Genomic DNA, 60,948 nt, shown 5'->3' on the forward strand with positions numbered 1-60,948 from the left:
GTCCAGGGTCACATATATGTTAAATGCACCAACGTTTCAACTTCTCAGGTTTCTATCGGGTCGAAACGTCACACTTGTTGAAAGTTGCACTTATTCCCTAGAATTGTACCTCCCTTTATAAATTCATAAACAGCATGTACACGTCTGTTTTTCCAAGTGTACTCTTTTGATTATTCTGTCTACCAGCCAATGGGAATCTTTTCCATCCTTGAAGAGGAGTGTATGTTTCCTAAGGCAACAGACACCTCCTTCAAGAACAAGCTACATGATCAGCATTTGGGCAAGAACAATGCCTTCCAAAAGCCCAAACCAACCAAAGGCAAGGCTGAGGCTCACTTCTCCTTAGTTCACTATGCCGTCACTGTCGACTACAACATCTCCGGCTGGCTGGACGAAAACAAGGACCCATTAAACGAGTCTGTTGTTCAGTTGTACCAGAAGTCATCAGTCAAGCTGCTGGCTCATCCTTTGCCTCTGCTGAAGCAGGTAAATCATTCAGAAGCATTAGAGAAAAAACTAAAAGATTCATTCATTAATATATCACTTTTTTGTTCCAAAGAGGCCAGTAGTGGAGGAGCAGGAGGCAAAAAGACCGCCAAGAAGAAGGGAGGCTCTTTCCAGACAGTCTCAGCTGTTTTCAGAGTATGAAAACTCATTTGAACCACTGAGGAGTTTTTTAATTTCCCTTTTGCTTCTTAGTATTAAAAAACAAAACATGGATTATTGCGCTGCCTGATCCCCAATGAGTTGAAAACACCAGGTACAGAAATAAGATTCAACTCAGCACTGCATAGCTGACTAAAATGTTGAAAAAAATAATATTATATAACATCTTGTAAGTCAGTATAACACTGACTACAATTGTATTTTAACCATTGACTTATACAGGGATAATGGACAACCATCTGGTTATCCGCCAGTTACGCTGTAATGGTGTATTAGAACGCATCAGGATCTGTAGGAACGGTTTACCCAGTAGGATCCTTTATACTGACTTCAAACGGGACATTTTACTTGAATAATCAATGCATTTGCATTTGCATTTTCTCTGTCATTACATGGCTCTTTGGAATACTTGATTCTGATTGGTCAATCATGGCATTTTGTGGTCAAATGTTTTTGCATAGTGACCACTAATATATAATTGACCATTTAACGTTTCTCATAACACTACACAATCTCTTTACTCTCTCATAATAATAATTTCAGATCAGTATTCAATGCCCATTTATTTGGAATTTAACTGTGTAATAATAATCTGTAAAACTGTTCGCTCCATTCACTGTCTGCGTCTGTATTGCATTGGGGTCCTATAATAATGACCATCTTACTGTTCACTTCCCTTACACGTCTAAGATTTATGATCTAATGTCTATTATTTCATCGTCATAGATACAGAATCCCTAATGCCAGTGCGATCCCTGAAGGAGAGTTCATCGATGGAAAGAAGGCCTCTGAGAAGCGCTTGGGATCAATTGATATTGATCACACACAATATAAGTTTGGCCACACAAATGTCACACTAATTTATCTTCTTACTGGCCTTATTCTGTTATCATCCTTGAAAAAATATTATTGTAAATGTAGCGGGACCTGACTACGCCACCCTGTTTATCAGGGAAATATTAATCCTAACGTTTTACACAAAAGACACACAGGAACGTGATTGTCAAAGGAGGGCCAGAGACGTGGATACTAAATATACAAAAGTTTTATTTTAATACTCGCAACCATTTAAAAACAGACATTAAGAAAGAACTGGGTCATCAGCATTCACCACAAAAGAGACCAAGAGATAAAAGAGGGGAGACGGGAAGAGGGGAGAGGGGGACCAAGAGGCCGAGGCTTAACGGCAGATACACAAATTCCAGTGCGCACAAAGCTTCTATATCACTCTCAACACCCCATGTACAAGCATCAACACACTGCAATCCAGTCCAGCACAGCACTCGGTGACGAACCCACCACCGCACGAAAGGCCTACTAGTGGCCTGCCCTGAAGCCTCGGCTCCTGAAAGATGCTCTTGTTACATGTACTGAGGCAATTTCACCAGCATTCAGTCAGTGCAGCGTTAATCAGATGTTATTTTAAGGGCGCATACTTGGCCATAATGCGTGTGCACAACGCGCATACACTTTGCTTCTCTCGCAGCAGTTCCCATTTTTGCAAACCATACATAATTACAAGGATAAATATTACCACACGAGGGAAATCATTGTGGTGTCCATGAAGATGTGAAAAAAATAGGCATAAATCTAGCTTACACATTTACCCAAATTAGTATACGCCTGTTTAGCCGAAAGCTAATTTGTGTGGGTTTCTCCCATCCCCATACAATGTCACTTCTCTGTCTTTTACGGCCCTGACGAGAACGTCAGTCTCCTCGGCTGTGAACCGCTCCTGGCGTGCGCCATTATAATAGCAATCCGCCATGGAACAAGCGCCTGCTTTTAAAGGGAATGTGAGATGACGCTCTGATTGGTTTATTGCACGTTACGCCCAAACCACACCTATGAGTAATGTAGCTACTTCAGACCAACCCATTTGCGTCGGGTGCAAGAGTCATTTATCCAGTCGGTATAATAGCAACAGCGCACAAGATCCGCCCACAAAGTTAATTGTGTTTCACGTACCCTCTGGGGTCCTTCGGCCCAAATGGACCCGAAGCATTTAAATAATTTTTTTTTTTAAATCATTGCTTTATCGGAATGGTCCGAAATTTGGTGACTTTGTTGGTACTTGGTATATGAACACCCAAAAAAATTGGGGACAGAATTTGAATAGTATAAGTGGTTGTAAAAAAAATAGTCACACTCAGGACCTTCGGGTCCAAATGGACCCGTATAGGAAATGAATGGGAAATTGGCAAAAATGTGAAAATACAGAGTTTTTTTGTGCGTACAATCTACAAATCAGCCACGATCCAGAAAAAAAAGCACACAACAGTGAAGGGGTGAATCTATAAAACATCAAGAGTGCAAAACAGACACATCCACACACACACACACACACACACACACACACACACACACGCACACACACACACACACACACACAAACACACTTTTATACACATACACACTAATAAATTCAGATTACATATGGGTTTTGAATTTTTAAAATGCTCAGTTTGTCAACCAGATGGCATCCATCTCATTTCAAAAATTGCTTTCATGAGGCCTAGGCTTGACTCTAAAATGAAATACAGCTTAAAAAAAAAATTTAAAAAAAAAAAAAAAAAAATCTATTATATTCAATGGGGAAAAAATGGGTCATATTGCATTAATATTAATTATAAATCATTTTTATTGTTGAAATTATCTCAAAACACCAAAAAAGAAAATAAAAAATATTATCATAACAAGTAAAAAAAAAAAAAGATGATTTTTTTTAATAAATATTAATCCCACCCTTTCGGCCCATTTGGACCCGAAGGTCCTGAGTGTGACTCTGAAATGAAGGACCCCAGAGGGTTAATACTTGCGTTTCAGATTGTTAAAATAGGGCCCTTAGTCTAAAACAACAATAAGCATCATGTTTAACAAACGCCTCTGCACTTACTCACGATTTCTCTCAACATGGGTACAGGAGAGGTGTCAGTCACTTAATGTGATAACAAAGTAACTTTATTTCCACATTTAAAAAAGTTGCTCAGATATTTTGATGTAAATTTAAAAGTAATGCGTTACTCCACTAGTTACTTGAAAAAAGTAATCTGATTTTGTAACTCGCATTACTTGTCCGCGGAAATTTCTTATCAGCACATATAGCTTCTCAACTGTAAGAGAGGCTCTCTAGCCCCCACAGCAAGACGTTTTCAGAAGAGCTCTGCCATTTTCAGCTGGCTAAAAACGCTTAGACACACTGCCTAATTCAATTGTTGATCCTGTTTTTTAAACAGTTTCAGCTTTTAAGACATATTGTGGCCCCATTGGAAGTTTGCTGAGGCCCCCTGGATGAAATCCACTGCTTTAGTAGATTTATAAAAATCCAGAATGCACAAAATATGTAACATTTAGTGAACAATATAACCAATCTGCTTTTAGCAGACTCACTTGGCACACACAATTGTAGCAAATTAACCAACTGCAGCAGACTGCCTGCACAAAAGACTCTAAATGGGCGAGTGACCGAGGATTGTTTACTGTGTCTTTACAGGATCCCCTCTTTGACACAGCTTTTTTTACCCTCTCTGCACTGAAATGAAGCCCACGAGTATAGATAGCAGTGCTCGAGACCGTCTCTCCACATCATCGTCTTATCATGTCTAATTTAGAAACCCAGCTTTAATCAGTGGTGCGGCTGTTCTCACCTTTAATGAGGATTGTGTTAATTAAAACTGGCCAAGTTTACTTCATACAATGTCACAGTAAGGTGATTTTCCAGCAGGGCTTTGGTAAAGCTTGGTGGGGGGAAACGATACAGGAAGGCTTTTGTTTCAGGCTAATTAATCGCTTGACTTCTCTTGACAGGCGTGGAGTCTCAGACTTGCCACAACCATTTGTCAGTGCCAAGATTTACAGGGTTTCGTTGCATCCACAAGAACACACTCAACACATTGTGGCTGATAAGCTGTTGCAATATGACGAGCCAAACCTGCTATATAAATTAATAAATGCACATATAAATTGTAAATAATATGTGAAAAAGGACATGAACGATGCAATGCAAACAGGTTTAAAGGGATGGTTCGGAGTAATTTCAACCTAGGGTCCTTTGCACCATGAACTCGAGCCAAACACTCCTTGTCATTATATGCAAAATAAAATTATTACCTTAGTTCTGTTATTAGAGCATTGATTTGTATAGTGGGAGAAGTTAATGAATTCCTCAGTTACAAAAAGAATACCTTGACGATCAAGACTGTGTCGTTTTATCAACTCCCTGTTGTCAATACGTATAACTCCAGTATAACTCATATAACTCCAATACGCTATATCTTCATCTCCTCCTCTTTGCTGCCATCTTGTTACTCCTAACTAGATTAGAATACCTCCCCAGCATTCCTAAAACATTTAGGAGCTAGTCTTAACCCTCTGGTGCTCTCCGCGTGTCGGTCAAATTTTTAAAAATTTTTTAATGAAATTAATGTACTATATTTTAGTTCGATAATGTTTTTTTTATTTCATATTTTGTATTTTTAGGGGATTTTATGGTACTAAATTATATTTAAGCTGCATTTATAATACATTTATTCACTTTTTGAGCAAAGGCCTGAAAATGTAATTTCCAACTTAAACTGTCATACATCTTGAATGCTTTGAGGACAGACTAAAGTTGTATCTCTTTTCAGATTCTTACTGAAGTGAAAAAAGTTTTAAAAAGTGAACTTAAAAAAAGTTACAGAATTTTAAGTTGTTATTGTTATGAAAAATGTGCAAAAATACAATTTTCAATTTTTATATGAAATATATATTTTCAAAATCACGTTTTACTCTAAAACGGCAAGAAAATCAAAGCTAATAATCAATCAAAATTAATAATCAATAAATCTAAACAAGTTGTGTTCCAAATTTGAGCTTGATATCTCATAAAATGAGCTTTCAGTAAGATTTTGTTTGGCTGCAGTACCAAAAGTTTCCACTAGATGAAATTTGTCTCCCATTCATTTCCAATGCGGTCATTTTTGACCGCGAGCAGTACAAGTGTGACTACTTTTTTCAGGACCATTTACCCTGCTCGAATCATGTCCCTGATTTTTGTTTGTGTTCACATAACAAGTGCCAAAACCTCTACCAAGTTTCGTACCATTCCGATAAAGAAATACAAATTTTTTTTTAAAATGCTAATGTAAATTTTTTTCGGTCACAAATGACTGAAGAATACCATATATGACCTTAACGAATCACACTTTTTAAGTCTAGGAATAAGACTAAAATCACATCATTCTTAGAATTTCGACACACTTAAGATTAAAATTTTACTCTGAGCAGCTTTATACATATGGCCCCAGGTTTCCATTATGACCTGTTTGTGTTAAATATTTCTTTGATTACTGCACTAGCTTCTACTAGCACCTTATAAACTGCAAGTACCGCATCTTCATAAAGCACAGCTGCTGTTAGGACCCTGTATTATAAGGGCACTGCTTTAATTCTGCATGTGTGTCTGATCTGTACAGTGTTTGTTGACACTGCTTTTAGTCCTTAATTATGTGGTGTACAGTGCACAGTGCCCCCACAATCAGTGGGTGTTTTCTACCCACAGATAGGTTTGTTTAACTAAAGAGGAGTTGCTGATGTGTCATGCACCAAAGATTATTTTGTTCATCTCCATTCAGACCAGGAATGAATGTGAATGCAGTCCCGTTTGTTTGTGAGCACACCAAGGGGTCAAGGTTTGGCTAGTTAGTTTGCTGGTCGATATCTGCTGGTCGATATCCTATAGCTACAGCATCTGGCAGTAAAAAGCATAATAAGTGTCAGTGCATTCAGACACAATCAGATATATTTCTTTTTTCACTCTAATAAAAAACAAAAAGCCATTTTGGGTTGACATATTGTAGTCCTTAGTTCAAAACACGTAAGTGCCTCAGTTAGCACCTAAGATTCAGTCTTAGACTTTGCTGAAGTTGCTTTTAGCTTCTTTATAAATAGCTCCTAAACGTCTTTTTTATTAAGAATTTTTTGACACTCAAGTCAAAGCTTAAGCCTATTCTTAGCATTTTTGAGTAGTTTTATACGGCCCCAAGGTACACACACACACACACACACACACAATGGGTTTCCATGTTTTATGGGGACTTTCCATAGATATTGAATTTTATACTGCACAAACTGTATATCCTATCTATCCCCTTACATTTAAAAAAAAAAAAAACCATCAATTGGAAAGATTTATAGGCTGTTTTCCTCATGGGGACAACAAATGTCCCCACAAGGACAAGAATTTCAGATATTGCCATGTTTGAGTCATATTTTGATGTCACCGTAATGTGTGTACTGGAACCACATCATAACCCTCAAAAAGAAAATATTTCTTTTATGTTTTTTTTTTTTTTTGTCCATCTCTGATGTCACAAACAATGTAAATGTTTGACATGTATTGTCATTGACAAAGCAATTGTGTAGAGAAAGCAGAGAAAATAATATTCATCTAGTCATTTTGATACACATATTCATTGAAGGTGGAAAATCTCTAGATTTAAAACTATTAGAATTAGTGACTTATAAGATTGACTTGGTCTGCAATTGCACAGCATATTTGTTTTAAATTAGTTGTTTAGCCTGCTCCTACATGTTATTTCAAGAAGAAACCACGAGAAAGTTTGATTTGGTGGTCTGTGGTCACCCAATTACAAAGATAGTTGTCGTGTACATTTCCTAAAGACTTCTGTTACATCCAAGGATGTGTCAGATTCCCTGCCAGTTAGTGGACTTGAGTTTGTGCAGGAAAACTTTCCTTCAAAATGCCCCATTTAGGCTGCAGTCTCAAGACAGCATTTTATCTCCTGTCTTCCGCCCCTTCCTTCCCTTTTAGTGATCCGTCTTGTCAGTGGCAAGAACAGTAGAGCACTTAGTTCTGTTTGAGAGTATCATTCAAGGAGGAAGTGAGGGACTGCATGGGCAGCAGGCGCCACACACAAGGCTCAATTTGATTTAGTAGAAAAAGAGAGTTTGACAGCACAAAACGGGCCTTGTTGCTTAAGAGAGTGCCATCGGCCCATCCAAACAGTGTCAGACATTGTGCTGCTGCACAGCCATCAGAGAACAGCCAGATTACGGCACTAGACTCTCTTAGTTCTCCTACATCTGGAACTCCCAAAACAAAGGCTTTCAGAAATCACTCCAGCCCAGAAACCAGAGCAAGACATTTTTTGTCTGACCCCTTTTTTTGTGAAACTTGAAAAGAGAAAAAAAGTGCCAAGTGATATTCAGGCTAGTTCATTCTTTCTGTGTCTTTAGCTCTGACCATAGGCCATTCGATGCATGAAGAAGTGTGTGAGAAGTTTGGCTGCCTCTCTTGAAACACTTGGACGGCTCTTGGACCTGCACAGGGCCGTATGTACTTTAAGTGAACTACTTTTCACATCGCTGGGAAAGGCTCGATTTGAAATATTATGGTAAGAGCTTTATGTTTTTAAAGAGTTTATGCCTCTGTATGTTACCTAAAGGAAAATTCTGGTTCAGGCTCAATCAATGGAATATGTAGCATAATGTTGATTACCACACTTAAAGGGACTTTTAAAGGCACTTAAAACGTGAAGCTCAGCATTTTATAAAGCACTTAGTACATTAATTAAGCTGTTAAAACATGTAAAGTTGTTCTCATCCTTTGTGCAGTCAGTTCAGGGTTTTAGATGTTATGTGGTAATGACAACAAATTCGTAAAATTGGATGTACAGTGTGGCGAGCAGGACGAGGCCGAGGGCCGTGAGAGAGCGGCGCGAGGCCGGTGGCGTTATTACTAATGAGCGACACCTGCGCGACGCACCGGTCTCGTATCTCTCATGGCCCTCGGCCTCGTCCTGCTCGCCACATACAGTAACTTTACACACACACACAAAAAGGTTGGTACGTTTTCTTTCACACTTACTTCATGTGAACGAACGTGTAGCATTTATGTTTTATGACAAGTGCTTGTTGTGTTTAAGTGTTCTGAAAAACCATTGTGTCCACTTGGGGGAGCTTTTTTACCAGCAGCCATATCACCCTGTAGCCCAAGACTGGTTGCCCACTGAAGCTAAGCAGGGCTGAGCCTGGTTAGTACCTGGATGGGAGACCTCCTGAGAAAACCAGGTTGCTGCTGGAAGAGGTGTTAGTGAGGCCAGCAGGGGGTGCTCACCCTGTGGTCTGTGTGGGTCCTAACGCCCCAGTATAGTAATGGGGAAACTATACTGTCAATCGAGCACCGTCCTTCGGATGAGACGTTAAACCGAGGTCCTGACTCTCTGTGGTCACAAAAAATCCCAGGATGTCTTTCGAAAGAGTAGGGGTGTAACCCCAGCATCCTGGCCAAATTTGCCCAGTGGCCTCTGTCCATCATGGCCTCCTAATCATCCCCATATATATATACCAATTGGCTTCATCACTCTGTCTCCTCTCCACCAGTAAGCTGGTGTGTGGTGGGCGTTCTGGCGCACTATGGCTGCCGTCGCATCATCCAAGTGGATGCTGCACATTGGTGGTGGTTGAGGAGATCCCCCCTTCTATGTGAAGCGCTTTGAGTGTCCAGAAAAGTGCTATATAAATGTGATGAATTATTATTATTATTATTATTATGAGAAAGTAGTGAGTGAAAAGTAAGCAATGCTGCGTTCACATGTTCTTTGCTGATACTATGTGAACATATAACAAATTGGCGAGGATGGCATCTTCCGTCCCTGCTCTTGCTCCATTTACCCTGCCCGGGCAAGCCTACCCTTCCCTTTATGATTTGGTGAAGAATTTTTGGAAATTACCTTGCGGTAATAAATGCTTCTGCAGGTGGATGGACTAGATGCGGAGAAATCCTCTTACACTGATGGAAGGACAGAGACTCTTTTATACTCTGCCTTAACACTGGGGCAACAATGGAAGACGCAATAACAGCGCTTGAGACACATTTTGTCCAAAAAGTTAACATGGTGGCTTGTCGTCATGCTTTCCGACAGATCGTAAAGATCTTGCTGCAACATGTACGTTTGGGGAGATGGAGGACGAAATGATGAGAGACCAATTAATAGAGCATGCACACCTTTGTCAAGTCAGAGACAGACTTCTGCTTGAGGATGATCTTACTTTGCTACGGGCCTTGACTTTGGCACATCAGGTGGAATCAGCAGTGCAAAACGCATTAATTCCCAGTGGGGGTTATTGCAATCCATAAATCCACTTTCCAAAGGCAGCATACATTTTGCTCTGGGAAACAGCCGAGAAAGCCTCCACCAGAGCCTGATGGAATAAAACAGAACAAGTCCTGCTTCCGGTGTGGTTCACAGTATCATCTGGCAAATTTTTCTCGAGCACGTCTCTCAACTTAAACAAAACTCAGCGAATACTAGTCACACAGGCATGAGCAATATATCTTCATAAACATGTAAGTGTCTACTATTAAATTATCTAATTCAGAATGAAAACAAATATTCTCTGTTTATGTAATCTGTATGAAAAGAGAGAGATGTCAGTCCTTCTCATGGCAACTCATTATCTGCTAATGTGAGCACGCCTCTGGAGAGCTCCTGCTATTGAAACGCAAATGACCTGGAGCGACCCATGCAAACCTGTCAACACCCACATCAACTCGATAAAACTCATCAAGTTTTATCAGATTCATGTCCTTTACGTCGTCTTGTGACGCTGTGAGGAATAATAATAGCGTGATAGTTATATAATCCTGGAAAAATTTACCTCAGAAGTGCTGGTTTTGGTTTCATTTCGAGGAGCAATGGATCCAGCTGAGGATTGTGAATAGTAAGTTCTTTATTCTTAAATGCTTTGTTCTAATCACGATATAGTGTCTGTAAACGCAAAAAGACTGTTTAAATATGAATCGTGTGTCTACGTGTGAATGTACGGCACAGATACGCGCTGTTGTTTACTACAGGCATTTACATTAGTAAACATGCTATTTTTACATGAACATGAACACATCTACTAGTTTAGCTTTTCCAAATCTATATTGCTATACTGAGATGAGTAAAAATTCTATGTATAAAGTATAAAATGCTCTATTTTATTTCCTGTCTCTTTAAAGCCCATCTTTCTGAAAATCACAGTCTGTGGTGATTGGTCAGCCGGCCCCAGTCTTTTGTGATTGGTCTACCGCTTAGAGCATTTGTGGGAAATGTGACACACCTTAACATAAACGGGTTTCAGCTCCTGTGGCTTCATGAGCAGCTGTAAACAGTATTATGTCTATGGTAACAATGGCATCGGTATACTGGAAGTTTACACATTGTTTTGTTTTTTTCTCCTCACATAGCAATACCACTTACCCAACTGCATCCATTGTAACCTCACTCTCAACCAACCCGCAAGATAGGAATTTCATAGTTTACATTGTGTTCAGCACTGATATTTTGCACATGTTTGTGCCTTTACTTGATTTATACAGTTCCTTAAGCGAATTGGTTGCTAAAAAAAAACACTAATAGAATGTGCAAATAAATGTAAATTATTTCCTTTGTGTCTCCCTCTAAGCCTGTCAGTTTCAATTTCAGTCATTTCTTCATATTCCTTAATGAAGTGCTGTCAAAAAACAACAATTGTATCAAATTTCAGACCTTGCCATTGCATCTCTGAGAGTATCTGTATTCTCAAGCCCCTGCTGTTAACCTTCCCCCTTGTCTCTTTAAATCCTCCTCTTGTCTTGAAGGAGAACAGAAAAAGCCTACGTCAAATGAAGTCTGGTTTGTTTATGGTAATGTTCATTGGCTTTCTCTAGTAGTAGGCCTCTTCTGTTAGGATTTGGGCCAAAGCAAATTCCCTCATACATTTGTGAGAGGGTTATGTTAGTAGCCCCTAATGAATACAGCTCAGCTTATGAATTGAGTTAAAATGTCATTGATATTGTATGTGGCCAGTTGGTTTCTATGGATACTAATGAGTCAGAGGCAATATCAAATTATGATTTCTGCTATAATAATATGCTTGGCTTAGTGCCTGTTGATCACTGAAAATCACAATTTTGAGTCTAAATTTAGGATGTGGTTGCACTATTTGTTAATTTTGGAATGGGCCGTCCCTTGTAAAACTTTATAATTAGTACATAATCATAGGACAATCACATCAAAATAAGCAGCGAATTTGTGTGCCAATTTTGCAGTGTTATTGTGTATCAACTTAAAATGGAAGAAAATACCGTAAAATACTGTAAGTCGAAAGACGTTTATTTTTATTTTTTTTACATTCACATTGCATTTTTACATTGTACTTTTTTTTCACATTCACCAAATTGAATAATATTACGCTCTCATTCTGTTTTCTCGACTGGTAAGAAATAGATTTTGTTGAGATTTTTACAAATATGTGAATTTATATGTGAGTACTATAGTTTTGAACAGGAAAAAAGCGTATGTCTGATACACTGTCTGTCAATGTAAAAAACTAAGTAAATATTTTTCAAATAATACTTTAAGAGTTTGCTGTATTAGCAGAGTTTGTAAAATGATGGTAACTAATTTATATCTATTAACCTAATTCATATTAAAGCGGACCTATTATGCCCGTTTTTACAAGTTGTAAAGTAAGTCTCTGATGTCCCCAGAGTGTGGAAGGGAGGTTTAGCTCAAAATACCCCACAGATTTTTTTTTTTTTAGCATGTTAAAATTGTCAATTTTGGGGGTTTTTGTGTGTGTCCTAAAAGCAAATGAACTGCTGCTCCTCGGCACCTTTCAAGAAGGGTAGAGCTTCAAGAGCTCATGCTCCGGTGGCAACAAAACAGGACAATCTCACACACTGAAAAGGTCAGTAGGCTACCGGTGTTCAGTTTGAATCAGAGTCTGACTACAGAGCTAGAGAATATATGCTGCATGGAGTTAGAACAGTTTAGTTTAATTACAGTCATAACTTATGCTGTCATCTTACTTTTATCCATTATTAGTACAGGCCTGTTGTAGGGTTCCCCATCCGAATGATGGCCAAAACTTTACTGATGAGATTTTTTAAGTTTATTGTACATCACACAAAAGATGAAGCATCCGTTTTCACTCCAGAAAATCACCGTAAGAGCTGAATACAGTACAATACACAGTACAAGTGCTCATTAAATTCTTATCTGTAAACTCTCTCCTCCTTGCATTATCATCAGCATACACAGAGAATTACACAAAAACACTAACAGTAAACAAATATATACAGACTTTATGCCTTTCGGGGGGTACTTAATAAACTGGTAAACTTTATATCCATAAAATGAACTGTAATAAAGTGCGTGCTTTCCCTTTCATTACTGCCGTGTCGCTCTGGAGGCTATAAGCTGGATCAGGAACCGTTACTGATCCATCATTGATATAATGTTCAATTACAAAGTTAAAAAAAAGGTAATTTTAATATAATACAACAATAAATTCCTTACACAACTTGGTAACACTTTACTTGAAGGGGTGTGCATAAGACTGACATGCACCTTCATAATCATGACATGACACATGTCATGAATATGAAGGAGGTTTCATGCATGTTAAAGGGGTCATATAATGCCATTTTTGTACAAGCTAATATGATTCTTTAGGGTCTAAATTAAAAGTTTGTAATATACTTTAATTAAAAATTCTCATTAGTATTGTAAGAAAACACTTATTTTACCTGGTCAAAAACAGCTCTGTTTTCAGCACGCCGTTTCAGTGCATATGCCTTTAAATGATAATGAGCTTTGCTCACTCCGCCTCTCTGTTCTGCGCGTAACACAATAACCACGCGTTGTTCATTATAAACGTGGGATTATGAATTATATTGAGAACGTTGTACATAGAAAACATGCTGTAATGTACCCTGAGTGTAAACCGACGCATTCATCGTGAAGCGTGCAGCTGGCGATTTGCAAAGATTATATAAATATTAATATAAAGATTAATAAAACGTTACACTCACTTTAGTTCTTCTGAAGGTTCAGCAGGAAGACGAATAGGTTCCGATCCTATATTCAGGTGCAGCTTCTCAGCAAAACCAGCTTTACACTGATCCTCGTTTATAAAGCAGTCCACTGAGAAATGATTCGGCAAACATGAGCATTGACGTTGCTCGTGGGGAATATTCCCTTCGAAAACAAACTCAGCCACTGCGTCTTCAGCGGTTCGGATTTAGGAACATTAAAATGACTGCTGTGTTCGTTATTGCACCCAAGAACAGAACACCACAATCGCTTAGACGCCATTCTGCTCATAGACAGTGCTCCAGCATATCAACAATGACCGCGCCGGTCCGCGCAGACTATGATTGACAGGACGAGCGAGGGCGGGTCTGTGTTGAATCACAAGCTGTCAATCAACAATCGCGGGAGGGGCGTCCGTTTTATTGACGTCACAAAAACGAACGGCTCAATTTGAGGCAGGGGAAAACATATAAGGAGATTAAAACAAAAACACTGGATGGATTTTTATCATTATATGATGGTTGTGTACAGGCACTGCCAACACACATTTCAGTACAATCAACTTGTAAAAGTGCATGTATATGACCCCTTTAACGACAACTGTCATTAAGTGTCATTCGCTCAATTATGACATTTTTAATGCAAATATGACATTGTTTGAGATGTCTTGGTAATGACACCTTGACATAAACCAATACATCATAACCTGTCAGTGTCTTTGTCGTTCTTAAGTTTGATAATTAATCTGCTATGTCATGTTTATGACATATTTATGACAATTTATGTTGTCTTGGTAATGTCAAGTTGTCATTACCAGGTTATGATGTATTGGTCAAGTTGTCATAACAAAGACATCTCAAACAATGCCATAGTTGCATTCAAAATGTCATAATTGCGCGAATGACACTTAATGACAGTTGTCGTAAACATGCATAAACCCTACTTCATATTCATGACATATGTCATGTCATGATTATAAAGGTGTCATGTCAGTTTTATGCACACCCCTTCAAGTAAAGTGTTACCAAAACGCTATAGAAAACAACACCAGAGTGTATAAATGGGTTTTTATGCATCAACATAGCTGCATATGAATGTTTTGTCATCAAAAGATTTGAAAACCCCTTCCTTAAACAACCATAATTTCAATTACAAAGTTGAAAAAAGAAAAATGTCCTAATCTGATATCCTGAAAAAAGTTTGTAATTAAATTCTGTCAACTATAGTGGCCAGTTGAGTGCTTTTAAGTTGCTTTTGCTGACATATACTTCCCTTTTTCCTGGGTTTCACTAAAATGACTGCTTGAGGCATGGAACAAAAAATGGAGAAAAAACCGCCACTTTCCGTGCTTCCTTCACAGACTTAATAGATGAGGCAGATAAATAAAGGGACAGATGTAGGTAGAGAGGTTCAGACAGAGAGAAAAGGGGGTGGACGGAGTGGGTGTGGAATCTCTTTTATGTTATGCATCAAAAGAGGGATCAGACCACAGTGGTCCTCACTGACTGCTGCTGTAAAATGCACGATCGCCTGTGCTATTCAGTTATTAGCCCTTAATATCTTTTTGCTTTATTCTATGAGTTGCTCTGTGCTGAGATGGCCAGTGTTCATTCTTTTTTGAAACACTGTTTAATTGCTGCACTAAAAATGAAATTGCTAAATTCATTTTGTTTTCAAATAGCTTTCCTGAACAGTTCCATATGGTCATATTTATATGCAAGTAACACAGTTGGTGACTTAAACATATGGCTGCTTCTTCAGTAGAGACCTATTATTAATATAATATTTTAAAATGTATCATTAAACATTTAATATTTTTTTTCAAAGGTATACATTTAATTAACACTGTAAATCCAGACAATGAATTAATATAGTCAGAAAAATCTATATTTTTTTTTTAAATGGAACAGTTTATTGAACAGAAACTGAAACTGAAACAGTTAATTTGAAATGGAACAGTTAATTTAGACAATCTAAAACAAAATATGTGCAAGTGTTTTTTTGGTGAGTATCATTTGATACATAGGCTTTTATGGTTAGGATGATAAATTTAGAATATGGAGCTCATATTATTTTATTCAATTCAGTTTTATTCACAATTTGCAATTTAATTCAGTTTTATCCAGAGGCCCAAACTGAGCAAAACTTTGCAATTTAGTGCAGATTCTGATATTTAAATGGCCAAAAAAGTAAGAAAGAATATGTCTGTAAGGTCAGATCAGGCAAAGGAAGAGGAGATGGGGAGGTTGATCCAGAAGCAGACATAGAACTATATTTGTAAAAAAAAAAAAAAAAAAAAAAAGATAATCCACATTACAGGAGTAGTGAAACATAACAGCTTTGGCACCAGCACAAAGCCAATACTAGACACAACTGAGATGAAAGGCATAGCAGAGCTGAGGGGATGAAGACGAAGCTCTCCACCTCAAGGTTATGGGACCGAGGTGGAAACGTGGGCTCGGCAGAGCAGGGTGGAGCCGGTGGGAGTGTGGAGCCGATGGGTCGACAGGCCGAGATGGAGTCCAGGGCTCAAAGGCCCAAGGTACAGCCAGGGGATCGACACACCAGGGCGGAGCTGGAGACCAGGAAGCCCAAAGCGAATCAGAGCAGCAGGGCAGAACCACAGAAGGCGGAGCCAAGAGGCTGAAGGGAGACAGCGAGGGTGAGGCCGAACTTGATGGCTTTGGCAGAGGAGAAGGGATAGAGATTGGGAGATGATAAACCATTAGCGACGAAGGAAACTTGGAGCTGGGCGGAACCAGCGGTGACGTAGAAGACTTGGAGCTGGGCGGAACCCTTAGAGACGAAGGAGACATGGAGATGAGCGGAACCAGCGGCAAATGAAGGAGACTTGAAGATGGGCGGAACCAATAGCAACGAAGGAGACTTCGATATGAGCGGAACCAGTGGCGACAAAGGAGACTTAGAGATAGGCCGAACCATTATCAATGAAGGAGACTTGGAGATGGGCCGAACCATTAGCGACAACGGAGACTTGAAGATGAGAGGAACCAGTGGTGACAAAGGAGACTTGAAGATGAGAGGAACCATTAGCGACAAAGGAGACTTGAAGATAGGCGGAACCAGTGGCGACAAAGGAGACTTGGAGATGGGCAGAATCAGTGGCGTTAAAGGAGACTTGAATATGTGCAGAACCATTAGCACGAAGGAGACATGGAGATGGGCGGAACCAGTGGTGACAAAGGAGACTTGGAGCTGGGCGGAACCAGTGGCGACAAAGGAGACTTGAAGATGAGCAGAACCAGTGGTGACAAAGGAGACTTGAAGATGGGCGGAACCAGTGGCAACGAAGGAGACTTGAAGATGAGCGGAACCAATGGTGACAAAGGAGACTTGAAGATAGGCGGAACCAGTGGCGAGAAAGGAGACTTGGAGATGGGCAGAATCAGTGGCGACAAAGGAGACTTGAATATGGGCAGAACCATTAGCACGAAGGAGACATGGACATGGGAGGAACCAGTGGTGGCAAAGGAGAGTTGGAGCTGGGCCGAACCAGTAGCGACAAAGGAGAATTGTAGATGGGCGGAATCATTAGCGACAAAGGAGAATTGTAGATGAGCGGAACCAGTGGCAACAAAGGAGAATTGTAGATGAGCGGAACCAGTGGCGACAAAGGAGACTTGAAGATGAGCGGAACCAGTGGTGACAAAGGAGACTTGAAGATGGGCGGAACCAGTGGTGACAAAGGAGACTTGAAGATGGGCGGAACCATTAGCGACAAAGGAGAATTGTAGATGAGCGGAACCAGTGGCGACAAAAGAGAATTGTAGATGAGCGGAACCAGTAGCGACAAAGGAGACTTGAAGATGGGCGGAACCAGTGGTGACAAAGGAGACTTGAAGATGAGCGGAACCAGTGGCAACGAAGGAGACTTGAAGATGAGCGGAACCAGTGGTGACAAAAGAGACTTGAAGATGGGCGGAACCATTAGTGACAAAGGAGAATTGGAGATGAGCGGAACCAGTGGCGAATGAAGGAGACTTGAAGATGGGCGGAACCAGTGGCAACGAAGGATACTTGAAGATGAGCGGAACCAGTGGCGACAAAGGAGACTTGAAGATGAGCGGAACTATTGGCACGAAGGAGACATGGAGATGGGCGGAACTAGTGGCGACAAAGGAGACTTGGAGCTGGGCGGAACCAGTGGCGACAAAGGAGACTTGAAGATGAGCGGAACCAATGGTGACAAAGGAGACTTGAAGATAGGCGGAACCAGTGGCGAGAAAGGAGACTTGGAGATGGGCAGAATCAGTGGCGACAAAGGAGAATTGTAGATGAGCGGAACCAGTGGCGAATGAAGGAGACTTGAAGATGAGCGGAACCAGTGGTGACAAAGGAGACTTGAAGATGAGCGGAACCAGTGGTGACAAAGGAGACTTGAAGATGAGCGGAACCAGTGGTGACAAAGGAGACTTGAAGATGGGTGGAACCAGTGGCAACGAAGGAGACTTGAAGATGAGCGGAACCAGTGGTGACAAAGGAGACTTGAAGATGGGCGGAACCATTAGCAACGAAGGAGACTTGGAGATTAGCGGATCCAGTGGCGACAAAGGAGACTTGGAAATGGGGAGAACCATTAGCGACTAAGGAGAATTGGATATGGGCAGAACCAGTGGTGACGAAGGAGACTTGGACCTGGGCGGGCCAGCTGCGATAAAGGAGACTTGGACCTGTGCGGGACCAGCAACGACGAAGGAGACGGAAGACTGGATGGCATCAGTGGGGACTGTAGACCACAAAACACTACATCATCCATCTCATCTAATAGTACATCAGTGGGGACTCAGCTTAGCATACTCAGCTGGAGGATGTGTGGGACTCCATGCCCTCGAACTACCTAATGGGACAGACATTGGGGGTGGCTTAGGCTCTGGGTCTGTAGTGGGCTCTGGCTTTGGGTCCTTGGTGGGTGCGGGCAAGAACATCAACAGGTATGCAAATTCCAAGCAGAGGAGGATAGATTCTCTTCATGTGAGATTCCCTGATCTCTGGTAAGTCCAGCTACCCATAATAGTTAGCCCCAATCCAATAAATTGATTTCAGGGTGGTGTCATCAATGTTGAGAGCTTGGCCAACTCCCAGAACCGGGCGGAATACTCCAACCAGGGAAGACCTTCTCGAACGAGATCAGTGAAAGCATCTGCTAGACCATGTTTTTTTTGTGTTCCAGTAGTCTATAACATCAGGTCAGGCAAAGGAAGATGAGATGGAGAGGTGGATCCAGAAGCAGATGTAAAACTTTATTTATAAACAAAAACAAAGAAGATAATCCTCATATCAGGAGTAGTCAAACCTAACAGCTTTGGCATCAGAACAAAATCAATACATGACAAAACTGAAAAGAAACACAAGCTATAAATACACAGGGGCAAACAAGCTATATTAACCAGACACAGGAGAACTGAATGGTATATAATTCCACATAAGATTCCTTTTACAAAAATTCAAGGCAGACCATGACAATGTTTTAATAAGATAATATTTAAATGCTTACAATAATGTAGTTTTTATTGTGGGGGTTAATTCCATATTACGTAATGGGTTAAACAAATGATATAATACGCTAGAGGTGGGCGAAATGGCAAAAATATCATATCAAGGTTTTTTTTTTTTTCAGGCAGGATCACGATCTTATCACAATTCTTTTTCATGTTGGATTTTGTGTCTATTTTGCAAGTTATTGAGCAATACAGCCAGACATATTTCCCTATTTTAAAATGTAGTCTGACAAGGTAACAAAAGAAAAAAAGAAAAACAATGACAGGCCATTTAGACTAGTGGGTGATACGACCAACATCTTATTTCACTTTATTTTATTTAACTATTTTATCTTTGTTATTAAAATTAAGCATAAAGATGCAAATGACAAACAATTGGGCAAATACAATATACGGTTCAAATTAAATGCTTTAATATTTTAGCTAGTTGTATTTAAAAGTAGCATTCATGAGAAATTGTAGGCCTATGCAAAATACATAGACTTCACTGCATGAATTAAATATACACTGATTCTAATTAAAGCTAAGTTATTCAGTCAAGACCTGTGAGTGATTTTATCTATGTATATTGTTGTTTGATTAATATTAACGACATAGATGGCAGTGTTTATTAGGCTGCCTGTCACTTTAAGACCGAAATCGCGGATACTGACACATCATGTGTCACATCATTATGACATGCATCCGAACTATTTACATTCACTTAACATATGAATGACTGAGTTTATGTAAACCTTGTTTTTTTCTTGACAGCTTAAGCACAATATAAGACTCAAAAGAGAACTTTTACGTTCTCACTACTCACGCGGCCTGTACTTGCGCTGTGTGGCTTTTGTTGTGCACGCGCTTCGGGTGAACGCGCTCAGAAAGGTTATGTGAGCTTATGTGTCAAGCTTTATTATAAATGTATTTATTTATATCTGTTTATATTTATATGCATCTTGTTGCTGCTTGTTTCTGTAGCAGAAGCCAGTAGTCTGCTGTATGCCAACAGAGGAAATCGAGAATGCGTCTCTTCCTGTGGGTTGGAAAAGCTACAGATCACCTGAGGGACGGAAATACTATGTCAACCCAAGCACTAAAGGTATTATTACTGATGTCCTCTGTGTCTTTGTTTATGTCAGGACTCAGTGAGCTTGTTTTGACTGTCTAGAGTTTGAGCAGTATGGAAGCTGTTTTTTGTTTTTTTTTACTCAAAATGTTTTTAGTATTACTGACAGTGAGTGTTCAAGCTAGCAGTCAGATTCAGATACACCTACTGTGCAAAATGTAAACATAATAAGCTGCCAAAGCTTTTTTCTTGTCCCTTCTTGGAATAGGCTGACTGAATCTCTAGAACTGTTAAGAGATAAGAGACTGGTTAAGAGACAAACAAAAACAAAGACATTCTCATTCAAAGGTGCTCTTTTGTAGAGAAAAATAACAATTAGGCCTAAAAGAACAATGAAAAAAAAAAACACACATTGAAAAGCCTATATTCAAATGGCTCATAACATAACATTTCAAAAAGACAGTACAAATATTATCTCAAGAAAAAGGCTCTCACAAGAAAATCTCTATCACAATTTTTCTGTTTGGAGGAAGGCATTTGTGGCTTTTTGAAATGTTCTGTTATGAAATAGCAAGTTGAATACTTTTATTTATCTATTTTTCTGAATTGGATTATTGTTTTTGGATCGTCTATTGTGCTTTGAAAATGAAGCTGCATTCCTTAGGCATACAATAAAAGTACAGGTTTTCCTGATAACACTGCAACTTTTGCCAGCATATCTTTTATGTTGCTGATAAACTGATGCTTTAGGGAAAAATTATGCTTTTGGGCAATGTGCCATAGAGATAAAAACACTATGTATGTGCTACTAATGTTCTCTGCTTTGAGAATCCCAGTTAGGGTTTGTGGCATGGTACAGTGATGGCATCCTAAATATCTCAATTTCACAAATGCAGTGGTTTTTATAAAGACAAGCATTTCTGACACCTGTGCACGTGACATGAATAGTCATACTGTATATAAAAGTAAAAAAGCTCATAGCTAATTTCATTGCCCTTTCCAAATTTATCTAATTTATTGGTCTTTTCACTGCTGCTGTGGTACCAGCCATAGTGATTCATTCACATACCCTCAGGCTCCTTTTTACATGTGTTCGTTGCCTGATAAAAATGCGAAACGTTGATAAGGTATCTCAGAACGTTGTTGTGTATCATAGAATCCAGTTCTTCATCGTTCAGCGCCACAGGCTGGAAAACTTCATTTTATTATTATTATTAACTTCATTAGCATTCTCCATCATCTTTATAGCCTATTCATCTGAAGAGGGACAAATCTAGCTGATCTGGATTAATCTGTTTTCATCTTTCTTCTTCCTCTTTTCTGACAAGCCCCAGCACGCTGCCTGGGACGTATAAAGCTGCAATGACCTCTTGTTTTCCACTGAAGCGTAATTGAAGTGAATTTTGAATTCATGGCGGTTTAGTCATGCTAACTATCAGCAATTTAGAAGTTCAGAAGCCAAAGGACATTTCGTATAATGCAGGATAAAGACCAGATGGATAGAAAGACGCACAAACTACTGTATAAAGGCATGTTCAGCTAATATTTTCCCCTAAAAATAATGGTCCTGTAATGTGGTAGTTACAAAGATATCCAGCCGAACCTTGAGATTGACACCTTGGTGCGACTAGCCCTTTCTTTTGGGATTTGATATTATATCCTGATGTTGTTTTCGCTCTTCAGGTAACTGGATGTTGTGAAGGTCAAACTTTACTTTAAAACTAGCCATGCTGTTCAATGGTCTTTTGTAAACATGTGCTGTGTATTTCTGTTCATTCTGAGCTGGCACCCAGCATGATTCTCTAACAGTCTGGCACTAAACTATGACTGCCCTGTAAACACAGGCAGAACTGTCCAGAGGCGATCTGTTTGTACAGCGCCACAACAATGTGCTGCTTTTCTTTCACTGTAAACACTTTCTGTCTATGCTTATGGTCTGTTTCTCTTTGCTGAAAAAAAATTAAATGCTGTAGTCTATTAAGGACTGGTTCTTATTTGATCAACTTAATGTACTGTATCTTTTGGGCATCGAATTGTGTTATCAAATTTCCATGGGAGCTTGTCAGAACTGTTAATATATCAGTGGTTCTCAGCTGGTTTTGATTCAGGGGCCATATTTATTTTGGAAATAATTCAAAGGGGACATTATGCCCTTTTTCAAAGTCTTGTTTTTGTTTTTGGGGTTTTGTTTTTGCTTGAAATAATAAAAAACATTTTTTTTATATAGATATTTTACATTGTTGCAGCACCTCTTTCCTCAGTCTGTCAGTAATGCCCTGTCTCTAATTCCCTCCTTCCGAAAAGTGCATTGTGCTCTGATTGGTTGGCTGGATGGATCAGTGTGTTGTGATTGGTCAACATAACCGGGAGTTAGGCCTAGGCCTCACCCCCTTTATTTAGCAAATTTATGAATGCCAGTACAGAAGGACCCAATAATAAGTACAGAATAATACCATATGATAGCATTATTGGAGACACAACCATTAACGTCAACAACAAAACTTATGGGCAGCAGTTTTCACTTTTAGAAGTTTTTAAATCGGTGTTATCCTGATTATGTACAATTATATAATCTCATTAAAAAAAAAAATTGCAGTTAGCATTGCTTTTTCCTGCGGATCATGACCCTATCACAACAGACAGAGAACCACTGCTGTACAGCCCTGGATGGCCTATCCGAGGCTGATTAGAAAATTATGTTTGCACAAGAATGTTTCTGTGTGGGAAAATCGTTTTTGACTGAGTGCTTGGAATGAGGGATGCTGTTTTGCAAGAGTTAGCATAAAAAATCCATCTTGACTCACAGGAAACATGGGGCGACTATGTAAGAAAAATATGGTAACAATTTTCAGCCATGGCTGTGTAAAAGAAAAATTGCTTTTGCAATGTTACTCAGTAAAACTGCCCCCAACTTGGGCCGACTATGAGGGATAGTCTTGATTGAAGAAGAGCTTTAGTTTTATTTAATCAGAAATTATCAGTAATATGGAAGCTCAAAGACAGAAAGACAATTTATGTGTACCATCCTAAACCTAATGTAGAGCAATCAAAACTAGTAAGCACTACCAATATGAGTGAAGCATCTGTAAATAATATTAACATGCCTGTGTTTGTGTTAGAGACAACGTGGGAACTGCCAAGCACATCCACCACCATCACAAAAGCTACTGGGTTTCACCGGAACTCAGGTAATTTTTCCACAAGAGCTTGGAAACAATATTGATTTTCATTTCAATAAAATAGCTTTTATTATATAGATATAGAGTTTACAGCTTCCACCGTTTTACAGTTTGCATCTTATATTCAAGAGACAACCTAATGAAATTTTGACAAACACAATTATGTTATTGCTAAAATGCAGTCAATTTATTGCTAAATCATGGGATGACATACTCAGAACAATAAATCAAGATTTTACCATTTTAAGATTATCTAAATGGGTTCATAACTTTATCATTACCTGCTTTGGAAATTAACAGTTAAAGGCAAACATTTTAATTTTAAATTGCACTGGACAAAAATGTAAGGAGAGAACATGGTGGACAGAACAGGGGTTTTCCTGGTCCCAGGAAAAGGAACACGGTCATCCACACACAGAGCACACAATTGCATATTGATAAACTATGTTTAATGCAATGCTAATTGGCAAAACCTTTATTATTGTATAGAATGCTATAAAATAACATATTTTCTGTTACATTCTGTGATAAGAAGCGACAGGTCACAGAAGGAAGTAATTTCAAACACTCGACTGACGTTGTATTGTGAGTTTGGAACAAACATGGTATTAATGTAATAGATTGTTGTGTTTTGATGCTATGCTAAGATAACATGCTAGCTAGCCCTTATGCACCTGTTGCTGTTTATGGCCAATTTTAAAGAGTAAAACCACTTAAGATCACTGGAATGTTTCTTTAATCGAATGGCATTTGATACAGAGACAGAGAAGGGTCACCGGCCCACCGGTGGGCCCAAATCCATTACATTTTTAAAACAGTAATATCCTAAACCTAAACTAATCTTGACAAACTATATATCATTTGAAAGCTTACAATCTCTAGTTTCCATATTTGGTGATTGATTCTCAAAATGAATTACAGAGGAGCCATAATTGATCAATTTGCAACAAGAAAATTTTCATACTCCTAAGGCGTGTTTAGACCTTAATTTTGAAATAGTGATGAACATGAAAAATCATGAAAGAAGGGTAGAAACCTCAGTTTGTTTTCATGCCAAGAGTTCAAAAGCTAGCATCCATTCAATTATTTTAGAAAAAAAGGTCTGAATTTTTTTTAAATATAAAGACAAAAATGATAGATTCACCATTTGTGATGTGGCAGCGCTATAACGCACATACTTGTTCTGTTTGTGTTTCTTAGAGGTTGAATTCATATTAAAATCTGCCAAACATCTCATATTACTTCTGAATAGGATGTCTACTTCATAAATTGTATGAAAATTGTGGAAATAATGGTTCAGATCACTCAAAACACATTTGGAAATGGAGGCGCCCTTATATGAGCAGTAATGGAGTCTGGTTCTCATCTAGTGAAAAAGTTTGGTACTGCGCCTAAACAAAATCTTACTGAAAGCTCATTTTTTGAGATATCAACTTAAAATTTGAAACACAACTTGTTCAGATTTTTGACTTTGATTTTTTTTGCAGTTTTAGAGTCGCCCAGGTTTTGAAAATATATATTTTCTATAAAATATGAATAATTAAATTTTTTACATTGTACATTTTCATAAACTCACACTTCTATAACTTTTTTTCTGTTTCACTTTCTTAATTTATTTCACTTCTACAAAAATCTGCCAAATGTCTTCTTTAAAATGAGACCAATCTTACGTCTATATTCCTAAGCATTCTTGAATTACAACCATTTAAGTTTGAAATGTGCATTTTCATGTATATTCAAAAAAAGGGGGGTGACACTTAAAGGGTTAAAAGTTTGATCAAAGAAATAACAGCTCTACCGCAGTCATAGACAAGCGTGCCATGCCACCATTACAAGCATAGCAGTCATCTCAGATGATCAAATAAAGCTTTGGTGGGACAAATATTAATTTTGTTGGCCACCAAAATATTAGAATATTATATTAGAAAAGGTCATGGTGGACAGAGGTAGAAATAGAAGGGGAATGTGATAGAGCTGTGGAGAGGGTAAAATGTGAACAGAGACAAAGAAAGAATAATACATGGTGGACAGAAATGTTGGGAGAATACAGAGTGGGTGAGGGCATGTTGACAGGTCAAGGGAGAGGACATTATGGAAAAAGGTATACAAAGATAGAGGACATGGTGGAGAGAGGCACAAGAGGTGACATAGTTGACAAAGGTTTAAATAGAAGACGTGTTGGAAGATAACAGGCTAAAGGCCAATTTATACTTCTGCGTCGGGTGCGCGCAGTAGGTACGGCGTAGCATACGCACAGACGCGTACCATACGCCGTACCCTTCGCCGTAACCTGACGCGCACCTCCTCAAAAATGTAACTACACGTCGCGACGACGCAGACCGCAAGATCTGTGATTGGTCGGCTTGGTAGCATCGCGTTTCCTCCTATGCATTTCCGGCGTGTTCTTCTGCACCGCCCGCCATTTTTAAATTCTCAGTACAGCGAAACTGTTAAAAAAACTAAAAATTTACCTTTTCCACCTCGATAAGCTCCAACTCCAACATGATCTGCTCTCTTTCAGTCGCCATTGCTTGTAGTAACCTAAACTCAAAACAGCCGCGAGGAATCTTCTTCTTCTTGCCGCGAGGAATCTAAACACAGTGGAACATTAAAACCCTCCGCCGCCAACTAGCGTTTCGGCACTGTACTGCAGAGCAACGCAGACCTAAACGCAGAAGTATAAATGCTCATGACGGCGTCGCCTACGTGCGTAGCCTACGCCGTACACTAAGGCGTACACTCGACGCAGAAGTATTGGCCTTAAGAATCAGAGACATGGGAACAGCAGTAAGATAAAGAATGTCCCAGTATTTCAGGAGAGTGTTGTCTGTTTATCAAATGCTGGATGTCAGTGCGCATATCAGGGAAGGCTGGCTCATTAATGCTCTGACTGTGTGTGTTTCTTCAGCCCTGAGGGAGGGAGAGGGACAGCTCAAAGAAGAACAACGTTGTGCCACAGCCTCCATCATAATAATCACTCACCACCACTGGACACAGTCACTGAACACGCACACACAGGCTGTTCAGCCTTTGCGAGAGCTGAACGTTAGCCATCTGTGGGCCATGGGGCCAGACTCAGTGATATGAATACCATTTGGACATAATGTATTATCTTGCTCGTTAGCTTCAGTGTAGTGTCAGTAAGGGTTTATTAAGTCAATGTGCACTGCTCGCATAGGCTGATGAAAACAGAACAAGCTCCATTCCAAAATACAGACTACTGTCTAAAACAGGGGTTCTCAACTCTGGCCCCCGAGGTCCACAGAGCTCCAGCCTTAATCAAACACACTTGAACAAACTAGTCTTGAGAATTATTAGAAAGTTGCTGGCAGGAAAGTGCGTTTTGGTTGATCAGATCACAAGTAGACGAGAGAGACGTATTCCTGTTTACACCTGTTTTTTTAATTCGTCTCTTTTGTCCACTTTTTTCAACCACTTCTGTCCTGATTTCTTCAAAGGGACAAAATGGGCGGGTAAATTAATTTTTTTTTTCTTCAGATCTTTCGATCCAATTTATTTATTTAAACATCGCAATTTACATATGTACGCGCCCGGAGACGGCGGAACAACACAAAGAGAGCAACAGCTTTCATTTCTGCTCTGATAGACGCATTTAGAAATTATTAGAAATCAGGAATGATGAGAGAACGTTGTGCTTGGTACGTTTTTCGTCTTCAAACCAAACTTGGTTCTTCAGCCGTCAAAGTTTAAATCCCGTCTGGCTAGCACGCTTCGCATAATGTTTACTTGTTAAGTCAGTAGACAGAGAGTAGGCGGTCTTTTGTGGCTGTTCGAACACATTCGACCACATGAGAATTTGCTCTAGGAGAGCAATCCAGTCTAATGCATTTTCGACTTCCTCTGGAAGTGGTCGAAAGTGGACAAGCTCAAAACGTTTTAGACCCCGTTTACACCTGTATTTAGCTCCATCCACTTGTGATCCGATCGACCAAAACGCATCTTAATACCAGGTGTAAACAGGGCCTTAGGCCGTGTGTCCACCAAAGCGTTTTTCCACGCGCCTGGCGTATGTTTTCAATTGTTTTCAATGGGAGCGCCGCGTTTTTAGAACGCCATGAGCGCAACGAGGCGCTGAACGTTTTTTTTTCACGCTGAAGCGCTGAGACTTTGGCGTTTTTACTGGTCGCCGAGAGTTGAAGAATGTTCAACTTTGGGTAAAACGCAGCGCTCATCACTCACTTTTTACCCAGCCGTCCAATCACAGTGGAGGAGGGGCGGGACTAATACCACACCGAGCAACTGTCACAACATTCTTTCTGTACAACGACATCAACCAGCAGAGATAACCGAACAAAATGGATGAAAAATTAATTTTTAGTATGAAACAAATTATCTGCGAAATCAGTTACAAGTAAACTGTGCTGCGGATATTCTGTATCATAGCAACGAAACGTCTCAACGGAAAAAACGCTGCGCTGCCAAAACGCTCTCAAGCGCCCACAGCTAGGCGTCTTCAGCAGAGCGTCTAGCGTTTTCAGCTGGCTAAAAACGCTTTGGTGGACACACGGCCTTATGAATTAAACAGTCAAGTTACTTTGAAATCAAGAAACTTTCTGTTGGTCATCGCTGTGAACCAAATTGAACCTGTTCTGAAATCTGCATGTGGAACGCCACCCTCACACCAATCCTTGTACTTTTCAAATGACTGGATTGTGCACTATTAAAACATGGCACAAAAAAAAAACCTGTAAATGTGACCGCATTTGTATACCTCTCTATTTGGATTCTAGCATAAAAAAGTTAGCAAACCCCTCACTTAGAGTTCCCTTACAGGAACCATCCCCCTACAGATCTCTCTTGTGATTGGCTTCAGGGCCCATGCGATTCTTTCTGAGATTAAACAAGCAACCATCTGGTTATCAGTCTTGAAATTGAATCACTATTGCACACCAACTTTTGAACATATGTTTGGGAAACCTATGAGGTTAATGAAGACTCACTTTCTGCCTCTGTGTTGCAGTAAATGGTTGTCAGTCTCCCGGAGCCTCTGGTCATGTGCTGGAACATCCAGATGTGTCCCTAAGGAAGACCAACATAAGCAACCAGGTACAGTCCCATTTTGAGATATCACCTGCTCATGAATATAGCATCAAGTAAATCTGAACTTCTGTGTAGTGTATCTGTGGAATGATTCCAAGAATAACTCGCAAATAGTTTACAAATACCAAATGATTTGGTCTTCCATTGCTGCTTGGATTCTGACAGAAAGATATGAGTCAGTAGATCTGGTGCCATCTGCGCCAATCTGGGGACAGTAACAGTTAAAGATGGTGAAGCAGTGCCAAGTAAAACCCTCCCTATCCCACGTGATCTACTAACAGCCAGACAAGGGCAGCTCATGCCATCAGCAAATCGGGAGCGGCAAAGAGTGGGCCATATGGACGGCCCAGTTCTGGATCCTTTTACGCTGTTAGAGTTTGATCTCAGGCCAGGATTGGGAAGGTGTTGGGTTTTAAGCGGAGCTGGGGAGGGTTAGACGGATAGGACGAGGTACGCTGGGGGTGCGGAACAGTTATCGACCGGGACTGGGTGAGCGGCGAGGAACGGAACCGGAGGTTGCGGGCCTGCGCTGACATGTTCTGCAGGACGGTAAGACAGAAAGTGTGTGGTTGTGCACGTTCATTAGCTTCTCGTTATACGGAGTGCTGTGCATGCTGGATCTTTGGCCATGTACCGGCCATGTTTTTAATTAGAAAGATGGAGTGTGTACATAGGTGTACAGACGCTCTGCAAATAATGCAAACATGCACTATGCTAGTACAGTTAAGCACAGAGGGGAGACGGTGTAGTTTGATGCATGCTGGGAGATGTTTGCTTATACACATGCTAAGCACAAAGTCTCTAACACCTGCTAACACAAGGATGGTGATGCAGCGTCTGCAGCTTGAAATAAGGCACATACACACACTTGCACTCACCAGCTTTGGACACACACACACAGGCACACCTCTCTCGAAGCAGTAATACTGATGCAAAATGAATACAGATACCTTGAAGCATCAGCCAGTCTGAAAGATAAGCTCACACCAACACACACACACACACACACACACACACGGGCGGTGAGAAATGCTTTGTTTTCGCAGGTCATGTGTTTTTTTCTCTCGTCTGACAGCATGCTGTTGTTCGAAGCTTACCTCCAATGATAATTAGCCCTATTTCCCCCCCTCCTCCCTCTCTCTCCTCCCCTCCTCTCAAACACGCGTATGTTGTACAGGAGGGAGGGGGTGTGGTTCTGTTTTAGTAAATCATTTGCCTCCCATCATTTTTCTCTTCTTATGTTTAACCTTTTTTTCTTTGTTATTAATATTATTATTTAAATTAGTGGTGTTTGCTAAGACACATCCCTATTACTATTGCTTATTGAACTTTGGCTCATTGCTCACTTCACACCATTTGTACTGTGAATGATACCTCAATTATGTAGATTGTTGAGGGGATGTGTGTTATTACTTTTCTAAGACATATGATGATCTTTTTGCCTGGCATGCAATCAAACTGGTGAAAAACCCCATAGATTTACCCTGAAAAAGAGACCCGAGTCATCTCTAAAGACTAGAATATCATAGAGACTTGGGGGTGGACTCTTTTGACTTGGACCAGTAAGCAACTGCCTAGCAACCACCCTGAAATCCCTAGCAACCGCATAACAGCATGCTAACAACCACTAAGAGCATTTTTCGTCAGCTGTTCTCCATAATATGCATCTCTTATGTACGGCTCTTTTTAAAGGACAAAAACTCTTGAGTGAATTTCACAAAAGAAATGCCCAGCCAATATTTTACCCCAGAATTAAGAGAAAAAAAGTGTATTTGTTTTTTCATATTTTCATTTATATATTATATAGTTTATTTAATTATGTGTCCACTGTGACTTTGTTTACATGATAATTAATCATATTTCCCCCCAAATTTTAATTAAACTTACATTTTGGAAAACAAATTAGATTTTTATATTTTTAATTAAGATTTTTTACAGTAGAAAATGTGCTATAAATATTGGAATTGAGTACTGCATTAATGCAGTATTTAGAAATAAACATTTTAAATGTCCAAAAAACTGGTTTTCTTTTTTTGACCCTTTTACGCACAGATGTCACTCCAGTGGACAGCTATTCAAAAAGCATTTTCTTGCGTATGCATGGGTTTTGATGGTGTAGTTGCACATCTACTTCCACAGTGGACTCTAGCGCATCCTATACACTGCCACCAAGTGGCAAGCCTATGTTACTAAAAATAAAAGATGGCCGACGGCCAGTCAGAAATGCCAAGTTTCTCTGGAAAATCAATCCATTCCTTCTATCCTAGGAGACTCTTGCAGGTAAAACAAAATGTTGTAGCATCAAGTAACATCTAAGGAGTCATATTATTGTTAAATTGTCCAAGTATTGATTTTAGATTGGGAGGAAATCCTGATTAATCATCTGTCCACTAAATTGGACATCATGCATCACTAGCTATATTTCAGATACAATTCATACTATTACTGTGACTGTTGTTTTTGAAAATTCTTCATCCGCAGAAACTGTTTTGGCTGTAAATAAATGTATTTGTGACCCTGGATCACAAAAATAGTCACAAGTAGCACGGGTATATGTGAGGCAATAGCCAACAATACATTGTATGGGTCAAAATGATCTATTTTTCTTTTATGCCAAAGATCTTTAGGATATTAAGTAAAAATCATGTTCCATGAAGATATTTTGTAAGTTTCCTACCGTAAATATATAAAACATTTATTTGAGTGAATGCAGCACAATCGCTAACATAAATGGACAACTTTAAAGGCGATTTTCTCAATGTTTTGCACCCTCAGATTCCAGATTTTCAAATAGTTGTATCTCGGCCAAATATTGTCCTATCATAACAATAATTTCCAGCTGGTCGAACGGAAACAAACTCAATAATAGAAGCTGTATTATATATATTTTCTAGTTTTCACATGATTTTCTATCACTTTATTCATTGGTTTGTTAAATACACACATTATTGCTGTGTTATTACTGTATTATGTTTAATATGGTATCTCCTCAGTTAAAACGAAAAACGCATACTGTCCACTCAAGTGGACATCTGAAAATATGTTTTATGTGTAATTTTTTTTTAGTTTTCCATGCATGAAGAGCAATAAAAAACACATAAGAACAAAAAAATCCTGATTGAGGTTGTAATACACTCACCTAAAGGATTATTAGGAACACCAGTTCAATTTCTCATTAATGCAATTATCTAATCAACCAGTTGCTTCAATGCATTTAGGGGTGTGGTCCTGGTGAAGACAATCTCCTGAACTCCAAACTGAATGTCAGAATGGGAAAGAAAGGTGATTTAAGCAATTTTGAGCGTGGCATGGTTGTTGGTGCCAGACGGGCCGGTCTGAGTATTTCACAATCTGCTCAGTTACTGGGATTTTCACGCACAACCATTTCTAGGGTTTACAAAGAATGGTGTGAAAAGGGAAAAACATCCAATATGCGGCAGTCCTGTGGGTGAAAATGCCTTGTTGATGCTAGAGGTCAGAGGAGAACGGGCCGACTGATTCAAGCTGATAGAAGAGCAACTTTGACTGAAATAACCACTCGTTACAACCGAGGTATGCAGCAAAGCATTTGTGAAGCCACAACACGCACAACCTTGAGGCGGATGGGCTACAACAGCAGAAGACCCCACCGGGTACCACTCGTCTCCACTACAAATAGGAAAAAGAGGCTACAATTTGCAAGAGCTCACCAAAATTGGACAGTTGAAGACTGGAAAAATGTTGCCTGGTCTGATGAGTCTCGATTTCTGTTGAGACATTCAGATGGTAGAGTCAGAATTTGGCGTAAACAGAATGATAACATGGATCTATCATGCCTTGTTACCACTGTGCAGGCTGGTGGTGGTGGTGTAATGGTGTGGGGGATGTTTTCTTGGCACACTTTAGGCCCCTAAGTGCCAATCGGGCATCGTTTAAATGCCACGGCCTACCTGAGCATTGTTTCTGACCATGTCCATCCCTTTATGGCCACCATGTACCCATCCTCTGATGGCTACTTACAGCAGGATAATGCTCCATGTCACAAAGCTCGAATCATTTCAAATTGGTTTCTTGAACATGACACTGAGATCACTGTACTAAAATGGCCCCCACAGTCACCAGATCTCAACCCAATAGAGCATCTTTGGGATGTGGTTAAACGGGAGCTTCGTGCCCTGGATGTGCATCCCACAAATCTCCATCAACTGCAAGATGCTATCCTATCAATATGGGCCAACATTTCTAAAGAATGCTTTCAGCACCTTGTTGAATCAATGCCACGTAGAATTAAGGCAGTTCTGAAGGCGAAAGGGGGTCAAACACAGTATTAGTATGGTGTTCCTAATAATCCTTTAGGTGAGTGTAATTCATACATGAAATGGTTAAGCAAAAAACCCCAACAAAAAAAACCCCACATTATTTAAATTTTGGGGTAAAATATGACCTGGACGTGTTCTTATCAGGCTTTATGAGATTCACCCTCTTTTCTGGTGACCGTGTGCCCTTTTAACTGTTATTGAAGTCTCGTGTTCCTCACCCACTCTCTCTGCCTATGTCTCTCACTCCCTCTCACTCCGTCACGCTTCCACGACCCCCCTCCCCCTGAGACCCCCACCACACACACACACACGCTCCACTCTGCATCGCTTGCCACAGCAACAGAGCCAGGCAGTCAGACTGCACGCGGGAGTCGAGCGAAAAGAGTGCAAAAAGAGTGAGCCAGCGAGAGAAGGAAAGAAAGAGAGGAGGCACGAATCAATGGAGATGGAGGAAAGCTTTGATGCGGACGGCAGTTTTGATGATGCCTCCTGTCTGTCCCCCCAGAGCCCAGGGTCCACGTCCCCGGCCAGGAGGCAGAATAAGGAGAAGGAGATCAGGGAGACCAAAATCACTGTGAGTATCGACAATTGATAACACACACACAGCTATACACTTACACTGCTGTCAAGTAGACGCATATATGAGACGCTCTTAATATCATCAGTCACTCGATTTATTAGCTTTAATCATAACGTCGATCAGAAAGAGTCATGATGTGCGTCTTTTGCAGAACTGGCCACTGGGAATTTAAATCAGTGTTTCCCTGAAGTGCTTCACAGATGTTAAACATCTGCTCAGTGTTTTGTGCCACTCTTTTCACTGCTTCGTGTGTGTGTGTGTGTGTGTGTGTTTCATGAGTGATGTTGCTGGAAGTTTGTGTGTGCGCTTCAGAGAGTCTGAAGATGCACTATGACTACTGGATTACATCACCACTGTTTTGCAATACCATGTTTTAAAGGATTCACCAACATGGACGTGTTCATTGAAATAATCATTACTGAGATTATTTGCTATGATGGAACTCCCCCGGGAACTGCTTTGAATGGAGACAAATGGAATAAAACGGAGTGGACAAAAAACACTTTTCAGAAAACCACTCTTGTCTTTGTCCTTCTTGCACATGCATTACATTTTCCCACTTCCCAAGAGACCACTTGCTATTCCAAATGTTCTCGACCAGCGTTCAACCGCACCAAGGAAGAGAGTATTTTGAATGCCAACACAAGCTTCTGTTGTGTGACATGGCTGATGCTCAACAGTGGGAATCTCGCGCACGAATGCGGCGCTCGAAGACTCGCCACTTCTTTTCAAATTATGTATGCAGTGTGAGTGCGGAGACGTGGCTTTGCAGCTGTACTCCAACCCTGCTTTGATCCAGCTTTACCTGGAAACGTCATAAGGCTCACACTACTGGTGTGCTTTGGGTTTCATGGGAAGCCGAAGCCGTCAAGAATCTAGTTGCGTTGCAGTGCATTTAGAAACGCAGATATGGTTCATAAAGCAGCGCACAGAAGGTCAGATGTTGCAGCCGCATGCCACTGCAGGTCAACTCGCAACACTGATTTACTCACACCAGAAGTGCTTCACTTCTAAATAAGCCCTAACATCCACTTAGAGAGTGTGTAGCTGGCTGGGCGATATTTTTGATGTCTAACTCTCATTCATGAAAACGACTGACTGGCACCTCTACAGTATATATTTACATTAACATTCATTGAGGGTGTTTATGGCAGGCTTGGGTTGGTTAGGGTTATGTAACCTGTAGTGTGAGAGATATTCTGGTGTGTGTGTGTGTGTGTGTATAGGGCAGGTGAGGTGTCCGTCAGACGAGAGAGAGACCGCCCACCGCCCACTAGACATGGCTAGTCCAGTTTCCATGGTGACAAAGGCAATAGTACTGACTAACTGGTGTTGAAAAAAAAAAAAAAACACACACACGCACACAAAGAGAAAAAAAGAAAGAGTGCGAAATGGGAGGAATGAAAGAAAGCTGTCATTCAACCTGTCACTGTTTGTTCAGAGAGGCAGCATGCAGGGAGTTTAGTATGCTGCGGTTTTAGTGGCAGGTATAAGACTGCTCTAGTATTCATAGTGGTGTGCGTTAATAAAACGTGTCATTTCCTCTAACAAAGGAAGTCTGTTCGCTTATTGAAGCTGAAGGGACAATGTAGCTACAGTTATTATCGCAAAATAATCCCCTATAGGGTGATAAGAAGGGTCTTGATCAAGGGTTGAATGCTTTTTTTTTTTTAATGACCAGCTGGCTGTACATAATTCCAGTTATTAGACATATGGACACTACTATTTTTAATGTTTTTGAAAGAAGTATCTTATGCTCATCAAGGCTGCATTTATTTGATCAAAAATACAGACAATATTATTACAATTTAAAATAATGATTTTCTATGGTAATATACTTTAAAATGTAATTTATTCCTGTGATCAAATCTGGATTTTCAGCATCATTACTCCAGTCTTCAGTGTCACATGATCCTTCAGAAATCAATCTAGTATGATTTATTATCAATGTTGGAAATAGTTATGCTGCTTAAGTAAACATTTTTTATAAATTGTGATGTTTTTTTCAGGATTCTTTGATGAATAAAAAGTAAAAAATAAAAATAACAGCATTTATTTAAAAAAGCAATATTTTGTAACAATAAACACTACCCTCCAAAAGTTTGGGGTCTGCAATTTTCTTCTTTCTTTTTTTGAAAGAAATTAATACTTTTATTCAGCAAAGGATGTTTTGTTGTTAAAAAGGGATAGTAAATATTTATATTGTTATAAAAAAAATTCTGTTTTGAACAAATGCTGTTCTTTTTTACTTTTTGTTCATCAGTGAATCCTGAAAAAAAGTATCACAGGTTAAAAAAACAAAAACATTAAATATATCTACAGGTGAAACCCGAAAAATTTGAATATCGTGCAATAGTCCATTTATTTCAGTAATTCAACTTAACGGTGAAACTAAAATATTATATAGACTCATTACATGCAAAGTGAGACATTTCAAGCCTTTATTTGTTATAATTTTGCTGATTATGGCTTACAGATATGAAAACCCCAAATTCAAAAATAGAATATTGTGAAAAAGTTTTCATATCTGTAAGCCATAATCATCAAAATTATAACAAATAAAGGCTTGAAATGTCTCACTTTGCATGTAATGAGTCTATAATATAATATATTAGTTTCACCGTTAAGTTGAATTACTGAAATAAATGGACTTTTGCACGATATTCTAATTTTTCGAGTTTCACCTGTAGATATATTTAATGTTTTAAAAAATAAATAAAAGATGTATATAACAGCACAACTGTTTCCAACATAGATAATAACTGAGTATCAAATCATCATATCAGAATGATTTCTGAAGGATCATGTGACACTGAAGACTGGAGTAATGATGCTGAAAATTCAGCTTTAAATACCATGAAATATATGACTATGGCAATCAAACTGCATAATGGTATACAAATACTCTAGTACTACTCATATGATACAATCACTGAACCATTACACTTTTTTTATTTTGCTGAAATGCACCATTTATCTAAAATTTGACTAGAAATATCAATATTACAAAACACACCACTAGAACTGTAATGCATATATATGGATTTCTGTACATATTACAAGGTATTTTTAGCTCACTCGAAACGCACAAGCGATTCTCCATGACAACCACTGAACTGGAGACAATCAATAGCGTGAGGTTGTTGAAAAAGCTGGCCTAGAAGCTTTCACCTTTCGCTCACCTTCAGTATCTTCTGAGTATCACTAATGTGGAACGAAAAGCATGTCAGTTTGGCTGATTGATCCACGCTGGCTCTCAGTCCTCGATGCGCTTTCCTGCGCTTGAAATAATAGGAAGCTGGTCGTAGTGCATGCGCTTGTAAACAACTGCATATTGTGAACTAGAAATATCTGGAGACCCCGTTTGAGACATGTTTGTTTGCGAAAATGGTTTGCACTTCGAAATGATGTCATCCATTATTGGTATTGCACAAATATTGTTTTGTAATGGGGGAAAATGCCCTTACAGGAAACGCAATTTGTCGCTTAGCAACAGAGGCTGAGGACCCTACAGTCTGAGCAGCGGTGGAGATCTCTGTATGTATGGATGGATGGATGTTGGAGTGAAGCTGACTGGATTTGTGTTTTGTAGATTTATTTGTTTGCTTGCCTGGTGATTTCGTGTCCCTTATGCCTGCTGCATGCTATCATGAGGTCGGTGATATTTGCGGCTGTAAAGCAGAAATGTTTGGTTTCCAGAAGCCGAGTTCATTACTGCATTAAAAGGGAGTAGGGCAGCGGGTTCATGGGCCGGTGCCAGGCATACACTGGGCACAGACATTCTGCTTACACAAACAAATAGTGCGTCCGTTTTTTACCTTTCCCTTCACTCGCACTCGCACGCGAACACACACACACGCATAAACACAGTTATACACACATATCTTGCCAGTGTTGTGGTTTATTTCTAAACTCCTGACTTAAAGGCAGTGATTACTGCTCTGTCTAGAGAGTTTTTATATGGAATTCAACAAAGAGATATTTAACTCTTAAAGGGATAGTTCACCCCAAAATATCAATTATCTCATCATTTACTCACCCTCATGTCGCCCAAACCTGTATGACTTACTTTCTTCAGTGGAACATAAAAAAAGACATCGAAGACTGATTGAAGTTTTTTCTTTTTCTTTTTTTTTTTTGGTTTTGTTTTACATTTTGCGTTTTGTGTTTTGTTTTACATTTGTTTCATTTTTGTTTTAGATTTTCCGTTTGCTTTGCATTCATTTTTTGTTTTATGTTTTGTTGTATGTTTTACATTTTGCATGTTGTTTTGTTTGTTTTGTTTTGTTTTACATTTTGCGGTTTGTGCTTTGTTCCTTTTGTTTTGTTTTGTTTTACATTTTACACTTTGTTTTGTTTTTATTTCGTTTTAAATTTTAAATTTTACGCTTTGTTTTGTTTTACTTTTGTTTTGTTTTACATTTTGCGGTTTGTGCTTTATTCCTTTTGTTTTGTTTTACATTTTACGCTTTGTTTTGTTTTACATTTTACACGTTTGGTTTTTGTTTTGTTTTGCGTTATACATTTTGTGCTTTGGTTTTTTTGTTTTGTTTTATTTTACACTTTACGCTTTGCGTTTTTGTTTTGTTTTACATTTGTTTGTTTTACATGTGCTTTGTGTTTCGTTTCTTTTGATTTGTTAGTTTGTTTTGTTTGACATTTTACACTTTGTATTTTGTTTTATTTTACATTTGTTTTGTTGTATATTTTACATTTTGCACTTCGTGTTTTGTTTTGTCTCTTATGTTTTGTGTTTTGTTTTACGTTTTGCTTTGCTTCGTTTTGATTCTTGTCCAACCAACGAAAAAGTCAGTGGCGTAGAATGTTGTTTAGATGATGTGAGACTGAGTAAATGATGACAAAATATAACGTTTTGGGTGACGCTGCTGAAAAATCCAGCATTGCCTCTCACAGCCAGTGATTGAAATAACTGCGGCCCTCATCCAACCTAGTTTACTACAATATCAAGAGTAACAGCCCTCCCCGCACTGATGCAGAGTGCGGTGTCCCAAATAGTGATTAAAGTTTCATATTTGGTGGATGTGAACTGACCTTACATCAGCCCAGATGAAAAAAAAGCATGTGGAGGGGGATGTATTTCAGTGTGGACAGAGGGTGTAATAAGCTCCTGATAATGACGCATCACCTCGCTGAGGAGTTATAAGCAGAGGAGATGGACCTGAATCTGATGAATGGTCTCATTTGGTGGAGGATGAGAGGCTACGGTAAACAACAGGAGTGATAGATGTGGCGGCACTGTAAGGGAAAATCTAGTGGCCACGACAATCAGAGGGATCTTCCAGGCATGAAATGAACAAAGTGACGGAGCACGATTGAGTAAATCAGTTCAAACGGCATCAGATTAGGAAGTGTCTGGTGTGAGAGATATGGTCTTATCACCGTGCATAATGTATGGTGGCCCATCTATTGAATGTCTTGATTGTAATTGCGTTTTTTTATGTATGTGTGTGTGTGTGTGTGTGTCTTTGTGCTCAGGTTTACTCAATTTGCATTGCGCCATCTTTTCCTTTTGTGCAAGTGATGTAGACCTAAACGCTGCTGAACGCTACAGCGGAGGAGTTAGCATTCAGAGATGCTTTGCTGAGACAAGATAGAAAAGTCATCAAGGCTTGCCCTGATAGTCCTCTGGAAAAAAATATTAGCCAGCATTCTGTGCGTTTTGCTCAGCATTTTGTGGCTATAAGCCATTGTCAGGGAACGGGTAGATATCAATATTAGTGTGTATTTCAAATTAGAAATATATAAACTTCTTTTCAAAAGTTTGTAGTTCAGAAGAACAGCATTTATTTGAAATGCTAGGAAGCTTGTTTCTGCCATAGAATAAACAATGTAATTGCTATACTTTATATCTCACAATTCTGACTGTTTTCTTGGAATTGCTTGATATAAACATGCAATTCTGACTGTATAACAAGCAATTGCATTTTATTAAAAAAGTCAGAATTGTGAGATAAAAAGTTGCAATTCTATATATATATATATATATATACTATATATATATATATTTAATGTTTTAAAAATATAAAAATATTTTTTTAATGTTTTTTTTACTTTGGAAAATTAGCCAATTTGTATGCCTTCACAATTTATCACCATTATATAACATTTAAATATTTAAATATATAATTTAATTATTATCTATCTATTTAAGTCTACCTACATCGGGAAAGCATAAACAAATGCATTTTATAGTATTTTTTTTCATTTGCACAATAATATTGTAAATAATTGTATATTAATTATGATAATATTTTTGCATATTTTTGATATTTGCATAATGATAATATTTATGCATATATATATATATCAATTACAATGTGCCATTTATTATTTATTTATTTATTACAATGTGCCTAATTACACAAAGTCTGTGATCAACATTTATTGAAATTATGAAACTATGAAATTATTGATGCCAAATTTAATGTAACAGAGTTTAAGTAATTATAGCGAATAGGACTGTTAACAATACGTAACTATTGGTAGTTTGCAAGACCACATATTAATTGAACTGGGGTAAACATTTTTGAATCTGCCATTGAAAAACGGTGGTCCTCCAGTGGTGGTTACTTTATTCCTGAGGTGGATTTCTTGAAAGTTCTGTAGTAACATTTACAAATTAAATTATTAAAAGAAATACTATAAAAAAGCCTTGATTGAGTTAGATTAAAAAAAAGAGACATTAGTCTCTAGACATAGTGTGTTAAATAGATATAAATATACACTCACCTAAAGGATTATTAGGAACACCTGTTCAATTTCTCATTAATGCAATTATCTAATCAACCAATCACATGGCAGTTGCTTCAATGCATTTAGGGGTGTGGTCCTGGTCAAGACAATCTCCTGAACCCCAAACTGAATGCCAGAATGGGAAAGAAAGGTGATTTAAGCAATTTTGAGCGTGGCATGGTTGTTGGTGCCATGGATCCATCATGCCTTGTTACCACTGTGCAGGCTGGTGGTGGTGGTGTAATGGTGTGGGGGATGTTTTCTTGGCACACTTTAGGCCCCTTAGTGCCAATTGGGCATCGTTTAAATGCCACGGCCTACCTGAGCATTGTTTCTGACCATGTCCATCCCTTTATGGCCACCATGTACCCATCCTCTGATGGCTACTTCCAGCAGGATAATGCACCATGTCACAAAGCTCGAATCATTTCAAATTGGTTTCTTGAACATGACAATGAGTTCACTGTACTAAAATGGCCCCCACAGTCACCAGATCTCAACCCAATAGAGCATCTTTGGGATGTGGTGGAACGGGAGCTTCGTGCCCTGGATGTGCATCCCACAAATCTCCATCAACTGCAAGATGCTATCCTATCAATATGGGCCAACATTTCTAAAGAATGCTTTCAGCACCTTGTTGAATCAATGCCACGTAGAATTAAGGCAGTTCTGAATGCGAGGGGGTCAAACACAGTATTAGTATGGTGTTCCTAATAATCCTTTAGGTGAGTGTATATTTGACACACATTAGTGTGTTAAATAGATATCAAAGTTAATGGAATATCTTAATAATTTACATAACTTTGCAAAATATCTTGCTTACAAGAGGGTAAGACCAATTTGTTTACAGTGGAGTATTTGAGCATGAATATGTGTGTGTGTGTGTGTGTGTGTGTGAGGCACTGAAGGGCTACGGTAGGGAGCACATCCTGTTTGGCAGTGGCAGGGAGGCGGTACAGATGGTGAGCATTACATAATTGCAGTGCTTACAGGCTAATTGGAGACGCCATGGACCCTAGAGTGTATACGCAAACACTTTATGAGTGTACATAACTGCAGTAATCTCACTCTGAACAACTTGTTTAGTGGTTGTGAGCAAATCTCTGGCTGTGTTTTAAGTGGAACGGTGCACTTGCATACCTGCATACTGTGCTAGAGTCCAGCCATTTTATTGTCTCTCAAAATATGAAATATTTGCTACTATGCACTGCAGAAGTGTTGTCACAGCGTGCAATGACACACAGTTGATTTAGATTTTGCGGTAAATGGATCGGACATGTAAAGAGACTTGTCAGATTTATATAGGTAATGAGTATCATTAAAATCTTTTAACCCCATTGCGTTGGGCCTTTTATTTTTAGTGTGGGTCTCCGCTTGCCTGGTTTATTTGAAAATGATTTTAAATAAGTGCGCTTAATTGTATTGAACGTGCATTTGTTGTGTAGGCCTACTTCAAATCTTAAAAGCATAATCTTGCTCCCCGTGTTTTGGGCCAACATTTTTTTTAGGGGATTTTATGGTAATGTATTAGATTTATGCAGTAGATATAATCCATGTGTTACTTGTTAACCACTTTTTGAGCATAGACCTGAAAATGAATTTTCCAACTTAAACTGTCATAAATCTTGAATGCTTTGGAGCACAGACTGAAGTTTGGACTCTTTTTAAAGAGGGCACTTGGCAGATTATTTCTGAAGTGAAAAGAAAAGTGAACTTATCGAAGTTTATTGTTATGAAAAATGCACAAAAACACTATTTTCATATATATATATATATATATATATATATATATATATATATATATAAACTTTAAAACTTTAAACTTTAAAATTATCTGACTTTGATTTTCTGAAAAAAAAAATATGTAAAAAAAATCATCTGACTTTTATTTTCTGAAAAAAAAATGTAAAAAAAAATATATATTTTTTTTTACATTTTTTTTCCAGAAAATCAAAGTCAGATAATTTTAAAGTTAATATATTTTAAAATTGCAACTTCATTATTACAAATTTGTAATTGCAAATACATGAGTTTCAATATGACATTAACGCATGTTTTAGTTTACCATAAATGCTTCTCAGTACATTAACCACGCACTGACAAGCAAACTTTATACATATTTCAAAGACAATAGAAGTGATTATGAAATTACATATAAATACTTAAAGAGATAGTTCACCCCAAAAATGAAAATTCTGTTATAATTAGGGCTGTCAAACGATTAATCGTGATTATTCGCATCCAAAATAAAAGTTTGTGTTTACATAATATATGTGTGTGCACTGTGTATAATTATTTTTAATACATAAATACCCACACATGCATGTGTATTTAAGAAATATTTGCATGTATATACTGTATATAGACTGAATGTAGCCTATATACATAATGTATATTTTATATAAATATAAACATTTTATATATAAACAACATATTTTTCTTAAATATATACATGTGTGCATTTATATACAAAATAATTATACACAGCACACACACATATATTATGTAAACACAAACTTTTATTTTGAATGCGATTAATCGTTTGACAGCCCTAGTTATAATTTACACACCCTCAAGTTGTTTCAATGAATTTCTGTATGAATTTCTGTCTTCTGCTGAACACAAAAGAAGATATTTTGAAGATTATGGGTAACCAAACAGTTGATGACTTCCATAGTATAGTATTCTTCAAAATAACTTATTTTGTGGTCAACAGAAGAAAGACATTTTTTTATTCTCAAAAAGGGGGGTGACAGTTAAGGGGTTAAAGTAAATTATTTCTGTAAAAAGAATGCTAAGTGTACTTCTTTTGCTACTGCTTAAGATTTAAAAAAGAAATGTGTGAAACATTATTAAACATGCATTAATGAGCTTTCATTCTTCACATGTGATACAGTGTTTCATGCAGTGTGCTTTGATAAATGTGCCTGTATAGAGAAAACTTGCAGACTCTGCACGCTATACATAGTGCATCCTCAAAATACTAGGCTTTTAAAAATAGTTTGCCATTCTAAACATACCCTTTCTTTCTCTCTCTTCCTCCACCACTCTGTTCATTCTCAGGCAGCAATAGGTCACAGTCTATATGACCAGCCTTTCTCTTTTAAATCGTGACCTTTCGTTTGTCTCCCCTCTGAGACTTACAAAAGCCAGCTCTGTCTCACTCCTCTGAAAATAAAACCATCCTGACAAAACAACACACACACACACTCACTGTGAACTGACCTCCCTCTGTTTTATCTCACCACAGATCAACTGCGTCACCTTCCCTGTGCCCATGTCTACGCTGGAGCAGCAGCTTCTCAAGCCCAATGAATGGAGCTACTGCGACTATTTCTGGGTGAGAGACACACAGAGAGAGAGAGAGAGAGAGAGAGAGAGAGGACAATCATCCATGGTGGACCGCAGTGGCTGAGTGCTGATACCATACTAGGATTAGTATCGAACAGGTCACATCTATTAGAAGGACAAAAAAAAATGCATTGTGACAAATGTATGCTATACTGTAGCACACATAGAGTTAACCTGATGCATTAAAGTTTACCCATCCATCCAGTAATTAGTGAGTTATGTGTTTTTCAATTTTTTAATATTTTATTATATCTACACATTTTTTTATTAAAAAAAATAATAATAATTTAGTCCATCAGGTTTAAACTAAATTCAAATATCTTAGAAAATTTCGTCTTAGAAATTTAGTTTTTATATTTTATTTTAATGAACAAAAAGTTTAATGGTTTTTGGGCCAGATTTACTAACCGCTTGCGCCAGCACAAACCCTCTTTTAGCGTTAAAAAAACGAATGTCAGGATTTACTAAAGACACGCAGTGAAAAATTTGCGCTAAAAAGGCGTGGACAGGGTTATTTTGGCGGCTGACCTTATTGCATATGCATTTGTAGGAGTTTCCCTTTCAGACGCAAAATTTACGGCGGGGAGAGTTTTTTTATGAAAAAATTCTACATCTGTTATTCACCTATCATTTCACTTGGTAGGGTTAGGTTAAGGGGTAGGGATAGGGTTAGGACACATTTTTTTAGACAGGAATGTTGTTCCAATATGTTGACCCATGAACATGTCTTACTTGGCAAAATCACAGGCAAATGCTAAGAGGAGTATTTTGTTGGGTGGATTCTTCCTGGCTGTTTCTCAAGTCAAGCGTGTGAAGAGGCTATGACACTTCTGTCATGTGTGGCTTGGCACATCAACTTCCATCACAACAGCAGACTCTTATACCTCACACACACACACACACACACACACACAGAGAAAAGCATATTCCATTACCATGCTGCGTACACACATTGCATCAGGAGCCCTCACATTATATTAGTCATACCCTCAACAACCTATACACACCCTTCACCGAAACGCACACTCACTGTTACACCCGCAAGGCCGTACGCCCCCTCCCACGTGCTCTGATTCATGCAAACCTACACTGTGACTCACACTCACTGTGGCTCACGTGTTGTTGACAGTCTGGTTCTGATGATGTGGTAGTGTGTGTAACGTCTCTCTGTCCTCTGCAGGCCGATAAGAGGGACCCTCAGGGGGCAACAGTGTCAGGGTTCGAAGTGCTGCTGCAGAAACAGCTGAAGGGAAAGCAGATGCAGAAAGAGATGGCTGAGTTCATCAGAGAAAGGTGGGAAAGCCTCTTTCTCACACTGACTCCTTATGTAACACCTCACTCTGTATTACACTGCAAAACAAACATTTTCTTGAAGTCGGCATGAAAAAGAAGTTGCAATAGTTTTTTCTTCCTCCTCGAAGAAGAAAAATGTAGGGCTGGGCTTGATTTTGTCCTTGGGGAATTGATTTGATGGTTGTGGTTTGCTATTGGTGGATCTCATGTGAGTGACAGGTTGCCCCGCCCTCACGCCAGTAAACATGTCATCAGAGAAGAGAAGAGGTGTTGCTGCATGAGGGAGGGGAAGTTATTTTGATTAAAGATTATGAGGGACCATGAATAATAATAAAAAAAATGGACACAGATAAATAATTTAATAAATACTGCACTATTCCATAAAAACAATAGGAATTATCAATTGTGATGTCATGGTGACTTTAATCAGTATTTTTGCCTTGTAAAAAATGTCTAAACATCCTTAAAACACAGGTTCTCAACCTTTTGGACTCTAAGGTTGCCCACAATATTCAAAGGACCCAACCACTGTTATCCATTAAGCCGGTATTTCTGCTGTAATCATGTCAAAACAGCTTTTTTTCTATCTTTTTTTATTAACACAACTGATTTATTAAATGCGTAAATTAACCAAAATTGATTCTGTGATTCCAGAAGTTTCAAGAAGTGTATGTTCTTCAATAAAATCAAGTTACTGATTGATTTTAGGTGTTTCTTAGAATTTGAATTACTGTAGATTAGAGTGGTATTACTTGAATATATTAATAATAATTTATTAACTTAACTAGTTTTTAGTCATCTTGCGGTGGAGTTCTTTCAGTAGTACTATATGAGACTATATGCCACATTGAAATGTTTTGTCTTGATAACGCTTTGTTTCAGGATAAAAATCGAAGAGGAATATGCCAAGAACCTTTCCAAACTCTCCATGTTCCCAATGGCAGCACAAGAGGAAGGGTACGTCACAAGGATGATTTAGAAGTAGTATTGAAGGTTTTTGAGTACTGGACACTTTGTTTTTTTATGGAAGCTTGTTTCCGCCACGGAATAAAACAATTAAAAAGTTAATTGCGACTTTTTTTCTTACAATTCGGACTTTTTTCTCACAATTTTGAGTTATAAAGTCAGAATTATGATATATAAAGTCACAATTGCCAGATAAAAAAAGTGGCAATTACCTTTTTTATTATTCGGTGGCCGAAACATGCTTCCATAGTTTTTCCATCCAGTTGAGGATTAAAAAAATAATAATAATTTATTATATAAAAAGCTTTGAGCTAGATACATTTGAAAAGAATGAAATATATTAAACAAATTGAATTCAAGAATAAATTAACACGTACTTAAAAACATGCTTACACAAGCTTAATTTTATTGAATGCGCACTTGTAGTGTACTTCAAGTCTTAAAAGTATCATTTTAAAAAACTGTACTTGCAGAAAATGTATAATATTAGTAAAATAAAAGGCCAACTGAGTGTACTAAAAGACTGTATTTCATGACTATATTTAAGTAGACTTTAAGTGCACTTTGTAATAATGTCAAATTAAAAGTTTTACTTTAAAGTGCATTTTAAGTCATCATGGTTTAGTAATCTTTTGGGGTGTTTAAGAAACACCCCAAAATAAGAAGTACACTTATTTTGATAACTCTGAAGAGTAATGTGGTATAGCTTTAACCAGGTTTTATTGGTTAGGACTCTTGGAGAAGCTTGGGCTCAAGTCAAGAAGAGTCTAGCTGATGAAGCCGAGGTCCATCTCAAGTTCTCCTCAAAGGTGGGCAGTTTTGAGTTCACTCTTATGATGACATTTCTCAATAGAGGTGATATAAGATCCAGTTGAGAAACTGGCAGTTCAAACTCATGCATTGTCAGGGAAGATGCAGTATCCGGCCTTTATTTCATTTCTGTGGCGTACTGAGTAGCTTCCCCTCAGAGATGTTATTAGCTGCCTGTATGTAATGAGCTACACCGCTTTTCTCAGTCTGCTGTGATTTGTCTATTTCCACCGCTGTGCTTTCCCAAGTTCACACTTGCGTGCTCTATTTACTGCCAGTGTGGGTGATTAATTGCAGAAAGATGGAGGTGATTCTGCAGTCTTATTCCCTCAGATCACAGGTGATTTACGGAGACGGCAAAACAAAAGCCTTCTTTCTTAAAGAACATCATCATCATAATCATTACCGGAGCAGAAACTTTGGGCTTGATCCAAATACTGTATGCGCTGAAATGAAGTAAACGTGGTCTTAGAGAACCACACACACACACCCACAGCTCATTTCAGACGCTGTTCGATGTTCAACTGATTTCAAGGATTTTCTCTCCAGCTCCAGAGTGAAGTCGAGAAGCCTTTCCTGACCTTCAGAGGGGACAACTTTAAAAAAGACATGAAGAAATACGACCACCACATCGCTGACCTGAGAAAGCAGCTGGTCAGCCGTTATGCTGCAGTGGAGAAGGTGCAAACTCTATAAATGTTTTGTTGAAACCCTAAGTGTACATAATTCCTTTGAATGTGCACTTGTCAAATCTTAAAAGATTTTTAAAAATCTTAAAAGACAAAAATCTTTTGTCACATTCAAATCTTTAAAGTATGAGTCTATAATTGGATCATTTCTTAACTCTTTAGAACCTGAAGCTAAAATAGGTTTGTTGCACATATTTTTTTTTTTTTTTTTTTTTTTTTACTGTAAAATTCTAAAACAATTTACTATCTTCATGTGCAAGGTGTCATCTTTTTCAGAAAAAAATTAGCTTTCAACAAATTACAGTTATTGGCCATTACTGTGTGTGGTGAGTTTGTAAATAGAATTTGAATAGACAAAAATAAAAAATAAACGAGAATAGATTTACTGATTTTTTTAATATTTAGAAAAAAACTGAAAAATCATGAACGAAAGAAACCAACACTTTAAAAATGAAAAACTATAATACATATATACAAGACTTTTTTTTTGTGACACTGGGCTGCACAGTTTTCATTTAGGACACTTTTTTTCCATACACGCACACATATAATAATGCATGCATACAACACGCACACCTAGGCTACACATGCACACACCACATGCTAAGATGCGTGAAAGAGTAACAGCCATCTGCCCCCCAAGTTTAATCAAAAATCATCCCAATCCCCTCTTCTGCTGTCTACCACTTAATTCGCCATGTATTTGTTCGTTTCTTTTATTATTTTATGCAATCCAAAACACTCTAACCTTCTACGCTTCGTATCTCTCTGTGCAAATCCTTCCTTCCCTCTCTGGCAGAAAGCGGCTGTCATTTGCTGAAATTACCGTAATAGGCCGTATATTGCAGAAAAGCTCATGTTGTCTACTGTCAGGGGCAATTTGAATAGTTTTGATAGTGCAAACGGTTGCATAGTTACGGTAAAATGTACAATATTTACAATAGATGTTATTAAGTAATTACATATAAATATGTACTTACTGTAAATGGGTTAAAAACACTCTTAAGCTCAGCTAATTGCATTTAATATAAATTTAAACTGAAATACATTTTCATTTAATTATAAATAACATGCAATTAAGTTTCTGAAAACATTACATTCAGTTCACTCTTAAGTATGTTCTTTTAAAATGTATTATTTCCATAACAAATACTGTTTTTTAAAAGTATGCTAAAGGTTTTTACAAGGGAACATTAAAATCCATTGTGATTTTGTCAAGCATATTTAAACTTTCTTTTCAAGTCAGTGTGTTGCTGGTACAAATGGCTCTAAAATGTTTCCCAGGTTGCACTTTATGTCTTGAAGCCAGTGTGTCGACATGTCTATTCCAGCTTGTGCATGGACAGCAGATGGCTGGATGAGAAATGAGAACACATCAGAATGATGCCTTGAGAGATTCACTTGTTTATCCCTCTGATTAAACATCAGCAGTGACCCCAGGCCTCTTATCCGTCATTCATTTCCAGTGAGAATTGGCCATTTCTGGCGACATGAGCAACAGTAACCATAGGCAATGCATCGAAGTTTAGCACAATTTAACTGTCGCAATGCGGTAGCTATCAATGGGATTGCAGACAATGAAGCTCACATGATCTATGGCTTGATATGATTGAATACAGCAGAGAACATCTACTAATAATCTAACAACCTCCAGACAACATGACTGTGTGAACCAATTCAGACTAAATGTGCAGTTCTGTTAGCCAGTGTGGCATAGTATCAATTATTTACATTACATTCTATTTCATTTACTTGCTAGATAATTACAAAATCACACAAATCGGGGTTTCAACCTTTGTTCAATGTCTTAATTTAGTGTTTAAAAAATGCTAATTCCATCGCAATTGATTAGAAAATCTCTCTCAAGTTTTGGTTTGACCTTTTGAGGTTGATGGTACTTTGTTTTCTTATTTTCTGAAGGTCAGACACTTCCTTTCTCTGATCATTTGTTGAAGAAGGAAAAGTATTATGGTATATTTTGTGCCCTATTTGTGGAAAGTTGCCACATATAATCTGGTCTTCGCATGACTTCTTTGTGTTGTGTTTTGCAGGCACGGAAGGCTCTAGCAGACAGACAGAAGGATCTTGAGGTGAAAACACAGCAGCTTGAGATCAAATTGAGCAACAAAACAGAGGAGGATATTAAGAAAGCCCGACGGAAATCCACACAAGCAGGTCAGAGCATCAGTACAAAAGCAGTTCATTAAGCCCAAACTTGTGTGATCTTATTACACACAATAAACCTGAAGACACTTTTCTTTGATCTAAGATGTTACTAAACCCAGGAAATAAGTGGAGTTACAATGCTAGTTTAAAGGTGCTCTACGTAACTTTTAGCGGCCTCTAGTAGTGATGTTTCAGATTGCAACCAAATTTTACAAGAGCGCTCGTGCTCGAACTCATAGACAATACCGTCTATTACGCAAATATCTCGGCGAATGCTTGACGGATTCGGCGAGCACCGAGCTCGTTGGGACCATCTAGTCGAGCTGAAAAGAACCATATAAGTTCCATAGTTTTTGGTGGTGTTTTCGCGGAGATATTAGCAGAAAACCATCGGGCGCGCTGCAAAATTGCGGACGCCGGTGACGTCACGATCTTCTTCTTCGAGGAGAAAATCGCTCGTATCTCTGGAACGTAAAGACCCAGAGAGCTCAAATTCGGGGGAGGAGGTCCCAGGGGAACCCTTGCCCGAATGCTAGAGTGGCGGGCCTCGGGGATGCCCCCTACCGGATCGCCGTTCGCTGGGACCCCCGATTTCGAACGGCTATAACTCGGGGAGCCGGGCGAGTTGGACCTCGGGGGTGGGCTCGTTCGAAAGGCCCCGTCCAGCACTACGAACGATTAGAGTCTTGGGAATATTGATCAAAGATTGACTGAGATATAAGCCGAAAAACGTGCGCCTTTAACCGGACGTAACTCCCTGACCGTCTACAATAGACTGTATATAAGGAGAGAGGCTCGGGAGCGCGCATGCACGTCACATCCGTTGTATTTCGCGGTAAAGAACTAAGAACTTGCAGTGGATGGGAAAGTTTCAAAGTGACATAATAACGGATAATTTCAGTCTGGTCTTTATACAAAGCTATTGTATATGGCCTCAAATACATTTAATAAGCAATTGTCGAGCTTCAAATGCTACCTAAGTATCATAAGTATGTAAATAAGTATCATATTTGATTCATCAGGCTCATGTAAAATACTGTAATATATGAGAACATGGAGCTCACATTTGAGGGGGGAAAAAACACCTACATTTTATTCAGAGGCCCAAACTGAGCAAAAATGTGCAGTTGCTGAAATTTTAATAGCCAGAATAAGATACAATTCTGATAGCTTGTATAATGTAAATCAATTTTTCAGCAAAGTTTTGATCATGTTGATAATTTAGAAGCCTTTAGAATTTTGCATATCAAATATGATGCAATAGGGTTAAACAGTTCATTAAAAAGCCCATCAGAACTATAAGAATCCTCAAGTCATCAGTTATGGCGGAAAATCGATGCCTAAAATAACCGAGCGCACAACTGATGCATTGATTTGCCGCCATAACCAGTCCCTCAATTTGTTCCAGCTGTCATAACACTGTAGCAGACAAACTTTCTGACTTCCTCAATAGTTTCTCGGTTTAAAAACTTCCGGCCATTCTCTTCCACTTAGGATAGCTTTGCAAATTAAGCGAACCCATAATCAGGCATCAGTGCTTTAAGTAAGGAGCTTTCTTTGTGGTGAAATCTTGCGCAGGGCACCATTCGGCTGCCAATGTTGTAGCGTGTGGAGATGGGACTGTGTTTTTGAGCTGTGGAGAGAGGCATGACAAACAGGATGGGAGAGAACGCTGCATGGGGATAGAAGAGGACCGTGGCTCAGTCCCAGGAGTCTCTGTTTGAGAGGAGCCAGGCTGTATTGGTTCCAGACGGAGTTGGGAAAGGCATGGAGTAAAGATCTATTTTTGCAGTGGGAAAACGGGCCTTGTGGGAGCGGACGATCAGCATGCCAAGAGTCTTATTCCTCAGATGCCTACTATCAATGCCGGATTTGTCCTGAGTTGGACACTCACACATCCCTAACGCAAGAAGACCTGGCAGCCCTGAGGTTCACACGGGGGAGAATTCACTCACCCTTCGAGGTTCGGGACAACCTGTTGGCCTGAGTGAAGGCTGCATTATTGAGGACTCTTAACGGTGTCTTATTCAGTTCTTATAGGCTGTCTCTATTAGCACAGAGGGCCAAATGACCATGACTGACTCTTGTACAGCCACACTGAGTGTTTTAGTCTAGCAGCACTGTGAGAGAAGTTCCTGGTTCACTATTCAATTCCAAAACACAACATGCACTCACTTTAAAGTAATGAAAAGTAGGCTACCATGATATTGACATGTTTTGTAACTGAAAAGTTTTTTTGGTGATAGGTATTCCAAGCACTACGTATCATGGAATTCCATGCCATGGTACATGGCACACTATGATGATCATTCAGTACCATGGCTTTTTTATTCAGGACCTGTCTTTCAACCTTGGAACCACCTCAGCAGTTTTTGTGCTTTTGATCAGAATCACGTGACAATTAGTAAAATGATTCCTTTACGTCAGGGTTTACGTTAAGGATTTGAAATCCTTAAAGTATGCAGAAATTGAGGGTGGGAAATTTTTATTTTATTATTTTTATTTTATAAAATAAATATACAAACATGTTTAGTTAACTTCATATAATGCGAAAAACAATACGCCAACAGAGTAGTATTTCCGAATTTATAGTATTCTGGATAGTAATACGCTGGTAGGTCACGTATGTTGCAAGCAGGGCAGGGCCGAGAGCCATGAGAGAATGGCGTGAGGCCGGTGGCGGGACTGATAATGAGCATCACCTGTGCGCTGCACCGGTCTCGTATCTCTCACGAAGGAGCTTTGGAAGCATAAAAAGAGGAGCGATGACAGTGAAGGATGAGAGAGGACCAGGCCTCTTCTTTTCCCAGTGATGTTCCTCTGAGGTTTTCTTTTTTGTAATCTCTGTCAGCCATCTCTCTTTCTATGTTCTTTCTTCAAATATCCCTCTTGCACTCTCTCTCCTCCCCCCTACTGATGATTGGCTCACTCTCTCTCCTCCCCATCATGTGTGGACACGCCCCCTACTGCTGATTGGCTCACTATATCTCCTCCCACATCATGAGTGACACGCCCCCTACTGCTGATTGGCTCACGCTCTCTCCTCCCCCATCATGAGTGACATGCCCCCTACTGCTGATTGGCTCACTCTCTCTCCTCCCCCATCATGAGTGGACACGCCCTCTACTGCTGATTGGCTAACTCTCTCTCCTCCCCCATCATGAGTGACATGTCCCCTTCTGCTGATTGGCTCACTCTCTCCTCCCCCATCATGAGTGACATGCCCCCTACTGCTGATTGGCTCACTCTCTCTCCTCCCCCATCATGAGTGGACACGCCCTCTACTACTGATTGGCTAACTCTCTCTCCTCCCCCATCATGAGTGACATGTCCCCTACTGCTGATTGGCTCACTCTCTCTCCTCCCACATCATGAGTGACACGCCCCCTACTGATGATCGGCTCACTCTCTCTCCTCCCCATCATGTGTGGACACGCCCCCTACTGCTGATTGGCTCACTCTATCTCCTCCCACATCATGAGTGACACGCCCCCTACTGCTGATTGGCTCACGCTCTCTCCTCCCCCATCATGAGTGACATGCCCCCTACTGCTGATTGGCTCACTCTCTCTTCTCCCCCATCATGAGTGGACACGCCCTCTACTGCTGATTGGCTCACTCTCTCTCCTCCCCCATCATGAGTGACATGTCCCCTTCTGCTGATTGGCTCACTCTCTCTTCCCCCATCATGAGTGACATGTCCCCTTTCTGCTGATTGGCTCACTCTCTCTTCCCCCATCATGAGTGACACGCCCCTTACTGCTGATTGGCTCACTCTTTACTTGATTTACTTGATTTAATTATTATCTGCATTTGACCATAATGTACTATCGGTTACGAAATGAAATGGGGTTCTCTGGGTCTGTTCTTAAATGGATTTCCTCTTATCTGAGTGACAGATCATTTTGTGTGTTTGTTAACAGCATTCTGTCTGAAATGTCCCCTCTGTCATGTGGAGTTCCTCAGGGCTCGGTTTTAGGTCCTATTTTGTTTTTATTGTATATTAGCCCTCTTTGTGAAATAATTTGTCATTTTAAAAGTGTCTTATCACTTTTATGTTGACGACATTCAGTTGTACTGTTCATTCAAAGAGTCAGAGTTAATTAAGTTAACTGAATTATTGGAATGCCTGTCTTGCATTATGAACTGGTTAAACAATAACTACTTACAACTGAATACAAAAAAGACTGATACCTTAATCATTGCTCCAGACCAAAAACTACTTCAAATCAGCTCATCTGTCCAGTTGAGCCTTAGAAACCTTGGTGTTTTGTTCAAGTAATCACTGTCTCTTGATCGTCATTCTAGACAGTTGGTCAGAAACTGTTTTTATCATTTGAGAAATATTTCTAAATTGAGAACATTGTTGTCCAAAGCTGACATGGAGTTGATTATTCATGCCTTTATTTTTTCTCGTTTAGATTATTGTAATTCTCTTTTTACTTGTTTTAACAAATCTTCTCTGAGTCGTCTCCAAATGGTGCAAAACGCTGCAGCCAGGCTTTTAGCAGGAACCAACAGAAGGACACACATTACACCGGCTTTATCCACACTCCATTGGCTTCCAGTCAAATATAGAATTGATTATAAAATTTTAGTTTTTTGCCCTGCCCGTCGCTGCGTGTGGTCAAATCTGAAGCATCTGAAGACACTTTTATTTAGACAAGCTTTTAGTTAATTGGGCTTTTATGTTTTGTTTTTAGCTCTGATAGGTTTATTGTTCTTTTATTTAAATTGTTGGTAACATCAGCTTCACAGATTGGTGGATCTCTCTTAATATTTCAATAATGAATAAATAAATAATTTAAATAAATTATAAATAAATGTTATATATATATATATATATATATATATATATATACACACACAACACATTATATATATATAAACTGTATAAAAACTCTTATGAATAAATATACCCAATAAACATTCAAGAATATATATATATATAAAAAAAGGTTTTGCTTTAGTAGTCACAATATACAGTAAAGGGCAACATGCCTTTATAATATCACACTTGTATGATATTGTATATTCTCTCACACTGTATGGGTCAATATAGATGCATATCGAATTGCCTATATATTTTAGGAAGGTGGTCTCTCGCAAGAGGATGATTATATTTAGAAGTCTTTGGCATCAAAATGTCTGCAAATTTAACCCTCGCCTTAGATTGAATGTGGAACCCGCCAAAGACCACAATGGTACAGAGACTTGAGAATATGGACTCTTCAACCAGTAAGCAACTTTCTAGTAACCGCCTAGTATCCACCCAGAACACATTAGCAATGCAAAGCAATGCCCAGGCAGGCAACACCCTAGCACAATTAAAAAAAAAAGATGTAAAAATCGAGTTTATATTATCATACTCATTTGTTATTGATTAGAATTACTCCAATTACAATAAGCCATTTGATATGGTGTAAAACAAAAGTCAGCTTTGATTTCCTTTGTTTGCAGAGATCTCTTCCAGTGCTCGACTGCAGGAGATTGTTTTTAATTGTGATGCTGCCAAGAGCTTTACTGTGTTTTCCACTGCAGCTGAGCTCAGTAAAAAAACCCTGTATGATGTTATCTGCATCTCTCTCTTTCCCAAACTCCCACGCACAGAGCGAGTCACAGTTCCCGCTATAAATCAACGGCCAAACATTAAGCAGGGCTCAAACGCCGTTTTCCTTCAATAATCATGGCAGTTCAAATCACTAATGCAGATGTCTTTAAAGCCTATGCAGATCATTTACATATAGATGGAGCAATCTTTTTTTTTTTTTCTTTTTTTTTTTTTTCAAGATCTCAATACTCTCTTTCTCTCTCGCACACATCTGCCTCCTTTTCCCTCAGATTACCTTTAATTATGCACTTAAGTGTAAAGCAGTTGTGGGTGAAAACAGCTGTGGGTAAACAGCTTGGAGTTTGAATGTTAACTGTGATTGTTGTTACAGAAGGCAATACAAATAGTAATAAATAAGTTGAGGCTGCTGCCATCTGCTGGCAAGCAATGTGCCTACACAGCTATGAAAAATATTCAGCATCTTTGTTTGTTTTACCAGTTAAAATATCCAAATTGCATTTAAACAAGATATATTCCTTGTTTGAAAAGCATAATCGCTATTAGGTGCAAAGACCCAGTAAAATAGTTACAGACATTAAGATAAACTTTTTTCAAGACCAAGGCATGCATGATGCATAAAAAAAAAATTGGTAAAATTCTATTTAATTACAAAATGTGTTCTTTTGTATTTTCTTACATATTTTCAATGTTTATAATTTTGAAATCAAGTTTAAGAAGAAATCAAATGCTTAGGAGAAGTTTATATTGTCTTCCATTTTTTTCCACTTATTTTAAGCATAAACCACACCGCTTTTTTTTATTTATTTTTTATTGTAATGTAACTGCATGATTGTAATGAGCGTCTCTGTGTTTTATCTGAATAGGTGATGATCTGATGCGCTGTGTGGACCTTTACAACCAGGCTCAGTCAAAGTGGTTTGAGGAGATGGTCACCACAAGCCTGGTAATTACTTCATGATGTTTCTCTCTCGCTTCCCTGAGCAACATGATATATCATGCATATTTATGCAGAGATTTCTGAATCTTCTTTATGAGACAAACCATGTGCAAATTCAACACCATTGCTGAGTATTTTCTCCTTAAAACTGCAGTGAACCAAAGACAGTCTCAAAAACACGGTTTGAAATTGCTGGTGTTTCTGACGTCACAAACTACGTTGTAACCAATCAGGTCAACGGTTGATCGTCAACGAGTGGATCTTTGAGCTGGTGCGAGTGAGTGGAGGCGGGGCTCATTTGCATATTCCTCGAACCGCGTATATTAAATGGGGCAAGGGTTTAGAGTTACATTCGAGCTATTTTAAGGCATGACAAAAAATGTTTCCAAAAAAAATCGTCATTTTGGTGATCAAAGATGAGTTTTAAGGGATAAAATAATTGACTAAAGGGGGACTTTAAGGATTCTGGGTAGTGTAGTTCTTCACTGGGAATTCATCAATTGAATGGAAAATAAGTTGAATTTTCACTGACCTGTGGCTTCTGTATTATGAATCTTCACTATATAGCCCTGTACTCATGGCAGGTATCTTGAATGGTTTATACATTACTGTGAATAATTAATTTCACCATAAAGAAAATGAATAGTATTTTTGTCTAAGCCATCAGCTCATCGTTCCACTGATGTCCCAATGACTGTAAGATGCACTCTTAGAAGAAAAAGTTCTATATAGAACCTTAAAGGGTTCTTTTACACACTTCATATATAGAACCTTTTATGGCTTCCTATCCTAAGATTGGATTTTTTTATGTTTTAATTGATTTTAATTGTAATATTAAACAGCTCATTAACATACTTTATCAGTAGAAAAAAATGAAATAACTCATTAAACATGAAAGTATTATGCAATCATTTAAGACTCTTTATATATAGAACCTTTTTGGCATAAGAAGTTCTTTAAGATTGAGTCAAGAACCACACTGAACCTTTTTTCTAAAGGCCGTGCACAGACTGATGCTGGACCTGTGATTGTCTGTGTTTGTGCTCTGAAGGAGTTGGAGAGGCTGGAGGTGGAGCGAGTAGAGATGATCCAGCAGCATCTGCGTCAGTACACTACGCTGCGGCATGAGACCGACATGTTCAACCAAAGTGTGAGTAACAGCAGTATGTTCTTCTGGGTAACAAACCCTCAGCTAAGCGCCATTTCAAAACCCAAACTTCATATTCATACCGTACTATCTGTAGTGCATTCGAATTTCATTAAAGCAGGTTTCAAAGGATTTGTAATACGGTCGGGAAAATCTCATTACATGAGCTTTATTATGTACGCAGTTTATAAGCTTATAATTTCAGAGATATTTTTGCTTAATGTCTTTTACTCAACTAGTGTTTTGGTGATTTTTAATGGATGTATAAGTACGTTATCCTCAAGTTCACGCAAGTTTCCTTGCAGAGTAAAGACATATATCATTACAGTAACTATCAACATCGTCCACAAACGTTCGACATCCTGAAAGCATCCAGATACTTTCCTGTCTTAAAGGGATAGTTCACCCAAAAATGAAAATTCTGTCAACATTTACTCACCCTCACGTCATTCCAATCCCGTAAGACTTTCGTTCCTCTTCAGAACACAAATGAAGATCTTTTTAATAAAAATCTGAGAGCTTTCTCTTCCTCCATTGACAGCGACGCAACTACCACTTTCAAGCCCCAGAAAGGTAGTAAAGTCATCATTAAAGTAATCCATGAGACCCTCAATTTTATGAAGCAGTGTGAGGGTTTGTTTGCACAAAAAGCATAATTTTCCACTTTATTTCTATAATATTAATCTCCCACGTGCGTTCATGAGAGCACCACTATGCATTCGTGTTGTTGATGCGAAAGCAGACTTTGTTGCGTGAACGTGCGTTGGAGATTAATATTTTCTAAATAAAGTGGTAAATTATGCTTTTTGCGCAAACAAAGCCAAAGCACAAACATTTAATGATGTCTTTACTACATTTCTGGGGCTTGAAAGTGGTAGTTGCGTAGACTGTCAATGGAGGGACAGAAATCTCTCAGATTTCGTCAAAAACATCTTCATTTGTGTTTCGAAAATGAACAGAAGTCTTACAGGTTTGGAACAACATGAGGATGAGTAAATGATGATAGAACTTAAGTTTTACTATCTACATTTCCTTTTAAAATCCTTCAAAACAAGTGAACACCAGCGGTGCAATAAAATAAATATGTAGTACTAAATGGAAACAATTGTCATTAGTATACAAGTTAACTCTGCCTGTTAAAATAATGTTGTATGTGTGGATCTCAGTTCCATTACGATTTGCTGAATGATAGGTTAATGCAAGCTAGACACATTGTAAATGAACAGGGTTGGTGTGTCAGGGCAAATCAGAGTGTAAACACCTGCTCCAGAGCCCTTGGGGTTGTGTTAGAGAAAGCTGCTGTCTTCACAGAAGAGTAGCTGCCAGCACTCTCAACTTCACAAGCCCGTACAAACAGAGTAACACTCACCATCAGTCGGAGTATGTTTCAACAGATGGATCTCAAACAGGATCTCAGCCTTAATGGACATGTTTTCTGTAACACTTCATGAAGTGGTACATCATTTACCTAACAGTTTCTGGTCCCCATTCTACATCCCCATTCATACGATGGAAGTCAATGGGGACCTGCAAATATTTAGTCACCGGAATTCTTCAAAATATCTTCTTTTGTGTTCGACAGAAGAAAGAAATTCATACAGGTTTAGAGCAACTTGAGGGTGAGTAAATGATGACAGAATCTTCATTTTTGGGTGAACTATCTCTTTAAGGAGCTTTTGGCCTTAAAATTATAATATTAAATTTATAGTATAATATATATATATAATATAAAAAATACAGTAAAAACAGTAATATTGTGAATTATTATTACAATTTAAGCTGTTTTTTTAGTATGTTGTGAAATGTAATTTATTCCTGTGATCATTACTCCAGTCTTCAGTGTCACATGATCCTTCAGAAATCATTCTAATATGATGATTTGATGCTCAAGAACCATTTCTGATTCTTATGAATGTTGAAAACAGTTGTGCTGCTTCATATTTTTGTAGAAACCATCATACCTTTTTTTTTTTAGGACTATTTGATTAATAGAACGAACAGCATTTGAAACAGAAATCTTTTGTAACATTATAAAGGTCTATTCGGGCACTTTTGATCTATTTAATGTGTCCTTGCTGAATAAAAGTAAGAATTTCTTTAAAAAAAAAAAAAAAAAAACCTGACCCCACACTTTTGTAGTGTACATTTTTTAGCAGTGTACTTGGTAGCTAACATCTCAGACCTTTTTTGACTGCTCTTGTTTCTTAGACGCTGGAGCCGGTTGACCAGCTCCTGCAGAGTGTGGACCCAGCCAAAGACAGAGAGCTCTGGGTAAAGGAACACAAGACAGGAGATATGAGACCTGTGGACATGGACATCTAGACCGACCACACACACACACACACACACACACAGAAACACATTATACTATATGAATCTACCTGCATGCCTGTCTACCTGAGTACTTCAACCTCTCAGCCAAAGCCATACAGGTATCACCCCTTGAAGCACTGCTTGTTTTGTGGATTTCCACTGAAAATATCAGATAATTACAAAATCAAAGCTTTATAGAAGATTTTCTTAATGTCATGTGGAATGAGTGTCAGGAAAGGACAGCAGACGCATTATGATATTGAGTAGCCATCCATATAATCCTGCATGTCCTTTGAATAACTTTAAGATGCTACTAAAGACTTCCCAGTAGGTCTATTACATTAACATGAAGAAAAATAAATAAAGAAATAAAGAAATAGTCAGGGCTCCATTGATAAAGATCTGAACAAATACTGTACAGTAAAACACCTGTTTGTTTAATTGCAGCGGTGGATGCCTGTTAAACAAATTTCATTCAATCAATATTTTTTTTTATCTTTTTGGTGTAAAAGTGATAGTGTAAACACATTGAACTACACAGCTAGTTGTGGATATTTATAGTTCCCTCGATTAAAGTGTGGGTGTAAAGCTGCATGCGTTCACACTGCCAGCGACTCAGTAGCAATGACATTCACGGATGTTATTCCATGTTTTAGACACCTAATCCGTTTTCTTGCCGCTAAAAACAAACATTTTGGAGGGAAAAGACTAAATCTAAATGGAATCGGTACATAAAATGCTTATATTAAAGATGAACGAGAAACAGCGAGTGCTCTGTGTCAATGGCGGCTATTTTTAACGCTCTCGAAAGTACATTTTCATTTGCATAAAGTTAACTATGTTTACACCTGGTATAAAGATGCGTTTTGGTCGATTGGATCACAAGTGGACGACGCTAAATACAGGTGTAAACGGGATCTAAAACGTTTTGAGTTTGTCAACTTTCGACCACTTCAAGAGGAAGTTGAAAACTCATTAGACTGGATTGCTTTCTTGTGTAAACGCTCATGTGGTCGAATGCATATGAACAGCCACAAAAGACCGCCTACCGGTACTCTCTGCCTACCGATGTGGGAAGAGCGCCAGCCAGACGGGATTTTACCTTTGAGGGCTAAAGACCCAAGTTTGGTTTGAAGATGAAAAATGTACCAAGCACAACGTTCTCTCACCATTCCTGATTTCTAACACGCACTCACAGCGTTTGGCGTGGTCGTAGGGTCCTTGCACACCGAGTCCGAAATAAAAACGACCTCACGTTCTGCCAATCACGTTTACACTCTGCCTCCGAAACTTTCGCCCGTCATAAAAAAATTTGTATCGGGTTTGATTTTCTGCGTTTTTCGCATCCGTGGCAAGCATTTTGAGACGCGTTTTGACAATTCAGAGACACCGAATGACGAATACGAATACTTTTGTGCAAGGACCTTTATGCTATCAGAGCAGGAACAAAAGCAGCTGTTCTCCGTGTGTTTTTCCGTCATCTCCAAGCGCGTTCATATATAAATTGCACGAGTTTATTTCATCTATTAGTTCAAAAGATCTGAAAAAGCCCATATCAGGACAGAAGTGTTTGAAAGTGGACAAAAGAGGCGTATTACAGTTTTTCTCGATTGTTTACACACATTTTCTGAAAGCATGCCTCATACTCTCAGAACTCTACACACAAATCAAAAAAACACACACAATGGGCAAAACCTGAAACTTTACATTCAAAACAATGTTCTTTCTTCTCAAAATGGTATTTTGTTT

The 60,948-nt window shown here is 38.7% G+C and overlaps 1 protein-coding gene and 1 pseudogene across 2 annotated transcripts; both read left to right on the forward strand.

Moving 5' to 3' along the window:
- Positions 1–8,635: 8,635 nt before the first annotated feature.
- LOC130087424 (5S ribosomal RNA) lies at positions 8,636–8,752 on the forward strand (annotated as a pseudogene).
- Positions 8,753–20,001: 11,249 nt separating this feature from the next.
- On the forward strand, positions 20,002–59,979 carry gas7a (growth arrest-specific 7a). 2 transcript variants are annotated; one of them, XM_056251761.1, is made up of 13 exons: positions 20,002–20,117; positions 23,204–23,272; positions 28,245–28,330; positions 33,128–33,196; positions 43,206–43,295; positions 44,487–44,599; positions 45,482–45,556; positions 46,296–46,374; positions 46,925–47,056; positions 49,116–49,239; positions 55,666–55,745; positions 56,791–56,889; positions 59,095–59,979. In XM_056251761.1, exons 1-13 carry the CDS (start codon positions 20,018–20,020, stop codon positions 59,206–59,208), a joined length of 1,230 nt encoding a protein of 409 aa, XP_056107736.1. In that variant the 5' UTR covers positions 20,002–20,017; the 3' UTR covers positions 59,209–59,979. The 2 variants fall into 2 exon arrangements, with proteins under 2 accessions (XP_056107736.1, XP_056107743.1); XM_056251768.1 differs by lacking the exon at positions 33,128–33,196 and having other exon boundaries at positions 59,095–59,978.
- Positions 59,980–60,948: the final 969 nt, after the last annotated feature.

The sequence above is a fragment of the Rhinichthys klamathensis genome, unplaced genomic scaffold (genome assembly GCF_029890125.1).
Source record: "Rhinichthys klamathensis goyatoka isolate OS25496 unplaced genomic scaffold, OSU_Roscu_1.1 h1tg000004l_1, whole genome shotgun sequence".
NCBI lineage: Eukaryota > Metazoa > Chordata > Actinopteri > Cypriniformes > Leuciscidae > Rhinichthys > Rhinichthys klamathensis.

What these genes read in the sequence shown, in the direction of transcription:
- gas7a (XM_056251761.1), top strand. Translation starts at nt 20,018, where the DNA reads ATGCCAACAGAGGAAATCGAGAATGCGTCTCTTCCTGTGGGTTGGAAA. An exon ending in GCTACTGCGACTATTTCTGG is followed by an intron (nt 43,296 to 44,486) that starts GTGAGAGACACA and finishes TGTCCTCTGCAG; the next exon opens with GCCGATAAGAGGGACCCTCA. An exon ending in CCGACATGTTCAACCAAAGT is followed by an intron (nt 56,890 to 59,094) that starts GTGAGTAACAGC and finishes CTTGTTTCTTAG; the next exon opens with ACGCTGGAGCCGGTTGACCA.